Below are 72,089 nucleotides of genomic sequence, written 5' to 3'. Positions count from 1 at the left end.
CGAATATGTATTCCACATTTTGTCTAAATCTGGGATCTTCAGAATACATCCATAATGAGCGGTATTCTGAAGCTGATATTTGAATAGGTCTATCATCATACCTTCTTCCTTTGCCAGTAGGAAAGAGTAGAGGAAAAACACGTGCTTCTATACTTTTTTCCCATATACTGATTGGCGATCCTTTTGTTTGACGCATTTGGTAAGTTTCTAGTACATCTTGTACGGTGTCATTACAGTGCAAAGGATGAATTGTATAATGGTCTAAAGTATTTGATATTGTAGCAGGATCTAGTAGCTCAAATTGACCAGCTTCTTGTGGTTCTTGAATTATTTCAGTTGTATCTTTCAAGTTTTCTTCTATATTAATTTCTTTGTAATATTCATTATTCTCTTTAAGATATTGGAAGGCTTGTCTAACTTTATATAAATCTACCAGCTGTTGCCATATTTTTTTGTCTTTTGTAGGTACTCCATTTACTAATATAATTAAAGATTGCTGCATTGGACGTTGCACTCCTAGAGTATGCACATTTTCTTTTAGATTTAATGGTAAATAAACTACTTTTCCACGAATGCCTTTTACCAATTCAGAGGCAGGTAATTTTGCTGTTTTTGGTTGAAGGCGTATTATTGCTTAAAATGGGTGTACTGTTTGAATTATGATACTCTCATATAAATTAAGTTGTTGTAGAGGTTTTGGTACTGGGTATAATTCCAAATTATTTGTGATAGAAGGTGAAGGAGTTTGGTTGTTGTCAAGTTTTGTAGTGCAAAAAGTATTAAGGGCTCAGTTATTTCATATTTGTTTTCTGCTAGAAGGTAGAGAGCTAATTCAAACCATTTAGAATCTTCATTGTCTTCTATTTTGTATGATAGGTCCACAGTTTTTGTGTTACTTTTATAAAAAAATTCTACGGCAACATACACATACATGGTTTGGTACTTCAGCTGATGTACTTTTAAATGTTAGTATTTCGTTTTTGTATGTGTTTAGCAAAAGGTTGCCATGTGTAGAATTGTTGCTTAATTGGTTTAAAGCTATTTCATTCTGTAAATGGCTTTCACTTCCAAAATATTTTTTCTGAATATAGTGAATTTCTTCAAGTAGGTCTTTTGCTGTACCATGTAGAAGGATGTTATTTAACTTTGCTAGTGCTAAAGCAGGACTTTTAGCATAGTACAGTTTATAGACTAGATTTCTTATAGTTGAATGATGTGTTGATATCCTTTTGATATCATGGAAAGTGGTTTTACAAGTAGGTCCTGTAATGCAGGCCAATGAATGTCCTTGTAGTCCTGTGTACTTGCGCACTGGACAGGTATCTATATTTTGCAGTAATTTAATTTTGATTTTGTCTTTGCTTTTTACATATTTATTGAGGAATTGGTGTAAAGATTTGAAACATTGTTTGGGAATGTTACACATTGACGTGCATGGCCATTTGTACACTAGACATTCTGATACAGTTTAATGGAGGGGTAATTCTAAGTTTTCAGGGCATATTTTTGTAAGGAGTACTTCTTGTTCCATTATGGTATTATTCACTTTTTCATAACCTCGACCACTGCTATTTATGGCAATTGTATTTGTTTGCTTTTGTTTGTATGCTTCTTCATTAAAATATGGTTCTGTGCTCGTAGTGTGATTCCATTCACCTCCGCAGATACTTAAGAAGTTCTTTCTGTTGACATTTCGCTTATTGAGAAGTCTTTTTTGTAATTTAGTTATTAGTTTTGTTAGTGGTTTCATTTTGTTTAACAGTAAAATAAATAAATTTCTTTTGAGAAGAATTGCACTGTCCATCAATGCTTCTAAGATTAATATCCTACGATAGGTTTTAAGCTTTGAACCTGATTTTGAAGGACTTTGTGACGGTATATTTTGGCTAAAATACTTTCTTGGTGTGCTTACTTTGCACTATATTAAAATTTGAAGAAGTAGTTTTATCTGTACTGATAGCTGATTTTCTGTTAATTGTTTTTTGGTTTGTTTTACATTTTGATAGAGGAAGCAAAGTTGTTGTACTTGAAACTTCTTGTGTTTTACTAAATGATTGTATTAGCTGTTTTGTTTCAACTTTTTTTACAAATTCTGCTAGAGATGGATGCTTATGTTGGACAACTTTATTTTCATTTGCTCTAATTTTGCGTTGCTTTCTACGGAGTTGTCTTTTGTTAGGCATGCTTTAGGGTGTGTTGAAAAAAATAAAGAAGATATGGGTTGGGGTGTTCTGGAATGTATGTGTGCTGTGTGCATGAGTGTTTGAGTAAGATGATAAAGATGTATGTAATGGTGTGTGATTGTGCATTGGGAACTAAAACTAGTGGGGATAGGTATTCTTGAATTTATGTGTCACTAAACTGGGGTTCAGATGACAAAAAAAAAGTAAGCTAGTGGTGTGGAAAAGTACAAATAGTAAATCTAATGTATACAATTAAAACAGTTGTTTGTTCTACAATATGAAAATTGTAGTGGTTCAGTTGGCTAATTTGTGTGTCCAAAAATAGAAATTTGTTGGCCATTCTGGTTGTAAATCGCTGTTTACGACATGGAAATTTTTGGACAAAATGGTACTAAATCTCTATTTTAAGAAACCAAAATAGCTGGTATTAATGTTATAGTATATTTGATTAATAATATAAATATTATGGTGATATTTTACTTACTTTTTTTTTTAAATTAACAGGTAACTTCTTAGTTTTTCTTTCTTCTTCAAATTCGGCTGCTTCTTTTCAGGAAACTGCTTTTCACTGCAACTGTAAAAGCTTCAAATTAGTAACTTTGTTTGTATATAGCACTGTTTTTAATTTAGATATTGATTTTTTTAATTGAAATCCTCAGTGCCTTCTGTAAAACCATTAAACTAATTTATTTACATAAGATACATTGCATCAGTTCAGTACATATGATATGTTCTTAATGAACAAATTGTATTGAATGACTAACTGTAGCAAAAATAAAATATCTTTACTATGTCTTGTGAAATTTATAATATATTAGTGAATACCACTATTTCTGTAAGTAAACTTTTCTAGGTAATAGCGCCTCAATGTCATGTCTAATTTAAAGTAATTAAGTAAATAAATAAATAAAAACAAAAAATATGAAATTGTATAAGTATTTTTATAAAGGTTTAAACATAGATTGTGTTTGCATGCAATTTTGTTTGAATATATGTAGTCTATATATTTCATTTAAAAAATGTTAGTTTAACATGATTTGAGTGTGTGTGTATAAAGAAAGTAAAAAGTATAAAGGTGTATAAGTGATAGTTGATTTTAGGAAATTGAAAAAAGTACAGTAAATTCATTTTACAGATTTTACAAGGTAAAAGTCTGTTTGAAAATGTGTTAATCTACCATAGCTCTCAACTCACACGCTTTTGGCGGGTGTCACACGCCTTGTAAAGGGCAGACTCACCCGCCAAGCCTCCTGCACGCCCATTCATTCCAATGGGCATCTCACCCGCCAAAATCAAAATCGGGTGATTTCACCCGCCTGTAAAACAAAAATGGTTGAGAGCTATGTCTTCTACTATACAGAAAATATGCATACCTGAAGTTTGTGTTCATGCATATGGATATGCATGGAGCTGCAAGTAGAAATCTTGAAGACTTGTACAGTATTTCTGGTAGATGCTGCTTGCCAATGATATGACACTTGTACTCAGAGAGATTCAGAGTACATTTGCAGTGCTGATCTATGATGATGCAGTTAGATGTAGAGGTCTTGAATGTGATTGGTGCATGGTCATGTGATTTTTGAGGTACATCCAATGAGGGAATGGCAGAGAGAGTGTAGTGGAAATGGCTGTGGAGTAGCTGTAGATCTTGGATTCCCACATGTGGAAGTACACTGGCATGGAGTACGTGGAATGAAGTGGTTGGATTTGCTACCTCTCTGTGCTACTTTGGAGACAGAGCAACATCCAGAAATAATTGTAATTCATTGTGGAGGGAACAGTTTTGGGCATGTGACTGGAATTTTTTTGCAATTTGCTATGAAAGATGGACTGAGGAAGGTTATGGACATGTTTCCTAATTCTCAAGTGATATTTTCACGGATTGCGCAGAGACAAATGTGGCTTCGTACTTCTTCATTTTGTCCACAAATGGAAAAAGCAAGGCGCAATGTTAATAAGGCTGTTTGTGGCTTTCTAAGAGATTTTGACATGTCTTCTTTTCACAATGAAAATATTATGTTTTGTAGGACATACATTTTTCGCAGAGATGGAGTCCATCTTACTTATGCTGGCAATCAGATTTTTCTGAGAAATGTACAAAATGCATTGCGACCTTTTTTGGAATTACAACAACGATTTTGAAGTAGATGTTAAGCATTTACAATTTTTGACTTACAAACACCACCCAAAGGCTCTTTTCAGAGCCACCACTTTTTTCCAGAGAAAATTACAATGTTTGTGATGGAGTAGTAACCCAATTTTTTTAATGTTCGCGAACTGTCCGCGGACTTCTAAAAAATACAAAGAGCCCTGCTTCATTTATTTTCACTTCTATTTTTTAACTGGGAAAGGCGGCTCTGAAAAGAGCCTTATTTTTTTTGTTTTTTGATTTTTGTAATTTTGTATTTTTTTTGGTTTTTCAGACACGACACACTAGGAGAGGAGGGTAAAGGAGGGTAAAGCGGGGGACACCAACCACAGGGATAAGAAAGGGCGAGCTGAGAGAGGAAGATGTAGAGTGGGTTTTATTTGGGTAGTGAGCAGGTCTTCTCGTGCTCTGAGACGATAGTCTCAAAAGCACTCCGAAGTCGCTCCCCCCTGCAGAGTACTGTGTCACAGTACATACATACAACTGTGACCCTCGAAAGGTAAGGGTCATCAGCATTCTGTATGGCCTGTGAGGCAGCTTGAGAAAGATGCTGTCCCACAGAGGTGGTCCTTGTGGTGACAGGATCAGAAACAGAGGATGAAGTAGAGGAAATCAACCTGCTACGTTCTTCGCAAGGTAGAACCCTGCGAATAGCCCCAGAGTGAAATGACCTCAGGTGTCGCTTCATAGTAGTGGTCCCAAAGCTGTAGTTACCGTGCTTCCCGCGACTGAGTATCATTTTGCACTCATTGCAGGTAACATGGTTCGCACGAGCCTTAGGACCATTCCCATGAATGGTAAATAACCACCACACCCAAGACTCACGCCTAGTGCGGGTAGTAGGGATTTCCTCTACCTCATTCTCATCATCCTCTTCTTCCTCCTCCGCATCCTCAGTCCTGTTCCCCTCTTCAGGCCCTTGGGGAGGTGGTGGTGGTGGAGGGGGTGGTGGTGGTGCTGAAGCAGGTGCAGCACCAAGTGGTAGTTCAGCAGCCAAGGATGCCATGTCGATGATGGTGTAGTCTGCAGGTGGCAGCAAAAATCACTGTGTTCTGAAGAATAGCCAGAAACACAATGGGAATAAGCTCTTGGGCGTGGTCTTTTATAGGGGTGCTTGTGCGCGGTCCGCGGACATGTGCACTGTGCGTGGACAGATCGAACACAAAAAAAGGATCGGAAAGTTTCAAAAGGTATATAGAAACTCAAGATTGCTATGTGGGACTTGTGGCATGGTGAGATTTTATTGAAAAATATTATGGATTAACTGAAAATGTACTTTTAAATTGTTCAGGGACACGAACAGTGTCCGCATTTCAGGACACACGATGAGCGTGGGCGCGGTCATATGATCTGTTTGCGAACTAGTCTGCGAAGGAAGCGCCTGTCCGCAGGACACCAAGTGCACGGAGATTGGTTAGCGCATGCGCATTGATGTCCTACAGACACTGTTCGGGTTCTGAAGTAATTAAAGGTGCGTCACACGTGAAACTAATATTTCAGGACACCGTGTGTGTTCTTAGAACAGTTTAAACTTGGTAGCGAACAGTAAGGACAGATATAGTGTTCTTCAGGACACGTGTAATTTAGTTTATGTACGAACATTTCAGGACACCAATTGTGTTCTTAGGACAGTTTTAAGTTGATAGCGAACATTACGGACAGATATAGTGTTCTTTAGAATACTTTAATTTTTGTTTCTTTACGAACATTTCAGGACACTACGAGTGTTCTTAGAACATTTTGAACTTGCATGAGAACATTACGGACAGATGTAGTGTCCTCAGGACAGTTACATTTTCGTTTCTTTACAAACATTTCCGAACAACCGCGGTGTCCGTGGACACCTAAATTGGTTTTATTGCAAGGAACTGAAAGTAATTACAACACAATATAAAAAAGTAAGTTTATTTAACATATATAAACAATTTATGACTGAGAAGGTGGGGCAGAAACGGAAACAAAAACAGGAGAATTAGGGTTTTCAATATTAGTGGGATCAGGTGAAGAAGGGATGGAAATCTCATCAAAACGTTGTGGTCCATGGAGGGAGTTTGGGGATAAATGAATGGGATATGGTGAGGGGGGACAAGTACAGGTGGGACAATGGTATGTTGTTGGTGGTTTTAGGTGATCTTCCACAAAGTTCTTTAAATCCATGAAATTTGCCATAAGTTGGTCCATTTTGTGGGTAATGTGTTCAAGAGTGTTATCCACCATTTCTTTTTCTTTGGATGTTGCAATTTTTGTAGGGTCTGTAAAAAAAATGTATATGTTGAATGTATACAAAATAATATTTATCAATTGGTTTATACAGTAAAGTGTGTACCATTAGGTGGACTATCTTCTAACATTTCGTCTCGTGGGAAATGGTCCTTTAGCCAGTCCAGTGTACTACACATTTCTGTGAGAAAACAAAGAAGTAATACGTTTTTTTTTTCTAATATAGAAAGTTTATAAATATATGAGTAAAAAGAAGTGCACTTACTATGTCTGGTGAGATATGTAATCAGTAGTGTATACGTCTGGTCTTGCTGTTGGTTGTGGAGCGTCTGTGAGGTAATTATGGTGGAAGCCACTTTATCTTCTTTTGGTATATTCCATTTTAAAACATATTGTATTTACATGAATGGTTAGTGTGTTACATATATGGGTAACATTTTTTAAGTATTACTACATATACTTTGTATTTGTGCTGCTTTGTGAATTTGTTAAATGTTCCTATGTTATGATATAACTATTACACATCATACCTCCCCAGAGTTTTTAGGTGGTGGTACTGTTCTCCGAACATGTCCGCGAACATTAAATAAGTTCACGGACATCAAGTTCATAAGAAGAGATCTAGTCAGTTCCATATGACATGTATATAAAGTCAAAGTCATTATTGTTAAGTTGTGCTACTAAAAACCTATGAAATTCAGTGAAAAAACTTTGTTAAAGGGACGTTATGGTTAAGTTGCGCTACTAAAAACCTATGAAATTCAGTGAAAAAAACTTTGTTAAAGGGACGTTATGGTTAAGTTGCGCTACTAAAAACCTATGAAATTCAGTGAAAAACTTTGTTAAAGGGACGTTATGGTTCCAAGTAAAACCGAAAAACCCTTGAAATTCACCAGTTATGGTAAGCTAAGCAAACATAACTCGCGCCACCACCGTGCACTGCTAAGACTAACACCCAGGACATCAAAGATGACATCACAAATGTCATTGATGACATCACTGATGACATCACATGTCTGGCTTACTATTTTTTCTTTTGCTGACATATCTAGGCCACATGGTTTTCTTCAGTAACAGAACCTTCAAGTTTTGAAAGTGGTACTAAAACTATGATAATTACTTCAATTTTCAGTGGAGCCAAATTAGTCATAGAACCTCGAGTTTGTGAGCTTGGTTCTAGGATTAATTTTGTCTGCAGGGCAAAATAAATGTAGGCCGAACCTTCAGAGCATGAATCTGACACAAACAGTGGCTCTGCTCGTTTGTAGAGACAAATACATTGAGGATGAAGAAAAAACTAAAGATTTATTTTTGCAATTTAGTCAACAACTACTGTCTAAGCTCCCCTCAGTGCCACTTGGACGAGTGTCAGATATCACCTGCAAGGTGTTCTGTGGTGGTGGAGTTCTAAACTGGGCCGTTGCTATCTGACCTTTGGTTCTATCTTCTTGTTTTCATCCATGCTTTTTTAAAACATTTATTTGGATTTTGGTTACCAAAGCAACCTTACACAAAATAAAGAACAAAAAACCCAAAATACATAGCAAAATAAAAAGAACAGTTCACAATACAGAACACGTACAAATATCACTATATAAGAAATACATAATAAAAATTGATACAAAGATAACATAAGCGATACATGTTGGCCCCACATTAACCAAGACCAGAAGAAATCAATAGAGAAATCATATTCTCTTGGGGCAGTTTGCTCAAAATAACTTTCTCTTTTTTCCCGAAAGTATGGACACACAGTGACCCAATGTTTGAAGGTTTCCTTGTCATCCGTGCTCTCACAAAATATGCAGTACATGTTATCAAATAGAGCATGCTTCCCTTTCCATTGGAAGGGACGTTCTTTAGAGTGGAACTGGTTAAGGCGAAAACTTAAATAAGCCTCTTGAACTCTGTTGCAGGGCAACCTCTGCAGGCCCTGGGGAATGCATTGCATTTTATGTACAAACTTTGCATATTCGATATAGGTTGAATAAAGATGAATGGCATTGACTGTTTCCACTCAGTCTAGTTTGTACAATTTGGCTTTTACATAACCCGGTTGATGGAATAATTCCTCTTCAGTTTCACCAATATGTATAAGAATATCCTGCATTCTTTTTTATAAAGAGATTGACAGAAGTTTCTTTAGTGATGCAGGACAGAACCATGTACAGGCTGTTAGATGGTGGACAATGAATCTTGGAATAGGTTCCCAGCATGCGCCAAGTGTAGTTGCATCAGGAACCCATTAGTCACGTGCAATGGTACACCAGTACACTCTTTGGTGAAGCACCGTTGGTTAGTACCCTGGCACCTGGCTCAAGGACCACTTCATCGACGGAGGACTACACTTCCCAGTACTACCCATTTGCAGTCCTCGTCAGCTCCGCCACATCATCATGCAGCCAACGGGACCCAGAAGCAGCGGCATACAACTTCATTGTGGTTGCCGGGAGACACTCCTTAACCCTCGTGTTCCATATGTCAAGGCTGCTCCTCTTCTTGTGTTCCTGTTGTTTTCAAGTTGCTGACTTTGTTCAGACTCTTGGTACTCTGACCCTTTGGCGTTCATCCCTGTATTGCTACTTTGCCTGCCCCTTGCCTGTCCCTTGGCGTTTGGTCCCTTTCCCTCGGACTGCTTACCTGGCTCCTTGACCTATGGCTCTCCGTTCTTTTTACTACAGCGTGCTTGTTAAACTCACCGTGTCTCGATCAATGTTCCGTTGCTTCCCCCTCAGCGCTGCCTTCTCTGTTTCTCCCAGTACCCCGCTCCACTCTGATTCACACTCTCATCAACCTCTCGGCAAAGCATCTTAAGGGCTAGTGCTCAGCCCTTGCATCTTGGTACTCTGTTGCACTATTAAATGGATCACTCTTCTTCTTAACTCATAACTACAGCGCCACAGTACACTACTGGTAATCCTGGAACTGCTGGCATTCATCGCTACATTTTCTGGATTCTAATTCTTGGACTTTGCTCATGGATTTTGGACATTGTTTACAGATCTGTGACTCCTACACTCAGTGTTCATTAAAGATCATCCTTCAGCAGTCCACTTGGCCGGCACAGTGCAAGTAGGTTCCTGTAGTTGCACCATACCAACTACAGGTAGGAGTTGGGGAGTGTGTTCAGGGGTGGGGGGAGGTTACTCTGCACTTGACAGAGTTCTGATCTGTTGCTCTGTATCTTTTCTCCTCAAGCTCTACTGCAGCCTGGCCTTTTCACCACCTGATCCCTTCGCCTGACAGGTGTATTTCACACCCTGCAGGCCGCGCTCTCTGGAGAAAAGTCTCTCCCTGACTGAAGACCCTTGGCGTCACTAGACGCCAAGGGATCAGCGTTGGATCCTGGTCACGACAATCTGGCCTTAAGCGAAGTTAAGTCAAAATTCATGACTAATAAGACAATTAAGTATAGCAGAGACCCAAAACCTGTTTCCACAGTTTACCCTGTACAACATAAGATATTCACCCATATAGAGCAAACAGAAATCTAAACTGTACAGTAGCACAGGTTCCACTTTAGACAGATAGAAACAACAAATTGGCCAAACAGAAAATGTACACACCCTTCTGTATAGGCATTGCATTTTTGAAGTCAGGGGGGCAAGCTTGCCCTGTGGGCTTTCTTTCCAAATAACATCAGAGGACTGATTGCTCAGATTGCAACCCAAATACCTAAGGGAGTCCACGTGTTCCAGTCGCTCATCGCCAAGATACCAGGAGCAGTGTTTAATTATCTTCCGCCCTTTGGCAAACATGACAATTTTGGATTAACTCCCATTAGGGGTTAAATTTTGGGTAATACAATACTGTCACCAAAGAGGATGACGTGTATCACAAATCAATATTATTTCCTATCACATTGTACCACTACCTATTTCAAAACCTGGTCATGCCCATGTTTTTTTCCTAAATCTGACCCTAATACATGACGTAAGTGGTATTAGTGATTGCAGAAACTACTTCCACGTTTGTTTTATTTTAATAATAAATAAAACCACATATGCCACATTGTACCACCATGTACTCCATAGGTAATTCCTGCATTCATTCCGTTCATAGTAAACAGATGCATAATCCTGCATTCATTCCGTTCATAGTAAACAGATGCATAATACCCATTATGTTGACATTGTGCCACTTTACCTTAGTATTAGGCTTGTTTTAAAAAAAAATGTGCCTGGCCATATCCCTTTTCTTTGCCAGTGTTTTTAGGCCCTCCAAGCTTAACCTTTTTCTTCCCCCACCGGGCCTTCCATACTACCAAGGGGCTCATCGTCGATCCCTCATAGCTGACCTGGGAGTCCATTCGTCTCAAGGCAAGCCATGGCCTCAAGACAGGCCATGGCCTCCACAAGACAAGTGGGACTGTCAGGTGGTCGAGTCTGTTCAAGCTATTCGTGTCGCCCCCTGTCAGCCATTTTGTCCCTAGAATTGGTTGTCAACATTTCAGAAAGAATAGAAATCATTTTGTCCATCTTGACCAATCTTTTTCATTTTGATCATTTCTCCTCACTCGTTACACCGGGTCAATGAACCCCGGCAGAAACCCTCCAAATATATGTGCCATGTAGACAGATCATTGAAAGCCGATTGTTTGGCTGTAAGAACCCCACCAATCAGATCTTGTTTTTCAGCCAACATTTTAAGTGCAAGATTTAAGCATATATGGGAACTTGTTGAGCAGAGGCTTGCCGGAGACTGCCTCAGCCAATTGTGGGAGAACACCCCGAGATAGGGAGGGTTCCCCTAACCCACTCACACACAAAATATCTGTGGGGCCCATACTGAGGGGCTCACAGTGCACATTATGTTTATATGCCTCGTAACCCCCCCAGAGCAGAAAAGTGGCCCCGTTTTCTGGATAAGAGGTCGGGGGGATGGGTTCAATTACAGATGTACTATGGTGAGTTTCCATATTGCCAGTTCCATCAGAGGACACACCCTCTCCTGTAGGCACAATCACACACTCTGATCCCTTTTTAGTCTCCTCTGCCATCACAGTGTCATTGAGTCTTAATCCCTCCCGGTGATGCCCTTGCCTCACAGACCCGTTCTTACACCCCTGTTTATTCAGGACAAGTTCCTGGAGCCTCTTTGGATGTGCTACAGTTTTATGTAAAGAATCCATCTCCAAATCAGTGATCTCGCCCAGTAGGGATTCACAGGCAGTCGTCAGGGCATGAATAGACTCACAAGTAGTTGCAAATGCATGGAAACAACAATTTGCAGGACCCATACGAGCTAAGGATTTCAGCAGAAGATCCTGCTTCGGTATTGACAAATTACTCAGATTGTTACACCCATCTTGTTGCCTGTGTGGCATACTCGAACTCGGTGCAAAGATGTCAACAACACTAGGTTCATCACCTGCTCCAAACACGAAGCTCTCAGCTGAACGGGATGAGTTGTGGAAAGAGCAACCCTCACCCTCAGGGGGTACTGACCAGTTGTAATTCGCAATCCTTAATAACCTCTGAGGGGTTGAAGCATGGAACCAGAGAATGTTCCTTCTAGTAAGGACAGGGGGTGCTGAAGTGCACTTCATCAAGTCATAATCAGCACCCTAAACACCTCACCCATTTCACAAGTACTGAAGAAAGCAATATTGTTTTTGCCCATATCAATGGCATGCAGATCAACCTGCTGTAAAGCCTCTGTTTGAGTAGTTAGATTTTGTACTGCCAGTTTGCCCATAGCCAAGCCGGATCCAGCAGCAATCCTTAAAGTCAGCATGTGAGGTACAGGAATAGGGCAAATTTGATGGTGATGTGCACAGAGATAATGGGTACCTCTAGAATAGTAGGCAATCCACAGATTTCGCAATGCAGAACAGCAGGGACTGTCACACCTCACAGGAGCTCAAAGGCTTAACAAGCCCCCAGTCACTCTTGTGTAGAAACAGTAGAAATAAAGGCAAGGATAGGCTACTGTTGTATCCAAGAGAGCTCAAAGGCTACATAAGCCCACAGTTGCTCTCGGTCATAAATCAGTGTTGAAATGAAGGAAGGCACCCTGTGTACCGCAGATAGACCAACTGCTTAAGTGCCTTCAAAGATATGTCAGCAGGGAGCGCCACAGGTGACATGAATATATACAGCCTGCTTGGACCCGCCACCGGCAACAACAACAAAGAAAAAGCTGTTTTCACTCACTGTGGGACTCGACTGCCCAGTAGAACAAACTCAAGAGTGCTGTACAAAATCCAAATGCCACACTGCTTTTACTCTTACCGAATCACCAGCATGTCATCCAGTAGTGTGACACAGCAAAATCAGCTTGGCTAGGCACAGCATTGCCTATGCCTCATAGGCTTGCAGGGCTCACAGGGCTAAAAGGGTCTAAATGTCCAGCCTCTATCTGCCCCTATGTGTCCCCTCCTAGTGCACTCCTACACAGTGTACAGGGCCCCACACCCATGCATGCCTTCTTCGTCTCCGCTCCGCTCCTCTCCACTCTCTGAGCTCACTGTGAGAAAGCTAGAGGAAAGTCCTAGGATAGCGTGTCAAGCCACGCTGTATTCTACGTGTCCAGCAATACGAAATGACACACGTTACAGCCGCTTCCCTCTGTCTATTGCAGTAGTCGGTCACTATGCTGCACTGTTCTTGCAGATACTCCAGCATTTGTAGGATTGAATTCCACCTAGACAGCATTGTTGATGTCAGCTGCTTGTAAGGGAGCAGGTGGCATGACTGCAGCTTTCCTAACATATTCCAGGCACTGTAGGAGTGACTGAGGTGGGCACCGATATCCTGTGCCCGACTTCAAAAATGATCTAGTGCTGAATAATGGCTTATAAATTGGTTTTGCCTATGCTAAGGGCAGCTGCAACATTAGATCCACAGCCAGCTGCCACAAAGCCCACTGGAGTAAGCTAATTATCTACCCTGCTTTACTTTATCCCAGAGTTTACTCACCAGTGGGAACTGCTGTCAAAAAAAATCATACAGAAGTTGGCTTGCTGGCGAATGACATTTGGTGGCTGTTTTCCTGTGTTTTGCTGATAAGAGGTATGAGGAAAGGTGAGCAATTATTCAGTGATGGTAATGAAATCTGTGCCTTGAGCACTACTTCAGATGGCCATTGTTAAGTGGACTGTCGTAGCCTCATAGTGGTCCAATGCCATTCTCACAACTTCTCACAACCATTCTCACAACTTGCGGACCAATTCATAGAATCAGGCACAGATGTAGCGCACGCGCCTGGCGCAGAGAGGGATTGTGCGCCAAGCGGGCGCCATTTGCAGCACAAAACAGCATTTTGGTGCACCGTGTATTCATAGATTTCCCAAGCCATTTGTTAGGGAGAATTCTCCAGAATGGCTAATTTCCCCTACCTACTGAGTCCCTCAGCAGCTTTGCTGGATTTACAGGATTTTTTTTCCACCTGGTAAGAGTGTAAGCCTTTATTTCCCACTCTTACATGTGTTTTGCTGTGTGTGTTTAACATTTTGTGTTCATAGACTGTGGAGCCTCACCTACTCCATAGGCATCATCTTTTTACTGTGTGTGACACAGGGTTTTCTTTTTCAGACTTCCCACTTCAAACTCCATTTTCTGGGACTGACTGCTGTCTCCCAGAACATGTAAAGTTGCCATTGACTTTATTAATCTTTTTAAATCCACAGACCCAGTACAAACTATCTTACATAGAGTTCTGGAAAGGGTTAATAGTTATCCCTTTTTGTCTGTTTCTCATGGAACATTATTTTGTTCCCTTTTCATTAAGATTTGGCTGGTGGCAGCGGTTTCTACCCTAATTTTTCTACCACGGTCTATTTAAATAGCCTTGGTACTGTTTCAGGCTATCTTAGTAGCCTCGAACTTAAACCCGCTGGACCACAATTACTTTTATTTTGTTCCTGCTGGGTTTATTAGCCATTTCTTTTTGTAAAAGTCTTTCTCGTGTTTTACTCTGTGCTCCAAATCAGGTTTGGTTCCTTTGTTCACCGATCTTTGGTGGGCTTCTGCACTGAAGCCCTCCTTAGGCGCCTGAATGTCTGAGGGGGACAGGATGTGAGGGAGGGGTTTGAGACTCCCTGCAAAGGGTCTCCTTGGAGACCCATGTCGCACTCTGTGTGATTGGCTGTGGTGACTGCCCCCACCAGGACAGCCACCCTGCTGTGTGATTTCACAGCCAGGCTGTGTGAATGCGGGAAGACTGCATAAAAAGCAGGTTTCTGGGACTGAGAAGGCAGAGTCACCACTGGATCGAGAGAACCAAAGAGAAACCGAAAGAAGAGGACCTCTACCACGACTGAACCTCCCGGTGAAGCCCTGCTGCGGGTCCGAATCTTCAAACTTCAATGACATGGAAGATCTGCAAGGAATCTTCTTCCCTTGAGCTGGTGGGACCAACCAGTTCACCAAACTGCAAGCCAGATCTCCCTCCTCTGGTCGAATTTGCTGTGCACAGCTACAGTGAACCGGATAGCCAGTAGGATCAGACCCTGCTTGGGTTTTAAGGAGTGCACCTTTTATTTTTGATTTGCTCTGCTGCTGGTTTCTTCCCTGGGCAGTGCAGGACCCTCCAGTCTTCCTACTTTGTGTCATCCGACAGTCGCTTCAGGAACCGTGAGCCTGCAGGACCTGCCAGGAAGGTCCGCCTCAGCTACATCCTTCTTCTCCGTTTAAGGTACTGTTTAAATCCGGTCGCTCGTTCCGTCCGACTGCGGTAAAAGTGCTTGACATCTTTTGCCAATCAGAGGGCTTGTCCTCTATTCTTTAAAGTAACTTTTCATCCGACCAACTTCATTCTGACCTCTTGGCAAAGACTTAACCGCAAACTACTCTGAACTGTGTGATCCTCTGCAAAGACGTTGGTCCATTGACTTTGGACCTGGTCTCTTGATTTGATTTCCTCACTGTAGTAAATTTTTCTAGATTACCCTGCTTACTTATTTGTTGGTGCTGCTCAACTTTTGTCTAACTTTGTCTTTCCCTCCCTTTTAAATTACTGGAGTGCCATTTTGCTCACACTTCATTTTGAGCTTAACTTGACCAGAATCTGTTGGGTGTGGTGTAGTGTATTAAGATTGTGATTTTTCAACTGCTTGATAATAGTGAAATGTTTTATAACTGATGTGTAAATAAATGTATATTCTTTTACTCAGAAATCTTGAGTCAGTGTTTGTTTGAACCACAGTAATTGCTGTCCTTTGTGTAACTATTGATACTGCTCACTTTACCCTTGAGATAAGTCTGGCTGCTCAGCCATCACTACCACTTTACTGTGTAGTACAGGCTTGTACCAAAGGTGCATTTGTACTGTCACTTGTAGTCTTAATTGTGTGTGGTGTTCCCAAAGGGTACTGAATATGATTCTGCCTAACGCTGGTGTACAGCAGTGAGGATTAAGTACACTTAGAGTGCTGCTATTACCTTGGATCAACTAACCACAAGGCTAAACATCACTAAAGAGCAATATTAATCATGTCTGATATGGAAAGATACATTCAGGAGACCCTCCTTAGTTACTCTGTGGATTATCTGGAAAATCTGTGTAGAGAAAGGAATCTCTCTGTTTAAGGCAAAAAGTCTGAATTGATTGAAAGGTTGTTAGAGAAACAAAGTCTGGAGGGTGGGTCTGAAATACCCTACCCCTCAGCAAATGTGGAAAATGATGAGGATGATAATGTGTCTATTATTGATGAGTTAGATGAGTCAGGTGTGTCCCACAATGTAGGCCTCACTGCTCCTCTGCCTGCTCAGCAACCTCAACTTTTGTCCACTGGGACCCCTACAGGTCCTACACTCAGTCCTGAATTCATTGCTCTAGAAAGGATGAGGCTTGAATTGGAATTTAAACGTTTAAATGCTCAAATTGAACAAAAACATCAAGAACTTAAGCTCAGAGAAATGGAGATGAACCATGCCTTAGAAATTAAAAAGTTGTCTATTGAAAATGCTTCTCTCCCAGTGTCTTCTAGGTCTTCCAGTCTTAGAGACCTTGTATGCCGTAAGAAACTGTGGGTATGTATGAGGCTAAGCTTGATATTTTGGATAGATTGGCAATGTTTTAATATAGCCATGGGATTCAAGACATTACAGGGAATCAGTTGCTTCCTTGGCTCTTCTCTAGGCTAACCGCTGTTGCATCTGATGTTGTGATGAAGTTGGAGAGGTGGAAAGGTTGGATTGTGAGCATCTGAAGCTAGCTTCAATTGTTAGATTGTGATGTTTTGTGACATAACAGAAAGTCTCAGAAATGTTTGACAGGTGCTTTGAGGGCGATATAGTTATCTGCCGGTGACATGTTTTTAATGTGCAGCAATAGTAGTGCTGATCTCTACCAATTCTCAATTGTGGTGCAATAAAGAAGTGTGACCATCATGACCATTGTGTGTGTATATGTGTGTGTATATGTGTGTGTGTGGGTACGTGTACACTGGTGTGCTCATAAACACCATCACTGACAATGGGCAGGCAGCACCTGTGAGGATGCGGAACACAGAAGCTCCATAAGAGATAACTGATGGAGAAGGCGGGGGTAGGACGATTGAGGATGAGGGTAGAACCCCCTCTTTCTGTAAGAATGAGGCAGGGAATTATTTGTTTGAAGGTATGGAACGCCCCTTCCAAGAGCAGGTCGGGCCAAGCAGGGAAGGAGAGTGTGCCATCTAACTTACTACATGGAAGATGCCTGCACAGTCAATTTCACCAAAGAAAAGGCATGGAACCTTTCTGTGATGCATGGAATCTGCAGGCAAAGATGGTGTCCTGGCCAAGGCATGCAAACATGTGTGGGATATCATGATTCTCGTGTGTAGTGTGTGGGTTGGTGTTGGAAATGTGAATATTGTCTTCAATTGGGGGTTTGAGAGGCTACTGTGTTCCTATTTCCTTTTGCAAAGCATATGGATGATGTATCTCACATGGTGACACTGGAAAGAGCTGTCCAAATTAGTACCCAGCTTATTTTGCAAGAGACACGTTTTGCATATATAGCAGGTGGCAAGATGAGTGTGTTGATATTGCACTATAGAATGAGTCCAAATGGGCAATATTTTGGGAGGACTGATATCGGCTCTTGCTTCTCCTCCTTCTAGGGGTCTTATCTTTGTAATTTTGTTTACTTTTCAGTGCATGCTGTGTGGGTGCTGTTGACTGAGAATCATGTGTTGTTAATATGACTGACTGCATAGTTGTATTACTACTAGAATGAGTATTTTTGACCATTTGTGAAAAGGAATGAACACTGGCACAGACACTGGGAATATCTGAAGCTTGCTTCCTGTGTACAGTATTTTCAATTGACAATTGCACGGGTTTATCAATGCTTGCATCTTCTTCTTTCTCTAGTCTATATCTGTGGTCAAGTCAAAGTGAAGGTGAGTCTCTATCTCGAATCAAGCGATAGAGCATACTCATTGTCAAGTTCTTCATTCGCATCTGTTTCCAAGAAAATCAGAAGTGGAGGATTTTCAGGAATCATCCCTTCTTTCTCAATCATGTTCCCTTTGTCCCTGATCTTTTGTTACATCTTCCCACTCTTGTGCCTTGGTTAGTGGTAGTTCAACAAACTCCTCCTCCAGCTGAAGTCTATCCGCTGGTACCTGATGCATGTGCACAGGCACTGCATGCACAATGCATCATTTCCCTATGCATCAGATTCTGTGGAAGCACATGCCACTGTTATTTAAAGAGAACCCGATATGCACCTAGTGACTGACCAGTGTTGCTGATGCAGAGGCAAAAGTACTTACTGGGGTTTGCAATACAAACAGCTGCTGCTGTAATAGGTAACCATTTTCTAAAAGATTAATTCTTCCCTGGACCCTTACTCACTCCAATGCCAAGTGCGAGTACTGCAGCATATTCAGGCATGTTCATTTAGTTCACCAATTCCCTTTAATAAATGCATGTATGCTATGAGTGTTTTGACTTACTAAATGCACACTTTTTTTTACGGAGTACTCCGTACTTTGGTCTTCTTCCATTCATTCTAAATGCACCTCGGGTTTTCAGTGTTTTGCCTTCTCATCCACCTAATACATATGTGTGGGGTTCTCAGCGTTGGGGCTTTCTCCAATACCAACTAAATTCATGTGTGGTTCTCAATGCTTTGACCTTCTCCTCGGCGTACTATAAAAATGTGGGGTTCTTAATTTTTTATTCTATTAATGTAACAACTACATTAATGTGGTGTTTTATAGACTGCTCCTTTGCCTGGTAAATGCACATGGGGCTTTAAATGACGTAGCCTTCTCCTACTCCTACTATGAGCATGTCAGTTTCTCTGTGTTTTGGCATTTTCATAAGCCTGTTAATGGTATGTGAGGTTGTTTGTCAGTATTGTGGCCTTCTCAGCTGCCTAACAGATGCCTATGTTGTGTTCTCTGTTATTTGTCTTTTTCCTAAAACTACTTAATGCAAGTGTAAATCTCAGTGTTTTGGCCTTCTCCCCTGCCTGATAAAAGCATACCTGGTGCTAAGTGCTTTGCCATTCTCCTCTTCTCGCTAAATACATATGGGGAGTGTTTTCTCTTTCTGTGCCTACTAAATGCAGGCTGGTTTCTCTGTGATTTGGCCTTCTCCTATGTCAATAAATTGCACATGAGATTTACACACAATTCACACCTGCACTCACAAATCAAGGGCTTCCAAAACCCACCTCCTGGAAATAATTAACTCTACCTAGTCCTTATTATAAATGTAATAACAAAAAGTAACCATAGTCCGCATAGGTTCTGTAGACAGACATAATAACACTCTCATCAATTGTTGAAAATCAATGATCCTATAGGTCACTGTTCTGAGTTGCTTAACGCTTGATGGGCTTTGCAATCTGAAGTATACTACACTCAGAATGGGCGTGTGTGAGTGGCTGACATACGGTGGATCAGATGTGGAGGGAAGGCGAGCGTTGGCGTGTGGCAGCATAATGGGACCATCTGTGTGCTCCTCCACATGTTGACATACCCTGGTGCGGTGCCATAGCTTGATTTTTCTTGCTTAGATTTTTCTAAGCTATTTAGTTGTGCTGTTGCTTGTTGACACAGGGAGTGTCATGCCATGCATGGGTTGCATTTCTTTTTTTAACATTGTCTTGTTGAATTGACTACAGCTTGTAAGGATTGGCATTAAGGACATGCATTTTATATTGTGTTGAGTTCATTGTTCCATCACATCAGGAGCACATGTGTTTTGCCCATATAGCTCATGGATTAGTCTACTATTTAAGATGGGTTTTACATATTTAATAAGGAGACCACTTCTAATGCTTTTTAAAATGTTAGTATAGGTGAGATCTGCAGACTGACTCATGTTTTGAGTTAGTTCTCTGCAGTGAAAATGTTGCCAGAGATTTACATATCCAATGCTGCAGAGTGTTTTGCAGCATTGTTTGTGTCCTAATGTTTCGAAAATAGGTTGACCTCTTACTAATGTTAACTGTAGAAGGTCCCAAAAAAATTAAGTTTTTCTCTTTGAACAGTACTTCGTAGTTGTTTTTTAGGACTTATTGCATTCTGAGCTGAATTAAAGCCAGCGTGAGGTTGGAAACCATGCCTGCTTAATCTATCAGGAGCACTTTCATTTGTTTCAGAATTCTGCTTACTTCAGTAGCAGCATTTGCTGATAATTTGTAGTATTCTAATTTATTTTGGTGTTCTCCTGGAAGGAGTGGTAGTCTGTGTAAAGTTAAACCTCCTATGTTGTAGGCAGCTAAACACATGGGGGCTGTTAGAACAGTCGAAAGGTTGTTTGTCATGTTTTGTAGAAATATGCTGAATATTTGAATTAAGAATATTTTACCAGAACCATCTTCACCACATCATACAGGAACATAGATTTGTAATTTTTAAAGATACAAGTTGTAGTTTCATGTTTAAAACCATGTTCCATTTTTTTCAGTGACTTCTAGATAAATGGTGAGTTGTTCATCATTTAGCTGTCATTTGAGCACTCAAAAGTCTTCTTCAGATTGTTTAGATTGATACATGGTATTTTCTACCTCGGTCATGGCTATTTCTGCTTCATTTAGAATGAGTGGTTCTCCAAGTGGTTCTCGGCTTCCTCTAGGGGAAGGTTGACTGCCCTGAGATGTGTCTTTATCTATTTGCGCTTCAATTACTACCTTTTGTTGGCTTTCATTGTCCAACACCGTTTGCATTGTTTGAAATTGACATTTGTTATACTGCTTTCATTTGCTGTGAAAGCAGCTTTAAACGAGTCATAGTCACATAATAATTGTTCTTCTTTTCTCCAAGGTTTAAAAAGTTGCAGTAGGGCCATGTAATACAGTTTTCTATGTTGCAGACATTTAAATGATAGCTTTATATGATTAATTAGGCTGGGTTTGGTAAGTTTTACTAGGCTTCCTCACAATTTGAAACAGAATATTTTACAGTTGTCTCATCTAGTGTGAGATTGTTTTTGTAGGTGCAGTTTTGGGCTATGTAGTACAGGCACATGTTTTCCAAAGCAGTACTTCTGTTTAGGTAGTATGTGTTAGTAAAATATGTTTTTTTAAATGTCCTGGCTGTTGGAATCACTTGTGACTATTGTTTCTCTTGCTTGGTAGAATGTTACTACTCTTTTTTGGTATGAAACTGGACCAAGGTTTAGCCAGACAGTGGGCCTCATTGTGAGGAAGGCACCGGCACCATTAATTCCGGGCTGCCACATTACAAGGTCTGCAGCGGGTCCTGCTCTGGATACATGGCCAGACAATACGTGCAGAGTGGGACCCGGTAGCAGACCAGGATGCTAACAATGGGCCTGTCATTGACAGGCCCATTGTTAGCATCCTCCCCATTCCCATTGAGCCCTCTGGGGGATGTACTGGGTCCGGGTCCCGAGAATGGGAATTACTTTGCCCGCTAAAGTTGGTATGGCCTGGTAATTCCCTATATTTGGCTACCTCCAAACTCTTAATGAGGCCCAATGTGTTCAGATTCGCCATATAAGGCTGTACCTGTTAAATGGTCTGCAGCTTCGTAGCACCCACATTCTCTATATAAGAGCATGTTTCTACCAAATCTTTATGGTTTTTGTGACAGTGTTTTGTTAGATGAAATTTCATCCCAGAGGTCTTTTAGCTCTGTTTTAGCTCTATTTACTCAGCATTGGTGAGGTAGCCTGTGGCATATCTTGCAACTGCAGTGGAATTGTCTGCAATGTATTGTATGTCTATGTTTGTATTCCAGAAGAGGGCAATCATTGCAATCATTTATGTACTTGGATGCTTTGTTTCTTTTAATGAATGCGATTTTAGGGGATTTGACCTTTTACAGTGTGTCTAACAGAAGACATCAAGCTATTTACTTGTCCTTTTTTGAAAACTGGTCTACAGAAGCAAAAGTGACTTTTGGTATAGTATTTACCTTTTGTATATCTACGTTGGCATTATTTGCCGCACTTAGGTTTTTGGAAGCATGGAATTTGTGTATGGAGGTCACTATCTGTGGTTTCTTAAGGGATGTCACAGGTGATGTATTTTTCAATAAACGGTAAAACAGCAGCATCACTATCATGGCTGAATTTGGGAGCATCTTTTATCCACAACACCATGTGGATGTGTAGTGCTACTCTGGATTGATATTCATTTCTTCAAAAGAAGTGTTGCACTTCTCAGAGAGGAGGGGTCATTTTATTGCAGATGAAGTACAGGGTGGCAATGAAGAGATGGTGAAAGTGCCTTGATACATTGACAGGGTCAAGAGAACACAGTTCTCTTACTTTTTTTATATGTATTATATATTTATTTTGGTTTGCAGTGGGTCATGCAAGTCATCTCATGCATACTCTGTACAATTTAAAGTAATAAACCATATGGGTGGGACTAGGTTCATTAGAATATAATGTGCATCAGCATGACAATGGAACCAGTATTATTTTGTACCACACAAGTTTGCCAAGAGATTTGTGATACTTGACTGCAAAACTTAATCTTTGTTTTTAATTTTTTTAAGCAGTTGGGTAGCGGACATGTTTAAAAAATGTAAGCCTGTTTGTAATGTTTGTTCAACTCCATAACAGTTAATTTTCAAAAAGGAGATGGAAAATGTATTCTACATTTTGTCTGAATCTGGGATCTTCACAATACATTCGTAAAGCGCGATATTATGATGGACTCATTTATGTGAACCTTTCATCATATCTTCCTTCTTTTGCTGTAGGAAAGAGTAGAGGAAAAAACATACTTCTACACTTTTTTCCCTTACGCTCATTGGGGATCCTTTGGCTTGCCACATTTGATATGCTTTTAATGCATCTTCAATGGTGTCTTTGGAGTGTATTGGGTGAATTGTATACTGGTCTAAAATGTTGGCTGCAGTAACAGGATCTACATGTTCAAATTAGCCAGTTGCTGGTGAATCTTGAATTATTTGGGTGGTTTCTCTTACGTTTACATCTGTGTTTATATCTTTGTAGTATTCATTGTTTTCTTTCAGATATTGTAGGGCTTCTCTAACTTTGTTTAAGTCAACCAGTTGTTGCCAAATGTGTTTGTCTTTTGTTGGTACACCATTAACTAGTACAATCAATGATTGATCTATCGGTCATTGTAATTCTAGAGTTTCTACATTTACTTTACAATCTAATGGCAAATATATTATTTTGCCACGGATGAATTTTAGTAACTCAAATGGAGGTAAGTTGGCTGTTTTTGGTTGAAGGCATATTATAGTTTGAAATTAGTGTACTTTTTGTATTATAATGCTTTCCTACAAGTTAATTTGTTGGAGTGCTTTTGGAAGTAGGAATAATACATTTTTAGTGATAGCACATGACAACATTTGGTTATTATGAAGTTGTGTTTTGTAGTATGTGCAAACTATTGAGGGGGTCAGTTATTTTGTATTTATTTTCTGCTGTTAGATGTAAAGCTAATTGGAACCATTGGGATTCCTCTTTGTCCTCTATTTTGTAAGCCAGATCTACTATTGTTGTTCTCTTTTTATAAACAGTTCTGCGACAACAGACACATACTTGGCTTGGTATTTCAGCAGATGTGTTTTGAAAAATAATTATTATTTTTGTATGTGTTTGTAAGTAGGTTGGTGTTTGTGAAGTTTTCGGTGATGTTTTTTGAATTTACTGAATCTTGTAATTCAACTTCAGTTCCAAAGTATTTACTGGCTATTATATGCCAATGACCTAGTTTTATTATCTAGGATGCCTTGTGACCTTCGAAATCCTTTGAAAAAACTCCATGAGTCTGTCACTGATAATAATTTTATTATTAACCTTGACAAAACTCAGATAGTAACTTGTCATAAAACCTCAACCAAAAAAATCTCAAACTATAAATGGTTCCTACAAAACCAAGGGTTATCTATTGTTTCACAATATAAATATTTGGGACTTCCATTCACAGACACATTAAATGACTCCATGTACACGCCGATTCTGGATGCCAAAAATGCTATATAAATATGGAAAATTGACATCATCCCATATAATTACCTTTTTTCAGAAAAATGTTGTTCCGATAATTATATATGGAGAAGAAACAAATTTACCTAAACCCAGATCTTTCTGGGATCGCTATGAGGCAAAGTTTTGGAAGTCAGTATTCAGTTTACCGAAATGCACACCGCTACCTTTACTATGCTACGAATTAGGCGCTATTCCCATCTATAGCCAAGTTTTGTGGAAACTGTGTATGCTATATAGAAAATGTCTAATAGGTGCAACGTCTCCTAATATTCTTGGCATCCCTAAGACATGAACAAAGCATGTTTTAGACACATTATTGGATGCTGACATCACAATCAAACTCCTTTTGTTGAATTCTACTAAGACCAAAATGAAATTGTATCATTTATATCGGATAATCACTCGTAAACAATGTTTTGAGTATGTAGACTGTGGTATTATGATGTCGTCTTACAAAAGATTTCATACCATGGAATCCTACCTAGTCAAATGCCCATCAATCTTTATTAGATCTCAAATGCTACGCATTCGTCTGAATTTATGTTTGATGAGGCAGATTCTGGTTAGAAGACATTTAATTCATATAGATCAAATCGCCTGTCGCTATTGTAATGATCCACATCACAGTGAAACTCTTTGCCATCTGTTAATCGAATGTCCTGCTTTGAGCACTATTCAGTTCAGACAATTTAACCAATGTTATACATTTCTATCCTTACGCACTAGAGAAGAAATATGGAATTTTCTATTAACTAATACGACAACAGCCACTCAGATTGCACTTGTACAGTTTGTTAACACTCTTATTCCATCTCAGTCAATTTAGAACAAAATTTTGTTGAACACTACATGATGATATATGCCATGTAATGCGAACTTGAGATTTAAATTGTACATTGGCACAATTGAACATTTTTGTTCATGCTTGTTCATTTATGAGTTTTAAGGGTTTTGAAGACAGTTGCTTTCCTTCTTCTCTATTTTTTTATGTCCCATTGATGGGGAAAAAATGAATTTTGCGAATAATGGAATTGTATTTATATTATGTAAACAATCTATGAAAGGTTGAATAATTCAGCCAACCAAAATAAAAAAAAAGTATTTACTTTGGATGCACTCTATTTTGTGAAGGAGTTATTTGGCTCTTCCATGTGGGAGAATGTTATCTGAATGTTGCATTTCTAGAGCAGGACTGTTTGCATAGTATAGTCTATGCACAAGATTCTGTAAGCGGAATGGTGTGTTGTTAACATTTTGATGTGGTGGAAGGTGCTTTTGCAAGCAGTTCCTAAAATGAAGGCTAATGAATGTCCTCTTGTCCAGTGTGGCTGCGCACTGGGTGAGAGGCCATGGTTTGTAAAGTTTTCATTTTCCTTTTGTCTGTTAGTTTCAGATAGCGACTGAGGAATTGTCACAAAGATTTAAAGGATTGTTGGTGTACATTACACATTGAGCTGCATGTTCATTTGTACACTCAACGGTTTGTTTGGGTGAAAGGAATATTTGTTTGAAAGTTTGCTCTTGTTTATAAGCCTCTTTATTGCAATATGGCTCTGTGCTGCTTGTGTAAATCGATTCAACATTACCAAAAGTTTGAAAAGGTATCTATATTGACATTGCTCATGTTTAGAAGTACTTTTGGGAATGTATTAAATGATTTAATTAGTGGTTTAAAATCAATACAAAGAATTGTCTTTTTAGAAGAAATGCGCTGTGAATTAGAGCTTTGCGGATTAGTCTCCTCTTGTAGTTTTTAAGTGTAGTTTGTGACATTTCAGCTTTTGTTATAAGATTGTGAAGAACTTTACGGTTGACATTTTTGGATTGGTTTATAGTGGCTACGTTAGCATTGGTAGATATAGTAGATATAGTGTTAGGTTCATTAGTAGGTCTGCTTTCTTGTACATTTTTGTTTACTTTTAGTTTCTGGAAGATGGGCCTTACACTTTTTAGTTGTGGGTGTTTTGTTCAGTGAGGTTTCTAGCAACTATGTTGTTAGATGTAATGTAATGTAATGTAGGGTAATGTAATGTTAGATGTAATGTAGTGTAAGTAGTTGTGTTTCAGATCTTAGAAGGAACAGGGCAAACATGGGTATGAGGAAAACATGCATATCTAGGTAATTTCTGTGCTGCTGGTTTTTCGGTTTGTTGTTGCAGCAGTGTTTGGTGTGTTATAGTAGAGATTGGTAAAGAAGAGTATGTTATATGTATGTTAAAGTGTTGTATATAGACATATAAATACAGATATTTGTGAACAGATGAAGAATGTTAGTAGTGTAAGGGAGGTAATGAGTGAGGTTGGAAAGTGTGACATTTATATTGAATGAACAATGGAAAATGCTGACTGTTTAAAAATCTTTCTTTTTAGGAATATTTTCATGAACATTAAGAAATGCATATGTGCATTTATATGAGCTCTGTGTGCTAGTTTTGTAAAAAGAAATTAAAGCAGATGGAAAAGGTTTGTAGCTTGGTGTGTGTACGTTTGATATATTGACAGAACATGCATACTTGCCAACAAAATCCATTCCAATCTATAGGTGCGCATGTAGTCCTAGTATTTTTGTTTGTGTTCTGGGACTTGTAGTTCCACATTCCCATTATAAGTCTTGGACTACAAGTTCCAGATTGCAGAGAAAAACAAACATAACTGTAAGCACCTTCAGATTGGAATGGGTTATGTTAGCAAGTATGCATGCACTGCCAACATATTATAATTCCACATACGATGTTGCACAAATATCTTGCACCTGCTTTGTTTCTTTTAGGAAAAGGTTACACACAATGCTGCTATAAATGCAGGCATGCATGTTTTAACTTTCATGAAAATAATCCTAAAAAGAAAGATTTTTGAACCCACAGCATTTTATATTTTTCATTCAATATAAATGTCACACTATTTAATATTACATTCCAGTCCTGTTTTTTTCTTTGCATTGTGGGACTTGTAGTCTGAGTTGTATAATGGGAGAAGTGAAATAAGTCACAGAATGCAAAGAAAAAAAATGAAGAGTGCCTACAGATTGGAATGGTTCATGTTGGCTGGTATGTATGTACTGCTAACATATTAAATTTGTGCACACCTACTGCCACTTAAAAATGTTGTACACATGTTTTGCATCTGCTTTTTCTTTCTGTTACAAAAAAGTAAAACACAGTGCTGCTCTAAATGGACATATGCATGTTTTAATCTTCATCAAGTTGCTCCTAAAATGAAATTATTTTAAATGCACAGCATTGTAAGTATTTGATGCTTGAAGTGAGTAGATGCTGAATGGATTTTGCTGGAGTGGTTAAAAAAGAGAATATGTTTATTGAGAAGCATATTACAGGGTAAGTAGCAGGAACCCTATATATATATATATATATATATATATATATATATATATATATATGTATATATATATATATATATATATTCAGTGAAAAAACTTTGTTAAAGGGACGTTATGGTTAAGTTGCGCTACTAAAAACCTATGAAATTCAGTGAAAAAAACTTTGTTAAAGGGACGTTATGGTTAAGTTGCGCTACTAAAAACCTATGAAATTCAGTGAAAAAACTTTGTTAAAGGGACGTTATGGTTCCAAGTAAAACCGAAAAACCCTTGAAATTCGCCAGTTATGGTAAGCTAAGCAACCATAACTCGCGCCACCACCGTGCACTGCTAAGACTAACACCCAGGACATCAAAGATGACATCACAAATGTCATTGATGACATCACTGATGACATCACATGTCTGGCTCACTATTTTTTCTTTTGCTGACATATCTAGGCCACATGGTTTTCTTCAGTAACAGTCAGAAACTAAGAATTTTATTTCATTTGTAGACGTATCCTAGTAGGTTCTTACAGTAATTCCCTTAGAGTACAGTCACATCATATGAAACATATACATATGGGAAAACACAAGCTTGAAAGACAGCAATCCTTTTTGTGCATAAAGATAATCACTAGACTTATGAGCACTTTCTGATAGTTCTGTTGTTTTTTTTTATGGCTGTACTTTCCCTGTATATGGTCATATTTGTATACATTGTACTCACACTACTTTCCTTAGGGTCCAATCACATCAAGTGATACATATACATAGGGTAAATAGCAGCTTTGAAACAGAGCAATCATTTATGTGCATGAAACTAATCAGTTAAGTTATGAATTGTTTCTGCTACTACTTGTGCTTTTTTGCTAACTTCACTTTCCCTGTATATACCCATATTGGTATGTGTTCTTGTGTCTTTGTGTTTTGTCTATAGTAATGCAATTATGTAATACATGGGTTTTATTAGCTACTTATTACATATTTCACAGTACACAAAAATCTATTAAGAAAACAATTATCATTTCATTATTCAACATATTAACATTACGAATATCATACCTTCATCTTGTACGCTGCACACAATGTTATGTTTCTGTATGAGTAGCTTAGTATACTAGATAGAACCCCATAATAGGATGCTATTTATATCAATGCATCGTTCAATGCACTTATTAGGGTATATTTCTTGCAATGATTCTTGACACTTTTTTCGCAAAATAATAATAATCCTTTCTACACATATTTCATGAGAAGTACCTACAAATGTGATGTCATCAGTGATGTCATCAATGATGTTCTTAGTACAGTTTCATGTTGCTAGCGAACACTACGAACAGTTGTACTGTTGTTCAGGACACATCATTTTCGTTTATGTACGAACATTTCAGAACACTCGCACTGTCCGCGGACACTTTTATTGTTTTTTTTAAAAAAAAACAGAAACTATTCACAATACAATATGAAAATTAAACTTTATTTAACATATATTAATAATTTATGACAGAGAAGGTGAGGCAGAAACAGAAACAAACATTAAAGTGTCCTAAAGAACACTATACCTGTCCGGTACTGTTCGCTAGCAAGTTCAAACTGTTCTAAGAACGCTATTGGTGTCCTAAAATGTTCGTACGTAAATGAAAATGGAGGTGTCCTGAAGAACACTATACCTGTTCGTAGTGTTCGCTACCCAATTGAAACTGTTCTAAGAACACAATTGGTGTCCTGAAATGTTCGTACATAAACTAAATTACACGTGTCCTGAAGAACACTATATCTGTCCTTACTGTTCGCTACCAAGTTTAAACTGTTCTAAGAACACACGCGGTGTCCTGAAATGTTCATTTCACGTGTGACACACTTTTAATTACTACAGAACACGAACAGTGTCCGCAGGACATCAATGCGCATGCGCTTACCAATCTCCGTGCACTTGGTGTCCTGCGGACAGGCGCTTCCTTCGCGGACTAGTTCGCAAACGGATCATATGACCGCGCCCATGCTCATCGTGTGTCCTGAGATGCGGACACTGTTCGTGTCCCCGAACAATTTAAAAGTACATTTTCAGTTAATCCATAATATTTTTCAATAAAATCTCACCATGCCACAAGTCCCACATAGCAATCTTGAGTTTCTATATACCTTTTGAAACTTTCCGATCCTTTTTTTGTGGTCGATCTGTCCGCACACAGTGCGCATGTCCGCGGACCGCGCACAAGCACCCCTATAAAAGACCACGCCCAAGAGCTTATTCCCATTGTGTTTCTGGCTATTCTTCAGAACACAGTGATTTTTGCTGCGACCTGCAGACTACACCATCATCGAGATGGCATCCTTGGCTGCTGAACTGCCACTTGGTGCTGCACCTGCTTCAGCACCACCACCAACCACTCCACCACCACCACCTCCCCAAGGGCCTGAAGAGGGGAACAGGACTCACGATGCAGAGGAGGAAGAAGAGGATGATGAGAATGAGGCAGAGGAAATCCCTACTACCCGCACTAGGCGTGAGTCTTGGGTGTGGCGGTTATTTACCATTCATGGGAATGGTCCTAAGGCTCGTGCGAACCATGTTACCTGCAATGAGTGCAAAATGATCCCCAGTCGGCAGGAAGCACAGTAACTACATCTTTGGGACCACCACTATGAATGCTACACCTGAGGTCATTTCACTCTGGGTGTTATTCGTAGGGTTGTACCTTGCGAAGAACGTAGCAGGTTGATTTCCTCTACTTCATCCTCTGTTTCTGATCCTGTCACCACAAGGACCACCTCTGTGGGACAGCATCTTTCTCAAGCTGCCTCACAGGCCATACAGAATGCTGATGACCCTTACCTTTCAAGGGTCACAGTTGTATGTATGTACTGTGAAACAGTACTCTGCAGGGGGGAGCGACTTCGGAGTGCTTTTGAGACTTTCGTCTCAGAGCACGAGAAGACCTGCTCACTACCCAAATAAAACCCACTCTACATCTTCCTCTCTCAGCTCGCCCTTTCTTATCCCTGTGGTTGGTATCCCCCCCTTTACCCTCCTTTACCCTCCTCTCCTAGTGTGTCGTGCCTGAAAAACCAAAAAAAATACAAAATTATAAAAATCAAAAAAAAATAAGGCTCTTTTCAGAGCCGCCTTTCCCAGTTAAAAAATAGAAGTGAAAATAAATGAAGCAGGGCTCTTTGTATTTTTTAGAAGTCCGCGGACAGTTCGCGAACATTAAAAAAATTGGGTTGCTACTCCATCACAAACATTGTAATTTTCTCTGGAAAGAAGTGGTGGCTCTGAAAAGAGCCTTTGGGTGGTGTTTGTAAGTCAAAAATTGTAAATGCTTAACATCTACTTCAAAATCGTTGTTGTAATTCCAAAAAAGGTTGCAATGCATTTTGTACATTTCTCAGAAAAATCTGATTGCCAGCTTAAGTAAGATGGACTCCATCTCTGTGAAAAATGTATGTACTACAAAACATAATATTTTCATTGTGAAAAGAAGACTTTCCAAAATCTCTTAGAAAGCCACAAACAGCCTTATTAACATTGCGCCTTGCTTTTTCCATTTGTGGACCAAATTAATAAGAACGAAGCCACATTTGTCTCTGTGCAATCCGTGAAAATATCACTTGAGAATTAGGAAACATGTTCATAACCTTCCTAAATCCTTCTTTCATAGCAAATTGCAAAAAAATTCCAGTCACATGTCCTAAACTGTTCCCTCCACAATGAATTACAATTATGTATGGATGTTGCTCTGTCTCCAAAGTAGCACAGAGAGGTAGCAAGTCCAACCACTTCATTCCACGTACTCCATGCCAGTGTACTTCCACATGTGGGAATCCAAGATCTACAGCTACTCCACAGCTTTCTGCATGCACCTTCAACCAATGTTTCCACGAATCTCCTAAAATCCAAACAATCTGTTTTCTGAAACACACAGCCATAGCTATCTTTTGTTCTCTCAGCAAAAAGAGTATCTGAGAAAATCTCTCCTGGCACAACACACCCACCAAACTTTCCTGACCAATCCCTTTCAGTGCTTATTCTCATTTGCATGACTTCTGAACCCAAAAATCCCCGGATGTAACTCCCGATGTCCGCGAACTACCGCCATGTCCGCGGACATATCGTAACATGAACAGCCCTTCTACCATTTCCACTACACTCTCTCTGCCATTCCTTCATTGGATGTACCTCAAAAATCACATGGTCATGCACCAATCACATTCAAGACCTCTACATCTAACTGCATCATCATAGATCAGCACTGCAAATGTACTCTGAATCTCTCTGAGTACAAGTGTCATATCATTGGCAAGCAGCATCTACCAGAAATACTGTACAAGTCTTCAAGATTTCTACTTGCAGCTCCATGCATATCCATATGCATGAACACAAACTTCAGGTATGCATATTTTCTGTATAGTAGATGACATAGCTCTCAACCATTTTTGTTTTACAGGCGGGTGAAATCACCCGATTTTGTTTTTGGCGGGTGAGACGCCCATTGGAATGAATGGGCGTGCATGAGGCTTGGCGGGTGAGTCTGCCCTTTACAAGGCGTGTGACACCCGCCAAAAGCGTGTGAGTTGAGAGCTATGGTAGATGAACACATTTTCAAACAGACTTTTACCTTGTAAAATCTGTAAAATGAATTTACTGTACTTTTTTCAATTTTCTAAAATCAACTATCACTTATAAACCTTTATACTTTTTACTTTCTTTATACACACACACTCAAATCATGTTAAACTAACATTTTTTAAATGAAATATATAGACTACATATATTCAAACAAAATTGCATGCAAACACAATCTATGTTTAAACCTTTATAAAAATACTTATACAATTTCATATTTTTAGTTTTTATTTATTTATTTACTTAATTACTTTAAATTAGACATGACATTGATGCGCTATTACCTAAAACAGTTTACTTACAGAAATAGTGGTATTCACTAATATATTATAAATTTCACAAGACATAGTAAAGATATTTTTTTTTTGCTACAGTTAGTCATTCAATACAATTTGTTCATTAAGAACATATCATATGTACTGAACTGATGCAATGTATCTTATGTAAATAAATTAGTTTAATGGTTTTACAGAAGGCACTGAGGATTTCAATTAAAAAAATCAATATCTAAATTAAAAACAGTGCTATATACAAACAATGTTACTAATTTGAAGCTTTTACAATTGCAGTGAAAAGCAGTTTCCTGAAAAGAAGCAGCCGAATTCGAAGCAGAAAGAAAAACTAAGAAGTTACCTGTTCATTTTAAAAAAAAGTAAGTAAAATATTACCATAATATTTATATTATGAATCAAATATACTATAACATTAATACGAGCTATTTTGGTTTCTTAAAATAGAGATTTTGTACCATTTTGTCCAAAAATGTCCATGTCTTAAACAGCAATTTACAGCCAGAACGGCCCACAAATTTCTATTTTTGGACACACAAATTAGCCAACTGAACCACTACAATTTTCATATTATAGAACAAACAACTGTTTTAATTGTATACATTAGATTTACTATTTGTACTTTTCCACACCACTAGCTTACTTTTTTTTGTCATCTGAACCCCAGTTTAGTAACACATAAATTCAAGAATACCTATCCCTACTAGTTTTAGTTCCCAATGCACAATCACACACCATTACATACATCTTTATCATCTTTCTCAAACACTCATGCACACAGCACACATACATTCCAGAACACCCCAACCCATATCTTCTTTATTTTTTTCAACAGACCCTAAAGAATGCCTACCAAAAGACAACTCCGTAGAAAGCAACGCAAAATTAGAGCAAATGAAAATAAAGGTGTCCAACATAAGCATCCATCTCTAGCAGAATTTGTAAAAAAAGTTGAAACAAAACAGCTAATACAATCATTTAGTGAAAGACAAGAAGTTTCAAGTACAACAACTTCGCTTCCTCTATCAAAATGTAAAACAAACCAAAAAACAATTAACAGAAAATCAGCTATCAGTACAGATAAAACTACTTCTTCAAATTTTAATATAGTGCAAAGTAAGCATACCAAGAAAAGTATTTTAGCCATAATATACCGTCACAAAGTCCTTCAAAATCTTATAAAAACAGGAGAGAAATCAGGTTCAAAGCTCAAAACCTATCGTAGGAAATTAATCTTAGAAGCATTGATGGACAGTGCAATTCTTCTCAAAAGAAATTTATTTATTTTACTGTTAAACAAAATGAAACCACTAACAAAACTAATAACTAAATTACAAAAAAGACTTTCAATAAGCGAAATGTCAACAGAAAGAACTTCTTAAGTATCTGCGGAGGTGAATGGAATCACACTACGAGCACAGAATCATATTTTAATGAAGAAGCATACAAACAAAAGCAAACGAATACAATTGCCATAAATAGCAGTGGTCGAGGTTATGAAAAAGTGAATAATACCATAATGGAACAAGAAGTACTCCTTACAAAAATATGCCCTGAAAACTTAGAATTACCCCTCCATTCAACTGAATCAGAACGTCTAGTGTACAAATGGCCATGCACGTCAATGTGTAACATTCCCAAATAATGTTTCAAATCTTTACACCAATTCCTCAATAAATATGTAAAAAGCAAAGACAAAATCAAAATTAAATTACTGCAATATATAGATACCTGTCCAGTGCGCAAGTACACAGGACTACAAGGACATTCATTGGCCTGCATTACAGGACCTACTTGTAAAACCACTTTCCATGATATCAAAAGGATATCAACACATCATTCAACTATAAGAAATCTAGTCTATAAACTGTACTATGCTAAAAGTCCTGCTTTAGCACTAGCAAAGTTAAATTACATCCTTCTACATGGTACAGCAAAAGACCTACTTGAAGAAATTCACTATATCCAGAAAAAATATTTTGGAAGTGAAAGCCATTTACAGAATGAAATAGCTTTAAACCAATTAAGCAACAATTCTACACATGGCAACCTTTTGCTAAACACATACAAAAAAGAAATACTAAAATTTAAAAGTACTTCAGCTGAAGTACCAAACCATGTATGTGTATGTTGCCGTAGAATTTTTTATAAAAGTAACACAAAAACTGTGGACCTATCATACAAAATAGAAGACAATGAAGATTCTAAATGGTTTGAATTAGCTCTCTACCCTCTAGCAGAAAACAAATATGAAATAACTGAGCCCTAAATACTTTGCAGTTATTGCACTACAAAACTTGACAACAACCAAACTCCTTCATGTTCTATCACAAATAATTTGGAATTAACCCAGTACCAAAACCTCTACAACAACTTAATTTATATGAGAGCATCATAATTCAAACAGTACACCCATTTCAAGCAATAATACGCCTTCAACCAAAAACAGCAAAATTACCTCCCTCTGAATTGGTAAAAGGCATTCGTGGAAAAGTAGTTTATTTACCATTAAATCTAAAAGAAAATGTGCATACTCTAGGAGTGCAACGTCCAATGCAGCAATCTTTAATTATATTAGTAAATGGAGTACCTACAAAAGACAAAAAAATATGGCAACAGCTGGTAGATTTATATAAAGTTAGACAAGCCTTCCAATATCTTAAAGAGAATAATGAATATTACAAAGAAATTAATATTGAAGAAAACTTGAAAGATACAACTGAAATAATTCAAGAAACACAAGAAGCTGGTCAATTTGAGCTACTAGATCCTGCTACAATATCAAATACTTTAGACCATTATACAATTCATCCTTTGCACTGTAATGACACCGTACAAGATGTACTGGAAACTTACCAAATGTGTCAAACAAAAGGATCGCCAATCAGTATATGGGAAAAAAGTATAGAAGCACATGCTTTTCCTCTACTCTTTCCTACTGGCAAAGGAGGAAGGTATGATGATAGACCTATTCAAATATCAGCTTCAGAATACCGCTCATTACGGATGTATTCTGAAGATCCCAGATTTAGACAAAATGTGGAATACATATTCGACCTACTCTTTGAAAGTGAACTAGCAACTTTATGTTACGGAGTTGCACACATATTAAAATCAGGATCACACTTTCAAAATATGAGAGCTACACAATTATTAGAGAAAGTGCAACAAAAGGATGAGGTTTTACAATCAAATATTAAAATCTATTAGCAAATATGCGTGGTACTAAAGAGTACTGGTTTCGACGTCATGGAGATGTACGTTGTATGATCAGAAACCTTGGCCCACCCACTTGGTTTGTTACATTAAGTTGTGCAGAATATGCATGGGAAGATTTACATGATTTCCTACGCATATCAAATAAAAACAAAACAAACATAGATATTCTAACACCTGGAGAACTTTGTTCTTTGGATCCTGTTAATGTTTCAAGATATTTTCACCATTGCTTCATTGCTATGCTACATTTTATTTGTAATAAAACTGTTCCTCCCCTTGGAGAAGTGCAACACTTCTTTTGGAGAAAAGAATACCAAGCCAGAGGAGCACCACATATCCACATGCTTTTATGGATTAAAGATGCTCCTAAATTTGGTCAAGACAGTGATGCCACTGTTTTACAGTTTATTGAAAAATATGTCACTTGTGAAATTCCATCAGAAGCCACAAATAGTGATCTTCGTGCACAAATTTTACAATTTCAAAGACACAAATGTGGAAAATATTGTCATCGCAAATACAAAAACAAAGGCAAATACTACACCAAATGCCGATTTGGTTTCCCTAGACCAGTTACAAATACAGGTCAAGTAAACAACCTCATGTCTTCCTAAAGTCACCTAAAAATACATATTACATAAAAAGAAAAGAAGAAGAAAAATATATCAATGATTATAATGCAATCATTGCCCACTTATGGAATGCAAACATAGATCTGCAGTACATTGCAGACAATTCTACTGCAGTTGCACGATATGTCACAGCATACTTAACTAAAGCAGAAAAGACAGAGCTCCAAGACCTCTGGAATGACCTGTCATCAGATAAAACAGTATCTCAGAAATTATACAGCTTGGGCATAAAAATGCTCACCCATAGAGAATGTGGATTTTATGAAGCAGCTGATTGTTTAACTGGTACTTCATTGTATGGTAAATCTGAAAATATAGTATGGCTAAGTCTTGGTCCAGCTTAATCTAGAAAAAGAGTTCTAAAATCATATGAAGATATAGAAACAATAGCCAAACATGATCCCAACAGCCAAGACATTTTAAAAAACAATTTATTGGACACATACTACCCAAACAGAAGTAATACTTTGGAAAACATGTGTATATACCAAATAGCCCAAAACTACACATACAAAAATAATATGAAACCTGATGAAAAAAAAGGTAAATATGGAGTGACAGACTGTGAAGGCAGCTTAGTTAAACTCACTAAACCAAATTTAATTAATCATATCAAATTGTCATTGAAGACTCCTCAACATAAAGAAGTATATTACATGTCCCTGCTACAACTCTTCAAACCATGGAGAAAAGAAGAACAATTACTAGATAACTATGACTCATATGAGGATGCTTTCAAAGCAAATGAAAGCACTATAACTGATGTAAACTTTACACAGTACAAAACAATGTTGCACAATGAACAGCAACATGAAGAAGAACTCCAAGCCCAACTAGATATGGATACTCCTGACAGTAGTCAACCTTCTGTAACAGGAAGCCAAGTGCCACTGGGAGAACCACTAATAACGAATGAGGCAGAATTAGCTATGATAGAAGTAGAAAACACCATGTGTCAGTATGAAGATAAGGAAGACTTAACTATACTACAATCAAAACTAAACAATGAGCAAAGTAGCATTTTTCAAGAAGTAACAAAACAAATTGCACATGGTGTAAAACATGAAAATAAAGAATGTTCCTGCCATAATTATAAACCTATACTACTGTACGTCAGTGGTGAAGCCTGTTCTGGCAAAACATTCCTAATCAAAATCATTAGTAAGTTCCTTCAACAATTGACAAACAACAAACTGTCAGCTGTTGTCACTGCCCCCACAGGTTTAGCTGCCTACAACATAGGTGGTGTTACATTACACTTGATTACTACTATTACCAGTAGAACACCAGAACAAATTAGACTATTACAAACTTTCTGCAGAAGCTGCAATGGAATTACGCAGAGTATTACGCAGAGTATTGAAACACATGAAAATGCTACTAATAGATGAAGTGAGCATGGTCTCCAACCTGATGTTAGCTCAGATTCACCTCAGATTACAAGAAGTACTCAAAACAGACTATGAAGAGCTCTTTGCAGGAAAACACATTATTGTCTTTGGAGATCTGCTTCAATTAACACCAGTAAAAGGTGAACCTATTTTTAAAACATTAGGGACAAACTCTGCCGTAAAACTGTTGGCAGCATAGGAAATGTCAACCTTTGGCAACATTTCCAATACAGAGAATTAACAGAAAACATGCGCCAATCTGCAGATCTAACTTATGCCAACATTTTAAAAAGTTTGAGAGTTGGTATACTTTCTAAAGAAGCAGAAGCAACATTGAAAACCCGGCACATTAATGCACTTTATGGCGATAATGCATGTGCTACAGATGTTATGGAACAATTAGCCCACAAAAATGTCAACTCTTGCAAGCTGCTTCAAATTCAATGAAAACATGCTAAGTAAAGAAATGCAACCAATAATGGAAATTAGCGCCACAGACAAACTAGATGTACACGGTATGACACTACCCATGTGTGACCAAGCCACAACAAGACTAAATAATTTAGAAAAATCAATCTCAAACACAGCAGGCTAAGAAAATATGTTAAAATTATCCCTAAATTGCAGAGTAATGCTTAAACGTAACCTTGACGTGGACCAAGGACTAGTTAATGGAGCACTGGGTACAGTTGTTGGCTTTCAAACATACCCACGTGACAACAAAATTCAGTTTGTCAATATACTCTTTGACAAACTTTCAGAAGTAAAACGGATAGGACGCTCAACAGCTAGATTCCTTCTCTTCAAAGATATGTATGTACGCAGAGAACAATTTTCTCTAACTCTTGCATATGCAGTCACGATTCATAAATCACAAGGTCTTACCCTAGACAAAGCAATGATAGATATTGGTAACACAGTCTTTAAAGAAGGCATGAGCTACGTAGCACTATCACGCTTACGTACACTTGACGGTCTATTTCTAATCAACTTTGATGCAAGTAAAGTAAACGCTGATATTCCTTGCATTTTAGAATATAATAGACTTCGCTCACTATACACTCCCCATCTAAACACATATTCTGTTCCACAAAAACTAAAACGTTGTAAAAGAAAACTAAATCAAACAGAAATGCAACAGGACGTCACTGCAAATCCTCCAAAGAGAGTAAAAGAAACTAATACTTCATCAAGTACCACAAACAAAAAAGAATCAATTAGAGAAAGTAAACCAGGTACTTCTTTAAAGAAGGAAGACAAACTCCAAAAAAAGCAGTTAGATACAGAACTACCTGGACCATTTAAATTCTCAAATATAGTTGGTGTAAGTTGCTATGCAAATGTAGCAATGAATATTCTATTTCAATTACCACCAATTGTTGACAACATTTACTTACACAGTACAGACCCATTGTGTTTGCAAATGTTAGTACTTCACAGAAATGCAGCAAACAATCCTGACAACACATATAGTGTTTTTGGAATAATACGACAATTGGACTACTGTGCTGGAATGGTTAAATTCACTATAAACTCACAGGAAGATCCACAAGAATTTCGATTGTACTTACTACAAGTACTGGAAACCAAAAACATACCTATAAATGAAATCTTTCAGATTTCATACATGTGGAAACATACATGCACTCTCTGCAACAATGTGACACAAGAAGAAATCCCCAATGAACGCTTCATATATATATCAATACCAAATTGTGAATCCATTCCATTTCAGCAACTTGTACAAAATGCAAACCATGGTAGATTATGCTCTACCTGCAATTCAGATAATCGCTCCACGTTAGTAATACAAACACATAGTAAATACGTAATACTAATGCTTCTACGTTACAATGCAGATGGTACCAAAAACAACTGCAAGCTGACTGGATTCACACATGGTCAAATATCACTTGGTAAGAAAACCTTCACAACAATAGGTATAATCTACCACGCAGGGGCCACAACCAATTCAGGGCACTACACTGCATATATGAAAAAGAAATGTGGATGGTTTGAATGTAATGATAGTACCATTACTCTAAAGCAGAGATTACCAGCAAATCTTACAAACGCTTATTTGATGTTCTTAAAACCAAAATTTGATAAATAAACTGTATTTAAACCTTTAAGTAAATTTGTGTTACAAAAATATAAACTGTTAGAATACTCCAAAAGCTATCTAACTGCTCAAAGATTCTACAACAACTAATCAGATAAATGAATACCACTAAATTAGACCAAAGAATACACAGTTAGAATACGCCAATTGATATCTAACAGTCCCAAAATTATAAATTTGTGTTAAAATAATATAAACTGTTAGAATACTCCAAAAGCTATCTAACAGCTCAAAGATTCTACAACAACTAATCAGATAAATGAATACCACTAAATTAGGCTAAAGAATACACAGTTAGAATACGCCAATTGGTATCTAACTGTCCCAAAATTTAACAATATCCAAATAGATAAATCAAAACCACTAAAATATATTAAACAAATAGACAGTTAGAATACGCCAATTGGTATCTAACTGCTCCAAAATTTTATAATATCAAAACAAATGAAGAATCTGTTACCGCTCCAACAAAGCAAAGTATAAAGCACTAGCCAGAAACAACAAGTGAACACTGAAAACAAACAAACAAATAAACTGTAGCATACCAGAAAAAGTTTTTTTTTTTAATCCAACATGGATTTTTTTTTCTCCCACAGACCCAATGATTTTAGCAACAAATACAGAAACTGAGCAAATTGCACAGTACTCTGATTTGTACTCTACTAAATATGAGGGTCGAAAAAAAATAAAAGTATATTGCTTATACAATGTAATAAGTCATTACAAAATACTAATACAAACATGCTATTTTCTTTTATCACAGAAATGAAGAAGAAAAACATGGACTCCCATTACTAGACCAAACAGTAAGTATACAATAATAAGGATAACCATAGCAGCATATCACATCCATAGTATCTAATACCTTTGTTCCTTATACATTTGTTTTTCACCCAAAGTTATAAGCAAATATGAATGTGATATGCTGCAGTGTTTTGTTGCCAGGGCATAGAGTCTTGGGTGCATGGCCAAATGGCCATGCACCCAAGACTCTATGCCCTGGCAACAACCACCGCAGCATATCACATCCATAGAGTCAAACATTTCAAATATGATCTATGGGAAACTTTTAATGTCCGCGAACAATGTGAGTGTTCTTAGAACACTTTGAACTTGCCAGCGAACAATACGGACACCGTTTTCAGGACACCCCCTACGAACATTTCAGAACAACGTGATAGTTCTTAGAACACTTTCAACTTAACAACGAACAATACGGACAGCGTCCTAAGGACACCCCCTACGAACATTCCAGGACACCGGGAGTGTTCTTAGAAGCGTCTTCAGAACACCACCATCTTGTTTATTTGCGAACATTTCAGGACACCGCGAGTGTTCTTAGGACACATTCAACTTGACAAAGAACAATACGGACAGCGTCCTCAGGACACCCCCTACGAACACTCCCCGGACACCGGGAGTGTTCTTAGAAGCGTCTTCAGAACACCACCATCTTGTTTATTTGCGAACATTTCAGGACACCACGAGTGTTCTTAGGACACATTCAACTTGACAAAGAACAATACGGACAGCGTCCTCAGGACACCCCCTACGAACACTCCCCGGACACCGCAAGTGTTCTTAGAAGCATCTTCAGAACACCCCCATTTTGTTTATTTGCGAACATTTCAGGACACCGCGAGTGTTCTTAGGACACATTCAACTTGACAGAGAACAATACGGACAGCGTCCTCAGGACACCCACTACGAACACTCCCCGGACACCGCGAGTGTTCTTAGAAGCGTCTTCAGAACACCACCATCTTGTTTATTTGCGAACATTTCAGTACACCATGAGTGTTCTTAGGACACATTCAACTTGACAGAGAACAATACGGACAGCGTCCTCAGGACACCCCCTACGAACACTCCCCGGACACCACGAGTGTTCTTAGAAGCGTCTTCAGAACACCCCCATTTTGTTTATTTGCGAACATTTCAGGACACCGCGAGTGTTCTTAGGACACATTCAACTTGACAGAGAACAATACGGACAGCATCCTCATGACACCCCCTACGAACACTCCCCGGACACCGCGAGTGTTCTTAGAAGCGTCTTCAGAACACCCCCATTTTGTTTATTTGCGAACATTTCAGGACACCGCGCATGTTCTTAGAACACATTCAACTTGACAGCGAACAATACGGACAGCGTCCTCAGGACACCCCCTACGAACACTCCCTGGACACCGCGAGTGTTCTTAGAACAGTTTCACTTTGCTTGCGATCAAAACGGACACATATTGACTCCTTAGAACACCCCCTAGTCAGTTTATTTAGAACATTTCAGAACACCCGTGATGGCCGCAAACAAATCGAACACAAAAAGAACGTCTAACACATAAAAAACACAACTTTCATCCTATCTCATACACTCCCACCCTCCCCAAACACTCCTACACACCAACACACTCTACAAAATACACATTTTGAACAAAGTTTCACCGCGCTGTCCGGGGACGTCCGTGAATCCAAGATGGCGGGCGCTACACTTTGCATGTCCGCGAATATCACGCAAGACGATTGGCCAATCAGGACACTTTCCACGGAGCGAACAGGGAAGTGTGTCCGCAAACCCAACACAGATATCACTAATTTTTTTTACCTACTTTTTGGTCATAAAAAACCACTGGACGGATTTTCACCAAATTTGCAAAAGCACGCTTTCGGGACCAAGCCGCTGCTCCTGGTCCAAATTTGGTGGAAATCCATCCAGCGGTTTGGGCTGTAGGCACGAGCAACATTTTTTTCCCATTCACTCTATGGAGAGTGAGTATAATGTATACAAATATGAGCATATAGAGGGAAGGTAGAGTAATAAAAATAAAACTATGAGAAAGTGCTGATAACCATAATGATTATCTTCATGCACAGAAAGGATTGCTCGCTTTCAAGCCTGTATCTTCCGCTATGTATATGTTTCATATGATGTGACTGGACCCTAAGTCTACAAATATAGTACCTTTTCAATTTTTACTTCCTGACTGTTACTGAAGAAAACTATGTGGCTTCGATATGTCAGTAAAGGATAAAAAGGGAGAGCCAGCCATGTGATGTCATCAGTAATGTCATCAATGACATTTGTGATGTCATCTTTGATGTCCTAGGTGTTAGTGTTAGCAGTGCACGGTGGCGCGAGTTATGGTTGCTTATGTTACCATGACTGCCGAATTTCAGGGGTTTTTCGGTTTTACTTTGAGCCATAACGTCCCTTTAACAAAGTTTTTTCACTGAATTTCATAGGTTTTTAGTAGCGCAACTTAACCATAATGTCCCTTTAACAAAGTTTTTTCACTGAATTTCATAGGTTTTTAATGCACAACTTAACCATAATATCCCTGACTTCATATATATGTATCATAGAACATATTAACCCCCGCGTAGTGATTTTCATGTCCGCGGACTACCGCCATGTCTGCGGACACATCGAAAATCTGAGCGTGGTGAATGTAAATTTAAATAGTGTGCCCCATTTCCCCTTTGAAGTTGGCTCTGAAAAGAGACGTTTTTTTTTTTTTACAGATGCTTGACAGACACCTGTTATTTTGTATTTTTTTTCTTGTTTTTTTTTCTTACCTTACTCCTAAAATCTTCACATAACCTTCTCCAAAGCAACCCTTACATTCCAAAATAGAAAGGCATTTCCCGTAAAAGATAAAGAAATTCCATCTTCTTTAAAATTAACAGCATTACTGGCATCAATATTCTCATTGTTACATAAGAACATACCAGCTCTAAGCATGAAGGCACACATGCCTCGGTTGATGACACACCTAGCAATATTTTGCTGAGGACAATTGTCCCATATTGCCCTAGGTAGTAATCCAGAAAAAATTACTTTTGCATTTGGAAGGATCTTCATTACTGCTTGAACCAAGCGTTCCAAATCAGCCAACAAAGTAGGGGCACTGACGTTGCCCAAATGGAAAGCACCATAGTGCAAAACTACCACATGCGGACTGTTCATCGTGGCCATATCCTCACAAACTTGTACAATTCCCTGTACATTGCAATCAGGCACACTGCTCCACACCACCTCCACTCCTTTCACATCAAAGTTCTTTGCAACATGCCTGCATTCAGCGTACTGCTGTAAACCATGAACAAACATATCTCCGAGCACCAACACCCTGACTTTCTCCACTTCTGCCATCTTCACCACACACAGTCTCTTTCAACACAAATCCACAACCTCGACATCTGATTGGCTGATCCGTACAGTCTTCTTTCCATGTTGGATTTCCTGGAAAAACCCAGATGTAGCACGCCCTGTCCACGAACAGCCGCGGTGTCCGCGGACGGTGTCCACTTTACTCTCTGTGCCATTCCCTCATTGCATACAGCTAAGCAATCACACAATACGAATAACGTCCTCAGAACAACCCCATTTTGTGAATTTTCGAACATTTCAGGACAATTATTATTTCATTATTCAACATATTAACATTACACATATTATACTTTCATCTTGTACTCTGCACACAATGCTATGTTTCTCCATTAGTAGCTCAGTATACTAGATAGAATCCCATAATACAATGCTATTTATATCAATGCATCGTTCAAAGCACTAATAATGGTATGATATTTATTGCAATATCCTTGACACTTTTTTCGCAACATTATAATAAAAATCCCTAGTACACAAATTCCATGAAAAGTACATACACACGTGATGTCATCAGTGATTTCATCAATGACATTTGCGATGTCATCTTTAATGTCCTGGGTGTTAGTCTTAGCAGTGCACGGTGGTGGCGCCAGTTATTTTTCAAAGCTTACCATATCTTGCGATTTTCAGGGGTCTTTCGGCTGTACTTAGAACCATAACGTCCTTTAAACAAACTTTTTTTAATATCACGCAAACAATATACAAACATGGCGTGCAAAAACCAACTTCTACAGATGGCTTTACACAGAATGTTCCAAAGTAAGAATTTTTGCTCGTTCACAGTGAAGGTCAGCTGCTTCCACAACTTCTACAGATGGCTTTACACAGAATGTTGCAAAGTAAGAATTTATGCTCGTTCACAGTGAAGGTCAGCTGCTTCCATTTTTTTCTCGGGCCCTGGAGAGGCTCACGAAGCGGACTATAAGGTTGTATTGTGTTTTGACCTTGACAGACAGAGATTGTGATGAAAGACTTCTCTTGAAGGAGTGTTGCTAAAACGTAAGAGAAGATAAAGATGAAATTTCTGAAACGAAACCACTTTTATATATTATATCACTATGCGAAAGATCGTTGGCACACGCTGAGTCATATTTTGGGACTGCACCACTCGTAGACAATGGACATTGCAATTGTACTGTAAGTTACCCTTTAGATTACTTTATACCAAATATAATTACAATAGCGTAGCATTAAAGACTGCTCAAGTTGAACTTGTTCGTTGAAAGTGGCATAATGTTTTCTACCGCGCACTATCACCGCCGAATTGATCCCCTGTCGTTTAGAGGGCTCTGAAAAAGGCAGACGACACAGGGTGGGTTAATAGAAATAATTTAACCGGTCTATAGGCGGTCAAGCGCTCTACTCGCTGTGCCACTTCACTGTAGCCTGTCAAGTGGCACAGCGAGTACAGCGCTCGCTTTGACATCCGTGCACAGCTTGCTAACGCAAGTTTGAATCCCGGCAAGGCCAAACTCAGCCTTTCATCCTTCCGTGGTCGATAAATGAGCACCACACACCGTGGTTAATAATAAGCACCGCTTAGATACCTCACGGTTCTTAGCGCTATATGAATGGGAAAATATTATTATTTTATTATTAACATACTCTGTTGCACTATCTTCGATAGCAAATATTTTCAGGCCCTAATAAATAAAATGATGATTTTTAATGAAGATCGGCTGGTGATACTAATTTATGTTTTTTAAAACAGGTATGTGGCTCCATTTTGCCTATCTCACGATTTACAGACTCCAGCGGATGGGGTCTTCAACTGCCAGGTGCAGGTCCAAATATGCAACGTCATGACCCTCACCATTTTATGGGACAATCGCCAAGGACCAATATGCCCTTACGCAGTACTTGCGGCTACAAACAACATACCAACCAATAGGGTGGTCTAATGGCTCGTTGTTGGAGCAATCTTCCGATTATCAGAGTGACCATTTACTGCTTTTATCATAAACGAACAGCCTATCTACCGCAAAGGAACAATGCGTGGCTCCAAATAAACTTTTGCTGATCGACAGCAGAGACAATAGCAAATCGCTGAATATTCACTAAACATTTCATGTGAAATAAATGTACTTTACCAAATGTACAATCCTGCTGTTTACTTTTAAACCACAGTTTCATATTCCGAATTGTGGCGCACTGAGTTGTAAGCTGATCTAACACTCTCTGTTCCGCAAAGGAACATCGCGTGTCTCAACGTGAACTTTTGCGGATCGACAACAAAGACAAATGCAAATTGCTGAATATTCTCTAAACATTTGATGTCAAATAAATGTACTTTACAACATTTACAATCTTGCTGTTTGCTTTTAAATCACAGTTTCATATTCCGAATTGTGGCGCGCTGTGTTGTGACATAATGTGTGTTGTCTTCCGGGTTCTGTGTAAAGTCGCGTAGTACTGGAGACGACTGGGCGCGTTTGATTACGCACCCTGTAACGTCACGGAGAGAGGCGGGGAATATGAATTCTTTGATAATATCAGGCTTAGGGGCGGGAGGTATGATTTAGTGTCTCAAAAGCAAGTCAGCCAGGTCAATAGCCCCAGTCATAGGATTATCACATAATGTCGGCGCACACCAGCCGGATTTATCGTTTCTTTAGTGGACAAAAAGTCGGTTGACGCCCCTAGGAAATTGTACTATTAGCGGACAAAAGAAGTGCTCTTAAAACACTTTCACCCTGACAATGAACAATACAAACAACGTTCTCAGAACACCCCCATTTTGTGTAATTGCAACTATTTCGGGACATTGCGAGTGTTCTTAGAACACATTCAACTAGACAGATTATAATACGGACAGCGTCCTGAGGACACCCCCAGTTTGTGTATTTACGAACAATTAAGTACACCGCGAGTGTTCATAGCTCATTTTTACCTTCCTTGCGAACAAAAATGACACATACTCCGTCCTCTAAACACCCCACCATTTAGTTTATTTACAAAATGTCAGAACAGCCGTGTTCTCCGTGGACAAATCGAACGCAACAAAAACGTCTAGCACATAAAAAAACAAAACATTGAACCTATCTCATACTCCCCCACCCTCCCCAAACACTCTTACACACCAACACACGGCACTAAATACAATTTTTTATCCACGTTTCACTGTGCTGTACGCGGTCGACTGCGAATACAAGATGGCGGGTGCCACAGAAAATCTGACGCGCTCCACGCCCCTCGCCGTCCAATCAGCGAACACGTCGCATGTCCGTGGACATGACGCAAGGCCATGGGCCATTCGGGGTGCTGTCCGCGGAGCGAACAGGCAAGTCCGTCCGCGAAGCGAACACAGATATCACTAATTTTTTTGCCTTACATTTTGGTCATTTTTTAAAAAAACTACTGGACAGATTTACACCAAATTTACAAAAGCACGCTTTTGGGACCAGGCCGCCGCTCCTGCCACAAATTTGGTGTAAATCCACCCAGCGGTTCGGGCTGTAGCCGTGTGCAAAGTTTTTTCCCATTCAGTCTATGGGAAAAAAAAAGTTTTGGGACCCCCCTTATAACTTTTCTCCCCCTGGACGAATCCTCACCAAACTTTGCAAAAAAAATTCAGAGTGACCAAACTACTTTTTTTGCAAAGTTTGGTGAGGATCCGTCCATGGAGAGCGAAGTTATAAGCTGCCCAAAAAGTGCTCTTCCTATGGAAACAGCAACTTAACCATAACTACATGGCCACTACCGTGGCCATGTAATATATATATATATATACATATACATATATATATACATATTAGTAAAAGAGTTGGAGAAAATACTTTAAAAATTATAGGCATACCTGTACTATGGGCCTCATTACAAATTTGCTGCACATTCCAATATGGCCGCCCAGTGAATCATTCATTGTTTCAACGTGTGTCTAGGTCCTCTCTATGCATTGTTACCATAGAGTTTGAGCAATGCTTAAATGAGTCCTCCTTCTATGTTCTCCCTACTTACGTGATCAAGCGGTCAGAGGACCGCGAAACGCATCGTTGTGCTCTTCAGGTCCTCCCCTCTGATGCACTTTTGATTAAATAAAGGACATTTGGTGCTAACTGTCTTTGCCGTCTGAGCTCTTCATTTTGCTGACGACTGGATTTTCCTGATTCAGCTGCTTTGTGGAGTGCAATCCATTGGTTTTGCCCTGCTACGGGCTGAACTTTTCGTTTGGAAATATATATACATATATATATATATACATATTAGTAAAAGAGTTGGAGAAAATACTTTAAAAATTATAGGCATACCTGTACTATGGGCCTCATTACAAATTTGCTGGTATGGAAACAAGGGTGGCGGTATGCTCTCCGGCACCCGTGTTTCCCAATCCGCAAACTACACATTTGCCTGCCGTGGCCGCTGTGCCCAACAGGCCTGACCCTGCTGAGCACAGCGGCCATGGTAGGTAGATCCTTCATGGAAGCGCCAGAACCGGTAACAATGGTGCCAGCGCTTCCGAGTCCACACAACCATAGAGTTGTATGGGACTCTATAGCAATGGGGACTTACATTTTACCGGTGCTTGACTTCCCATGCCGCCAGGCTTGTAATCTCCCTGTGGCACCAGGAAGTCAGGCACCGGTAAAATGTTATGAGTCCGGAGTCAACCCGCTGGTAGCACCGGCAGGGATACCGCCAGACTCGTAATGAAGCCCAAGGTATTGTTAGATGCAGTTGTTGTTGAATGCGGAAATAGAAATGTTGGAGAGTTTCACAGTAATTTTTGATGCAGATGGCTGTCATTAACAGGAGATAAGTAAGAAAGAGATGACTCCTCATTGACATGCCTGCACCTTCCTTTCCTATGACTCTCTGGCCAGCCTCCTTTGGCCCTCTCCCTGCTCCCACCTATGTGGCTAAGAACCTCTGGGTCATCTTTGACTCCATGCTTTCCTTTTCTCCTCACATCTCTGATGAAGTCAAACTACCATCTGTACCTCCTCAGAGGTGTTCTTCCTTTCCGCTCCTTCCCAAGAAGCTCACTGGGCCTCATTATGGGTCTGGCGGTAACCGTGCCGGTAAAACCGGCATGTTGCCGTTGGACCTGTAATGAATTACTTGCACCTGACTTCCCGGTAAGACCAGGGTATTCTGACCCTGGCGGCTGGGAAGTCAGACGCCAGTAATTTTGTATGTCCCCATTAGGAATGCGGACCACGGAAGCACCAGCACCATTAACAACAGTGCCAGTGCTTCTTTGAAACTCTGCAAACGGGTGCCATTCTGCCCGCCAGGTTTGACCTGGCAAGCGGGACGGCACCCGCCCGGATAGTCGTACTGTACCAGAAACACTGGTGCCGGTAGGCATACCTGCACCAGTGCTTCTGGACTGGCACAGTCGTAATGAGGCCCACTGTCTCTCTAAGCTGGACTGTTTCAACAGCCTCTTTCTAAATCTGCCTGCAACTACTCTCTATCCTCTACAACTCATCCAGAACAGGACTGTGAGACTTGCCCAGCCTGAAATCTCTCCATTGGCTCCCAGTGGCTGCAAGGATTAAGTTCCTTCTGGGGCCTGGGGCCGCAATACCTTAAATTCTCCCTTCGGAAATACCTTCCTTCTCCAGCTCTCTGTTCCTCCACCTCCAACTCCCTCAGGGTCAGCCGCTTTTCCAAGCAACAAATTGGGGGTAGATCTCATTCTTCGGGTGGACCCTCCCTCTGGAACAGCCTCCCTGCCTCTCTGAAACTTGAGGAGAACCATCTTCGGTTACGGAAGTACCTCAAGACCTTCCTCTTTGCTTCTGCCTTCACTCTTTCTCTCCTTTGCTAATCTCTGTCTGCTTCTGGACTTGGCACCTGGCTACCCTCTGATTTCCCGCCCAGATCTCTGCCCTCCAGCTGCATACCTGCACTGCCTCCTGGAGAGCACTGCACTTGGGTCTGTATCTGCAACCCTACAGTCCCCTTCCTGCACTTATCAGACTCCCGCTGTCTGCACCTTACTCTTGTACTTACCACCTGCTGGCAGCACTTTCTGTTGTTGTTTTTGATCATGTGTTCAGCACTTTCCACTCCTCCCCTGCCCCCTGCACTTTTCAGCTTCCCTCTCCCCTGCACTTGCGCATTCTAGGTGTCACTGTTCCTAGTAAGATCGTTTTTTTGCCCTCCCTTGCCTTGTCGCGCTCTGAAACACACACTTGCATATGAACGCGATATAAATAAAATATCATATCATATCATATAAAATATCATATCATATGTACTCTCAGAGTCCACGTGTACATCTGAAATGCTGAACTAAGATGACAGGGTTAGGTTTGGAGTTTTTGGATGTGATTGGTGGATGGATGTATGAATCTTTGAAAGCAGTTAATGAGAGAGTGTTACAAACATGAAAGTGTAAAGGTTAGAAGGGCTGCCTTTGTGCTACGGAGTTCGCACACATTGCAGTAGTCCACAAATGGGACATACTACATCCGGTTCTTTTAAGGATGCCTGGCATGGAAAGGGGACTGTGAAGATTAGCCAATGAGGTGTTCTGTTTGTGGTTTACTTGAAGACAGGGTAGCATGTGTTTTGTTTGTTGTGTGCTGTGCAGGGAAATGTCACGCTCACCTGATTCCCACGGAGGCGCAGGTCTGGCTTCGAGTGCTGATGCTTCTTCAATGGTGAAGCGCAGGACTCTGAAGATGGACAGGTAGGGCCCCTCTACATTGGCTTCTCTGGCTCGCAGGAATATTCCCCTGTGCTTGAAAAGGGAGTATTATCTACTGACGGAATAATGCTCAAGCCTCCCACTCCCTTCCAACCATCCACGATTCCCTTCCACGTTTCCCCGTGAAGTCTCACCTTAGGGTCTGGAAGGATGAGTTCTCCATCCTGCTTCTGATGCAGGGGCGCGTTGAAACCCAGTTACTTCACTGGATTGAGGTTTGTTGGAAGTTCAAATAAGCTTGACTATTCAGGTAAGGCGCTGTAAGAGTTCTGTTGCAAGTTCAAAAGTTCAAGTTTAATAATAATGTTCATAGTCTTATTGCAGCAAGCGCTAACGCTTATGTCTTTTTCCCCTTAGGGGCCGGGGTTCGGAATGCCGGAGATATGGCGCCGACCCGAAGTGAAACGTGCAGTTCCAATAAATGACAGGTACGTTCTGGATGAGCGTTCGGGTAATGTCTTTACATTCGCTCATTCAATGTCTTTGTCTTTTTTCCCCATAGGGGCCGGGGTCCGGAATGCCAGGAAGCGGCAGGACCCGAAATGAAATGGGAATGACCTAACAGGTAAGTCTTAGAAGGAAACTGAGCTTTTCCTATTCCCTTCCTTCTCTCACCTTGTGTTCTTGTCTTTTTCTCTCTAGGCTCTGGGAAGTGGCTGCGGATCCGGATGATCGCTGCTGAAGATGGAGGTGCCCAGGAAAGGTGAGTGAAATGCAGCGCTGCAGCGATCAAAGGGAAATGCTTTTAAAAATGATGTCTTCCCTTTCAGGATCGTCGGTGTGATGTCTCCGTGACACAGCTTTAGCAGGTAATGTCTTCTTTCTCTCCAATTCTCTCTTATCTCCCTTTGCAGGTGACCCAGGATGCTGACAGGCGTGGCTGAAGTTCAGATGCAGGAGCTGACACGGTGAGCGTCCAGCTGCGAGGAGCAGAACAACGCGAAGCGTGAGTTGCTGATTGGGCGTGGTTTAAATAGCTTTGAAAGAAGTTCCAGGTATGTATTCTTCCACCAATCAGGTATGTATCCTTCCCCGACCACACCCAGGTGGAAAGTAGTCCCACAGGTAAAGTAGTTCCATTCAGGCCTCAAGAGGGCCTGGATGTAGCAGCATGGTCTGCATCAGGTAAGTGCACATTAAAACACTTGGACACATGTCTAGCTTTATGAGCCTGGCGCCTAAGGCGCCAGGACAGGGGTCCAACATGAGCCTGGCGCCTAAGGCGCCAGGACTGTGTCCAAACGGCCCCAGCTTGGGCCCGCTGGCACTTCCCTGTGGGGAATGATGCCTGCCTCTGGGGTTGCTGGGTCGGACCTGGCTCCTTGGAGGTAGGCATCATGACAGTACCCCCCCTCAAGGCCCCTCCCAAGGTTGTTCCCTCCGGGGGTTTTGGCTTGTTCGGAAATCTCGGTGGAACCTTTGTATTAATCGAGGTGCGTGAACATGGTTACTAGGCTCCCACGATCTCTCCTGAGGTCCATATCCCTTCCAGTCAACAAGATAGAAGAGTTTTGACTTTAACACCTTGGAGTCTAAAATGTCTTTAACTTCGAATTCTAATTCCCCTTCAATTTGAACTGGGTCTGGAGGCTTGGACAGTCGGGTCCCTGGTTGTACTGGCTTCAAAAGTGATGCATGAAAAACTGGATGAATACGCATGTTGGACGGTAAATCCAGTTTAAAGGCCACGGGATTGATTATAGCCTTGATGGGATAAGGTCCTATGAATCTGGGATTGAAGGTTCGCGGGCCCTTGAGGGGTAAATGTTTCGTTGCTAGCCATACCAGGTCTCCTACTTGGTAAGGAGGAGTTTTACTTCGGTGCAAATCAGCGTTTTCTTTATACTTTTTCTTGGCTTGCTGTAAATGAGTTGCAGCTTCTTTGAAGGCTCGGGTTATTGTGGAATGCAAATGATTTACTGCTGGCATTTCCAGGGTCAGAGGTGGATCTAGGTCAGAGGTCCGAGGATGGTGACCATACAAAGTATAAAAAGGAGTTTGTCCGGTTCCAGAATGCACTGAATTGTTGTATGCATATTCTGCGATCCAAAGGATGTCTTTCCAATTTAACTCGGATTGGTGTAACATGCACCGAAGATATTGCTCGAGAGTCTGATTGGTTCTCTCGGTTTGTCCGTCGGTCTGGGGGTGGTGGCTGGTGGATAACCGCACATCTATTTGTGCTAGTTTGCAACACTTCTTCCAAAAATGGGAGATAAATTGACTTCCACGATCCGAGACTAATATGGAAGGGAAACCATGTATGCAAACTATATTCTCCAGAAATTCCTTGGCCAAGGTGGAAGCTGAAGGCAAACCTTTTAAAGGGATAAAGTGGGCCATCTTGGAGACTAGATCCACAATTACAAGAATAGTGTTGTAACCAGCAGAAGGAGGCAGGTCAGTTATAAAGTCCATTGACAAGGTGTGCCATGGTGCCGGTGGAATATCCAAGGGTTGAAGTAGGCCGGCTGGCCTTTTCTTTTGACCCTTGTTTTGGGCGCAAATTCCGCAAGACAATACAAAAGACTTTATGTCTTTTCTCCAAGAAGGCCACCAGAAGTGGCGTATGATTTTTTCCTCCGTTTTAGCGATACCAGGGTGTCCTTCCATTAATGATTCATGATGATGGGCAATAACAAGTTCTTGCAATTCTTTACTTGGCAGAAACAACCGCTCCTGGAAGTAGGGTAAATCATCCTTAACGGTGTAATGAGGACCCTTTTGACCCATTCCAGTAACGCTGAAGACTCTAGAAGTTGTTTTACTTGCGTTTGGATGGCTTCAATAGTTTGCAATGAAGTTAGTCCTAAGATTCTTTGTTCAGGTATGATTGGCACAGGTTCTAAACTCGAATTGGGTTCTTCCATGCCAACCCGGGATAAGGCGTCCGCTTTACCATTCTTGCAGCCAGGGCGATAGGTAATTACAAAATCAAATTCCGCAAAGAATAGAGCCCATCAGAGTTGTCGTGAAGATTGAGCTTTGGCCGTCTTTAAATACTGTAAGTTTGTGTGGTCCGTAATTACGGTGATGGTGTGTCTTGCCCCGAGAAGGTAGTGACGCCAAGCCTTGAAAGCAGATTTAATAGCCAGTAACTCTTTGTCGGTAATTGCGTAGTTGATTTCAGGAGGAGAAAATTTCCTGGACCAAAAGGCCACAGGGTGTAGTTGGTTAGTTTCTGGGTCTCTTTGCGACAGGACAGCTCCCATGGCCGAACTGGATGCGTCGGTTTCCACAATGTAAGGGAGATCTGGGTGCGGGTGCTTCAATACAGGTGCAGAGGTGAATTTGGTTTTCAGGTCCTGAAAGGCTTGTTCGGCCTCAAGAGTCCATTCAAAGCGTTTGTTTTTCTTTAGGAGAGCTGTGATGGGTTGGACTGTTCGGGAAAATTCCGGGATGAATCTTCGATAGAAATTGGCGAAGCCGAGCATGCACTGAACTCCCTTCACCGAGCTAGGAGATGGCCATTTGAGGATGGCGTCCACCTTTCGCGAGTCCATTCGGACTCCTTGTGGTGTCAGGATGAATCCGAGAAACTCAACTTCTGTGGTATGAAAAACGCATTTTTCGAGTTTGCAAATAGTCTGTGCTGGCGCAATTTCTCAAGAACTGCCCTAACATGTTTTCTGTGATCGGATTCTGAAGAAGAGTACACCAGGATGTCGTCAATATAAACAATGACACAGACATCGATAAGTTCCCGAAGAACATCATTCATAAAGTACTGAAAGGCGGCAGTTGCATTGCACAAACCGAAGGGCATCACCTGATATTCGAAGAGCCCAAATTTGGTGCGGAATGCAGTCTTCCATTCGTCGCCTTCTTTTATACGTACCAGGTGATAAGCTCCTCGAAGATCTAACTTGGTGTACACACAAGCGTCTTTCACCTGGTCGATAAACTCAGGGATCAGGGGCAGAGGATAACGATTCTTAATCGTTATTTGATTTAGGGCGCGATAGTCTATACATGTTCTAAGGTCGCTCTCTTTTTTCGGCACGAAGAACAGAGCTGAGGAGACAGGAGACTTGGACGGGCGAATAAAACCATTGGCTAGGTACTGATCTAAATACTGACGCAAATGCAGGTTCTCAGGTTCCGTAAGAGCATAAATCCTACTACAAGGTAGTTGAGCATTGGGTACCAGATCGATTTGGCAATCATAAGACCGATGGGGAGGTAACGTGTTAGCCTGTTCCTTCTGAAAAACGTCTTGGAATTCTTGGTATTCTGATGGTAGCTGTACAGGGGTGGAAGTTGCTGAGGCTAGACCCATAACTGGATTTCTTGGATAACAAGTTGGTTCACAATCAGGAAAACTTATCTTCTTTGCTCGCCAGTCTATTCTGGGATTATGTGTTTCTAACCAAGGAATTCCAAGAATTACTTGAAATTGTGGGGCCTTGATCACATCAAACACGATTGCTTCCCAATGTCCATCCTGACCCACCAGTGTCACTTCAACAGTGGAATGCGTTACAGGCCCTGAGGCTATTTCGTTTCCATCTGCTGTAGTAATGACATCTTGGGTTACTTTCGGGCGGAGAGGGAGCTTAATCCTGGAAGCCAATTGACGGTCTATGTAATTTCCAATAGCTCCACTGTCGATGTATGCTTTTATAGCATGCAACTGCTGAGGCTGTTTTGGGTCCACGAGCACCATTGGCATGACAAAATGCGAGGTCAAAGAATCTGTTTTCAAGCTCGGCAAGTGGACCCCTACGCTTGTTGGGCTAGGTCGTTTCCCGAATCAGGTGTCAATAAATCGTTATCAGTGGCTCCAACCACCTTTTTAGGTGGTTTAACCGGACAATTTCGAAGAAAGTGACCCGAAGTCCCGCAATACAGACAAAGTTTCATTTGCCGCCTTCTCTCTCGTTCCTTCTGCATTAATGGTCCTTTAACACCGCCGATTTGCATAGGTTCGGATACGTCAGTACTCTTGAAGTTGGTGTGGGTTTTGATCGGTACTCAGGTTTCGTACTTGAACCGATCTGCTTTTCTATTTTGAAGTCTGTGATCAAGTTGAACCACCAAGTCTATGTAGTCTGCGCAGACCTGGGGTGGATCTACTATCTGAGCTTGAACATCCTTAAGCTCTCCGCGCAGGCCTCGATGAAACAATGTGATCCTTTTGTGTTCTGGCCATCCAGTTTCCACAACCAGTCTATTAAAGGTGGCAACGTAGGACAGGAGATCCTGATTACCTTGTCGTAAGGATAGCAGTTCGTTATCAAGGGCCTGTCCTTGAGAGTGTCGAGCAAACAATCTTTCCATGCTGGCCTGGAAACCCTGAAAATTCTGGAGAATGGGATCATCCTGATTTACCAATGGAATAGACCAATTGGCAGCACTGCCACTGAGGTAAGATAGTATAAAGGCTACCTTGGTCTGGTCGTTAGGGAAGGCCCCGGGTCTGCATAGAAAGTGTAAACGACATTGGTTCATAAAGACGGCATATTTCTTGGGATCCCCCACAAAACGTTCAGGCGGGGCCAAAGGCATGTGTCCAGGTAGATTGATTTGTACCGGGTTATTCAATCCCATTGATGTGGAAGTACCTCCGGAATTAGGTAAAGGAGTGTGCCCTGCCTGGGCCTGCAATAACTTTTTGGCCAGGTCATCTGTTCTTTCCTTGGATAGGATCAGTTCTCTTTTGAGAGCGTTAGTCTCCTGGCGGGCTGAGTGCACTTCTTCCCGTAATTCCCCCAAAAGCTGGGCCAGCTGATCTGTCTCGGAAGTCTCCATAGCGCCCGGGTGGGAAATTGTGGGTAGGCTTCGCGTTCTGTCACGCTCACCTGATTCCCACAGAGGTGCAGGTCTGGCTTCGAGTGCTGATGCTTCTTCAATGGTGAAGCGCAGGACTCTGAAGATGGACAGGTAGGGCCCCTCTACTCTGGCTTCTCTGGCTCGCAGGAATATTCCCCTGTGCGTGAAAAGGAAGTATTACCTACTGACGGAATAATGCTCAAGCCTCCCACTCCCTTCCAACCCTCCACGATTCCCTTCCAGGATTCCCCGTGAAGTCTCACCTTAGGGTCTGGAAGGATGAGTTCTCCATCCTGCTTCTGATGCAGGGGCGCGTTGAAACCCAGTTACTTCACTGGATTGAGGTTTGTTGGAAGTTCAAATAAGCTTGACTATTCAGGTAAGGCGCTGTAAGAGTTCTGTTGCAAGTTCAAAAGTTCAAGCTTAATAATAATGTTCATAGTCTTATTGCAGCAAGCGCTAACGCTTATGTCTTTTTCCCCTTAGGGGCCGGGGTTCGGAATGCCGGAGATATGGCGCCGACTCGAAGTGAAACGTGCAGTTCCAATAAATGACAGGTAAGTTCTGGATGAGCGTTCGGGTAATGTCTTTGCATTCGCTCATTCAATGTCTTTGACTTTTTTCCCCTTAGGGGCCGGGGTCCGGAATGCCAGGAAGCGGCAGGACCCAAAATGAAATGGGAATGACCCAACAGGTAAGTCTTAGAAGGAAACTGAGCTTTTCCTATTCCCTTCCTTCTCTCACCTTGTGTTCTTGTCTTTTTCTCTCTAGGTTCTGGGAAGTGGCTGCGGATCCGGATGATCGCTGCTGAAGATGGAGGTGCCCAGGAAAGGTGAGTGAAATGCAGCGCTGCAGAGATCGAAGCGAAATGCTTTTAAAAATGATGTCTTCCCTTTCAGAATCGTCGGTGTGATGTCTCTGTGACGCAGCTTTAGCAGGTAAGGTCTTCTTTCTCTCCAATTCTCTCTTATCTCCCTTTGCAGGTGACCCAGGATGCTGACAGGCGTGGCTGAAGTCCAGATGCAGGAGCTGACACGGTGAGCGTCCAGCTGCGAGGAGCAGAACAACGCGAAGCGTGAGTTGCTTATCGGGCATGGTTTAAATAGCTTTGGAAGAAGTTCCAGGTATGTATTCTTCCACCGATCAGGTATGTATCCTTCCCCGACCACACCCAGGTGGAAAGTAGTGCCACAGGTAAAGTAGTTCCATTCAGGCCTCAAGAGGGCCTGGATGTAGCAGCATGGTCTGCATCAGGTAAGTGCACATTAAAACACTTGGACACATGTCTAGCTTTATGAGCCTGGCGCCTAAGGCGCCAGGACAGGGGTCCAACATGAGCCTGGCGCCTAAGGCGCCAGGACTGTGTCCAAAGGGCCCCAGCTTGGGCCCGCTGGCACTTCCCTGGGGGGAATGATGCCTGCCTCTGGGGTTGCTGGGTCGGACCTGACTCCTTGGAGGTAGGCATCATGACAGGAAAATGGCTGTGGCTATTGCTAGTAAGAAGATGAATGTGTGGATGGTGGGAGATTGTTCTATGAATTTATTGAAAAGTTGTAGTGAATCATGTGGCATTTCTGCTACTATTGGATTGCAGGGAGTGGGAGCTAGGTGGTATACAGTTTCCGGGGTAAACTGGGTGAGTTTATTATCATTTTGTCAGAGTATGGCTCAATATCAATGGCCAGTTATTATTATTGTCCATTGTGGAGGAAGCAGTTTGGGCCATGTGACTGCTGCATTGTAGTAGATTTCCATTAAATATTTCATGAAAAGCCTAATAGAACTGTTTCCAACTATGCAGATTATTTTTTCTACAATTTATCCAAGGCAAATATGGAGATGACCAAATGCAATGAGCCCATACATGGAAAAAGAGTGGTAGCTTGTGAATAAAGGTGCATGTGCTTTTTTGTATGCTTCAGGGATGGCCGTATTTCTGAATGAAAATATTCTGTTGGATGATGTAAATAGTTTTTGGAGCAATGGAGTCCATTTAAATGATGTTGGGCTGACATTTCTCTTTTCAATGTTAAAATTGCTTTGAAAAAGTTCATATGAACAACTTCAATGTGAAAATGTTGAGTGTATAGTAAAGCATTTCTTAGTAGGTGTAGGAAATACAAATTAGAAAAAAATGAAAACCCAAAAAAGGCTCTTTTAAGAGCCACCATTGTAGAATACATTGTTTAAATTAATTGTAAACCTCCTCACCCCCTTCAATTGCACATGCTCTTTGTGGACACCGTGGTTATTCTGTGACTGGCACGTGCCACATCCGTTCTTTTGAAGGCATGGAAAGTGGACTGTGGAGACCACTGGCAGTCGGGAGATTAACCCATTAGGTTTCCTGGGTGTGCTGTACAGGAAGAGTGGGTAGCAGGAGTTTTGTTTGGTGAGAGCACTGAAGATGGGTATGTCTTTGAGGAGGCAGAGTCTTTGGATTTTGGGGGACTCTTGGATCCATTGGCTGAAGGTCTATTCTGAGCACTGTGGATTGGCGGAAAATATTGGATTCAATGAAATTGAAAAATCATGGGATGGAGTACGTGAATAAAGTGGACAGCCTTCCTCACGTTTTGTAAGAATATGGTTCACTTGAAACATCAGGACATTATTTTTGTTGTTCATTGCGAAGGGAACAGTTTGGGCTGGGTTACCGGAATATCTTTCCAGTTTGCAATGAAGGATTCATTTGGGAAGTTGATGTAAAGGTTTCCAATTTCTAAAATAATGTTTTCTCGGATTGCCCAAAGACAAATTTGGATGTGTTCGAATAGATTTTTTTGCGCAAATGGAAAAAGCAAGGTGCAATGTGAATAATGCTGTATGTGCTTTTTTGCAAGATGTCGGCATGACATTGTTTCATAGTAAAAAAATACATTTGTCCACATTGTTCGAAGAGATGGAGTCCATCTAACTGATGTGCGGAATCAGATTTTTCTGGAAAACATTCAAATTATGTTAATTGATCTTTATGTGGCATTTGATCTGGTGGAGAACACCCTGCTGATCTCTAGATTTAAGGCACTCTGCCAGTTTCTCACAATCAGCTGACAAATGGGTGGAATCCTTTTTGTCTGCAAACACTGCAAGCGTCTTTGCATACAACTCCAGGGATGATGATTTCCAGATGCACTGTGGACTGCCCTAGGGATCTTGTCTGTCCCTGGTTTTGTGCAACCTATTTATACTACTGCTATTTGAACTTCTGGATTTGCATGGGGTACTGTATGCCAACTATGCTGATGATTCTCAGTGTCTCATCCCAATTTCAGGAGATTACAGCAGGGACACTGAGTCCATCAACATGGTTTACTCATTAATTCAATCATGGATGGTGGAGAATAATCTGGCACTCAATGATGCAAAGACTGAAATAATGATTGTGGGTGCAGCCTCACGCCTAAGGAGACTAACCTCAGACTACAGCGAGTGGTCATAGCAGGATGTGCTACCACCCCCCTCTCGAAATGGAAGACCATGAGGATGGTGATTGACCACGCGTTCAACATGAAATCTCATGTGAGCTACCTGGTCTCGTCCACCTCCTACTATCTCAAACTTCTTATACAGCTGAGCCCTTTTTTGACACAGGGAAATTGTGCCTCCATCGCAATGGCAATTATTGGTGACAAATTGGATTACGGGGCCAACTTGCTGCTGGGCGCATGGAAAGGAGAAATCATGCACCTTCAGGTGATTCATAATAGCGCAGTTAGAGTGGCTAAGGGCCTGAGGAGGAATGAGCATGTCACAGAATCTAGGAGGGCGCTGCACTATCTGCCCATAGCCAGTACATTGACTTTCCGCCTTCTATGTATCACACATAAATGCTTATGTGGAATAGGTCCATCTTACCTCACTAATCATCTTGTCTGGGTGCTGGCTTGAAGGACACTCAGATCAAAAAAGGTAGGGCTCCTAGGCGCACTGTGGTCTAAACTAGAGGGGGTCAACCCAGGATAATTTGCCTATGCGGCCCTGACAAACTGGAATGTGTTGACTCCCAACCTGAGACTAGGCAATTCCTTCTCCAAGTTTAAAAGGCACCTGCAAACTAGGCTGTTTGGCTGAACTCGTGACTAGTGCAGGCTTTTGACATCATCCGGTGTGGATGATGTACATGTATATGATATATGTATTCGCTCACAATGGGGAAGGGTTGAACGGTGCACTCTGGTTCCCAGCTTGTTTGCCTTCCACAGTCCAGATGGTGTTCTCCTCCAAGTGTGCATTCATGCCTCTTGCAATCTTCAGGGAGGCAGTCTATTCAGGTGTTGCTGGTTAATAACAATTGTAGCCTCAGGGGATTCTGGTAACTGTAGTGAATGCAGGCAGCCAGGAACCAACTCTTACTCCAATTACACAGTGTAAACCCACACTGCAGGGGAGGAAAACCAGCAGTGTGGCTCTCCTGAGTGGGGCATGTGTTACCCCGTGTAGCTCCCCTGAACCTCTTTGGAGTGTGGTGTTTGTGGTTTGGGGGTTTTCTGTGCAGTAGTTATTTAAATATTTGACGGAGAAGGGGGAGCCCCATTCTCAAAAATAGATAGCTATACCTCGGGTAAATTACAAGAACCAGGTGTTTTTTAGAAATGAAACAGCCGCCATCTTGTTTTTCTCTGTGAGAGATACCCGTGGATGTAGCTGAGGATATGGGAAAATAGTACATAGCAAAAAAGCTATTTGCAGGTCCAAAAATATGCAAATACCATCATGCTAGAGGTGGGGTGGGGGGGCTAGAGAGCACCAAGTGAAATTTGGAAGTTGAAGGGGGTGTAGGGACTGATTTTGCAACACAAAGCTTTTTGTAGCTTCGAATAGCCGACATCTCAAAGCAAGCAAACTGCATTACAGAAACAGTGTGTGTTGTGGGGGTAAAGGGAGAGGGCAGGGGAGGTGAGGAGGCCATCTGGGGAGTGTAGGGAGGTGGCACAGATGAGGGAGGCACTTGGTGAGGCTCTGGGGGCAGGAAAGCATTTGTTTGGCAATATTCACTGCTATTTTTCCGACATTTGAGGAACACAGATCCTGATAATGATCACCTTCTTGCGATGTTGGATGTTCCCTCCAAACTATTTGCTAAGATCTTACTCGAGGAACTGACAAGTTCATCCTAGACAGCTGCTAGCATTCCATGGAACCAGACTGACTTCCAAAAGGGATGTTCTACTTTTGTTAACATGTTAGCCCTTACAACTATAATCCAACAGTCATGGCAGATTCGCAAACGTAATGTGTGGTAATCCTAGTCTGATAAACACACTGAAAAGTGTAGTTATACAGTGGGTGGCACAGTACCCTTTGTTACAGAAGGGACCAGGGGGACCTCATTATGTGCTTTGGCCTCACATGGATTGGGAACATTTTACACGTGCCTTGCCCTCCTTTACAGTGGGAGCTGGCAGGTAGATGCATGCCCTCGAGAAACACACAGTTGGCATTACTCTAAATGTGAAGGACATGAAATGTTTGTTTGCTTCCCTGTTAGGGGAGGAGGCAGATGATATTTGGAGAGAGAGCTGGGGTAGAAGGGAATAACGTTAAGCACATGATGCACATGTTGTTTCCCCCTTTTAATAACTTTCAAGCACACTAATGGAAAGTGTTGAGGGACATGTACCCAGACATGGCTCCCATGAATTCTATCATGGCATGCACAATAAGAGCTGATGAGGACTCCACCCTTTAAACAAAGCAGATTCAGGAGATGTAGTGGTTACAAACATGGAAGCCTTGGGACAAAACCATCATTATACTTTGTCACATTTTTCATAAGGGGCTCTTTTTAGACATACAAGTAGATTTAAATAAAGTGGTTGGAATAGAAGCCAGATCATGACCATAAACACAGGTGCACATAACACATTATTATTCCCACCAAAAACAGGAGAAGGATAAGGATCGGGCAGAGAAAACACAATGGAGAGAAGCACAGCTGGTGCAAAATTGAAAGATTAAAGAATATCCAAGCTTAACACCACATAATAGAAATACGCAAGTCACGAGTCGAAAGGTAGCATGTACATGAATTAACAGGCAGATGTCTGGCTCTCAACACCCTGCATCGTGTGCAAGCAGACACTGTGAGATGTAAGGGTGCTGGACATTTCAAATACATGTACATTTATAGAGATATTTCACAATCCCAGACACATCGTCCAGCCCCTCTTTGTGTCATACATTTGTCATGATCTCTGCTTCCAAAAGGTCAGGGTTTTCCCAACTCCCTTGGAAGCAGATCCATAACCCAGGTTCCGAGTGCCAACCAGTCCCAATTGGGACCTTTTGGACCCAGTCCTGGCGCCAGTGGCACCAGGCTCATAAATATGCCCAGTCCCAGCGCTGGAAGCGCCGGGCTCATAATGCTTGGGTGGACTTACCTGCAGCAGACCATGCTGCTTACTTGCCTGCCAGTTGAGCCTCTGATCCTCTTCTGTTTGGAACTACTTTTCCTGTTGGGTGGGGCTGGAGCCACTCCCTAGATTTAGAACACTGGAACTCTTCTGGAAGGCAGGAACTCTTTTCTTACCAGGAACTCTTTTCTTACTTAGGCGTGGCTGTGGAAGGAGGCACCTAAGCACTACAGGAGGCTATTTAAACCACACCCGGTGGATGAATCTTGCTTTGCGTTATTCTGCACCCTCTGCAGCAGGACGCTCATCGTGTCTTCTGCATCCAGTCCTGGGCCTAAGGAAAAAGGCTTACCATCCTGAATCCAGTCTTCAGCAACACCTATAAAGACAAGAAAGAACAGGTTAGCATTCCGGCATCTGAAAGGCAAAGGATTACCTACTCTTCGCACGCTCCGGAGGCCTTCGGCGCTGCATCCGCATCTGAAAGACAAAACAAGGTGCGTTTAAAGACATTGGGGAACTTTAATACTCATGTGCCATTACTCCTTTCCACATCTAATCCAGTGGGTATTCCGGCACCCTGCAGCCGCTCCGAACTCGTACCTGCAAAATAAAAAGACAGTTAGAGCGCATCGTGAAACAGGCAACAAGCGCTTACTCACGTGCTTCCAGGCGCTTCTATTCATCACACGGGCTCCATCTTCAACTCACTTCAGCCCGTCATCCGCCATCGCCGGAACCCTGCAAAACAAGAGACATCATTACTAAAGACTTTAAAAAGACATTTGAATGACTCGAAACTTACCGTTCGTGCAGTAAACGACGGACAGCAGTCCTCTGAAGTCAAGAGGCCTGTGCTACCTATCCAGTGAAGAAACTGGCTACAGCACCCGGCCCCGAGGCAGATGGAGAGCTTGGCATTCACTTACCTAAGGTGAGAGCGTTAACCTTTGGGGGTCTACAGGAGAGGAGAAGAGGAAAGAGATAGGGACACCCCAATAACCCCAGTTCATTAACCCCATATTTTCTATCTGCAGACATCTTACTCTACACGTCAGGCATACAGTGCACAGAGGTCCAGCCCAAAGAGCCAACCGGGTGCTACACATCACCTTTGAAGATACGGTAGTCGCCCAGTCAAGACCGGCGCCTCTGCGAGAATCAGGTGAGCGTTACAGAACGCAAAGCCTACCGCAAAACTCTCGCCCAGGCGCTATGGAAACCTCGGATACTGACCCCCTAGCCCGGTTACTTGGGGAACTAAGGGCAGAAGTGCATGCAACTCATCAGGAAACGAATGCTCTAAGAAGGGAACTAATTATTTCCAAGGAGAGAACAGACAATCTTGCTAGACAAGTGCTACAGTCACAAGCCGGACAGACCCCGTTACCCGCATCAGGGGCAAATCTTCCTTCAACATCCTCTATGAATCCAGTGCAGATCAACCTACCTGGGAATGTACCTCTGGCCCCGCCCGAGCGATTTTCTGGTGACCCAAAGAGGTTTGCAGTATTTATCAATCAGTGCCGGTTGCACTTCTTATGCCGGCCAGCAGCCTTTCCAACTGATCAAGCTAAAGTAGCTTTTGTACTTTCGTACCTTAGTGGCAATGCGGCAGACTGGTCGATCCCTCTAGTTCATCAAGATGATCCGGTTCTCCATGATTTTCAAGCCTTTCAGCTTAGTATGGAAAAACTGTTCGCAAGACATTCACAAGGGCAGGCCTTGGACAATGAGCTTCTTTCGTTGCGACAGGGTAATCAAGACCTTTTGGCTTATATTGCATCTTTCAATAGACTAATAGTGGAAACTCAATGGCCTGAGGACAAAAGGATTACGCTGTTTTATAGAGGTCTACGTGGAGAGCTCAAAGACGTTTTAGCCCAAGTAGTGAATCCCCCACAAGACTGTTCGGATTACATAGACTTGGTCGTTCAGATAGATCACAGGCTGCAGAACAGGAAGGCCGATCGTTCCAAGTTTGATGCTCGAGTATTTTCCAAACCGCCAACTCCTTCCAAAGGAGTAGACTCCGGGGAACCCATGCAAATAGGGGGTCTGAAAGGTCCTCTAACACAACGGGAGCGGGAAAGGAGGAAACAGTTGCAATTATGCCTATATTGCGGAAACTCAGGGCACTTTCTTCGAGACTGTCCGGTGAAACCTGCCAAGAAGGCAGTAGGAGCTGCAGTTACCAAAGTTACAAACTCTGAGCAGGGAAACAACCTCGCCCGACAAGAATAGAGGTCCTCTTGCCGAGCGTAAAAACCAGTTCCGTGACCTCGCATTTCGTGATACCTATGGTCCTCATTAGCCCTGATAATCCGGATCGATTACATGCAATTGAAGCTTACGTCGACAGCGGTGCCATCGGCAATTATGTGGATCATGAAATGGTTTTGAGGATGAATCTAACTCTTTGTCCCAAGGCTGTAAAGGACGTCATTACTACGGTGGATGGTACGGAGATAGCCTCCGGGCCAGTAACGCATACCACTCAAGAAGTGACGCTAGTAAGTCAAGATGGACACCATGAGAAGATCGTGTTCGATGTGATCAAGGCCCCTCAGTTTCAGATTATTCTAGGAATACCTTGGTTAGAGAAACACAATCCTCTGATTGATTGGCGAGCAAGAACGGTCCAGTTTCCAGAATGTGTCTCTACTTGTCACCCTCCACCTGGTGTTGCACTAGCCGCAATTTCTTCAGAGACTCCCCAGTTACCTCCCGAATACCTAGAATACCAAGATGTTTTCCGGAAGGATCAGGCTAACTCTCTACCTCCTCATAGGTCTTATGACTGCCAGATAGACCTGATACCTGGATCTACTCCTCCTTGTAGTAGAATTTATGCCCTCACCGAGCCTGAGAACCTTCACCTTCGACAATACCTGGATCAATACCTGGCAAATGGGTTTATTTGTCCTTCCAAGTCCCCTGCTTCTTCAGCTTTGTTCTTCGTTCCAAAAAAGGAAGGAGACCTTAGAACTTGTATCGATTATCGCTCCCTGAACCAGATCACCGTTAAGAATAGATATCCGTTACCTTTGATCCCTGAACTCCTGGACCAAGTCAGAAAAGCATGCATATATACAAAGCTGGATCTTAGAGGAGCTTACCACTTGGTACGAGTAAAAGAGGGCGATGAATGGAAGACGGCCTTCCGCACCAAGTATGGGCTATTTGAATATCAGGTCATGCCCTTCGGACTTTGCAATGCCCCGGCCGCCTTTCAATATTTTATGAACGATGTCCTCAGAGAGCTCATAGATGTATGTGTTGTTGTTTACATTGACGACATCCTCGTTTATTCTTCATCGGAATCTGAACATCGGAAACATGTGAAAATGGTCCTCGAAAGATTGCGTCAACACAAACTTTTCGCTAAGTTGGAAAAATGTGTTTTCAACGTGACTGAAGTTGAATTCTTGGGATTCATATTATCACCTGGCGGAGTGCGTATGGATTCAAAGAAGGTCGATGCAGTTCTCAAATGGCCATCACCATCCTCCGTAAAAGGTGTGCAAAGCATGTTAGGCTTCGCTAACTTTTACCGCAGGTTTATCCCCGAGTTCTCTCGAATAGTCCAGCCCATCACTGCCTTGTTAAAGAAAAACAAACGTTTTGAATGGTCTACCGAGGCGGAACAAGCTTTCCAGGATTTGAAGACTAAATTTATCTCTGCACCAATCTTAAAACACCCTCGCCCCGAACTCCCCTACATCGTGGAAACTGATGCTTCAAGCCTTGCCATGGGGGCAGTTCTATCACAAAAGGACCCGGTAACCAATCAGTTGCATCCCGTGGCATTTTGGTCCCGCAAATTCTCGCCTCCTGAAGTCAATTACACGATTACTGACAAGGAACTTCTGGCTATCAAGTCTGCCTTTAAGGCTTGGCGGCATTATCTGCTGGGGGCCCGACACACCGTTACTGTGATTACGGATCACCGAAACCTGCAATATTTGAAAACCGCAAAAGCCCAATCCTCTAGACAACTCCGTTGGGCATTATTCTTTGCCGAGTTTGACTTCATAATTACCTATCGACCTGGTACAAAGAACGGTAAAGCCGATGCCCTTTCTCGGATGGGAGTGGAAGAACACTTGATCAACCCTAAACCTGTACCAATCATTCCCGAACAAAGAATTCTGGGTGTAATCGCCACAGAATCCATAGAGGAAGTTAAGGATAAAGCCAGGCAACTTGTACCTCCAGCAGATATACAGAATTGGCATCTGCAGGGAAAGAACTTTGCAGTAAAGGACAACTTATTGTATTTCCAAGAACGATTATACCTACCCAGCACAGATTTACAGAAAAAAGTAATCTCTTGTTATCACGACTCTTTAATGGAAGGTCATCCCGGTATAGCCAAGACCTCAGAAAAGATCAAGCGCTAATTCTGGTGGCCGTCTTGGAAAAAAGATATCAGAGACTTTATAATGTCCTGTGGAGTATGCGCCCAAAACAAGAATCAAAAGGAAAGACCAGCAGGCCTCTCACGCCCTATTGACATCCCACCTCGCCCTTGGCATACGCTTTCTATGGACTTCATCACCGATCTACCTCCATGCTCCGGATACAATACGATTCTAGTAATCGTGGACTTATTCTCCAAGATGGCGCATTTCATTCCGCTCAAAGGCTTGCCAACAGCAGCAACTCTGGCCCGAGAATTTCTCGAAAACATCGTCCGACTGCACGGTTTTCCTTCGGTTCTAATTTCGGATCGAGGTAGTCAATTTATTTCTCATTTTTGGCGAAGTTGCTGTCGGTCGGCTCAAATTGATGTAAGACTATCGACCAGTCACCACCCTCAGACCGATGGACAAACCGAGAGGACCAATCAAACTCTGGAACAGCATTTACGCTGCATGCTGCAACAAATTGAAAAAACTTGGAAAGATATCCTTTGGATAGCCGAGTATGCCTACAATAACTCTGTCCATTCGGGAACTGGGAAAACCCCGTTTTTTCTTTTGTACGGCAGTCACCCTCGAACCTCGGAGTTGGATCCCCTCCAAGATCTTGAAACACCAGCAGTAGACTACCTGCATTCTACAATCACCCAAGCCTTTAAGGAAGCTGTTTCTCACCTTCAAAGGGCTAAAGAACAATACAAGAAAGGAGCAGATCAACATCGGAAGGAAGCCCCTCACTATCAAGTAGGGGATCAAGTCTGGTTATCCACCAAATATCTATCTCTAAAAGGGCCACGCACATTCAACTATTCCATCACTACCATAGTAAACCCAGTAGCGGTCAAGTTGGACTTGCCCCCGCACATGAAGATACATCCGGTCTTCCACGTCTCTCTATTAAAACCCGTGCAACCTCAAACCCGACTAACCAAATCTCCAAAACCTATCCTAGTGGATGGAGAACTCGAGTTTGAAGTCAAAAGCATTCTGGACTCCAAGATCTCCAAATCTAAACTATTCTACCTAATTGACTGGAAAGGCTAGGGCCCCCAAGAGAGATCCTGGGAACCTGCTGAATATGTCCACGCTCCTCGCCAAATCAAAAGATTTCACCGAACATTTCCTGACAAGCCAAAACCCCCGGAGAAGCCCGGTTTGGGAGGGGCCTTGAGGGGGGGTACTGTCATGATCTCTGTTTCCAAAAGGTCAGGGTTTTCCCAACTCCCTTGGAAGCAGATCCATAACCCAGGTTCCGAGTGCCAACCAGTCCCAATTGGGACCTTTTGGACCCAGTCCTGGCGCCAGTGGCACCAGGCTCATAAATATGCCCAGTCCCAGCGCTGGAAGCGCCGGGCTCATAATGCTTGGGTGGACTTACCTGCAGCAGACCATGCTGCTTACTTGCCTGCCAGTTGAGCCTCTGATCCTCTTCTGTTTGGAACTACTTTTCCTGTTGGGTGGGGCTGGAGCCACTCCCTAGATTTAAAACACTGGAACTCTTCTGGAAGGCAGGAACTCTTTTCTTACCAGGAACTCTTTTCTTACTTAGGCGTGGCTGTGGAAGGAGACATCTAAGCACTACAGGAGGCGATTTAAACCACACCCGGTGGATGAATCTTGCTTTGTGTTATTCTGCACCCTCTGCAGCAGGACGCTCATCGTGTCTTCTGCATCTAGTCCTGGGCCTAAGGAAAAAGGCTTACCATCCTGAATCCAGTCTTCAGCAACACCTATAAAGACAAGAAAGAACAGGTTAGCATTCCGGCATCTGAAAGGCAAAGGCTTACCTACTCTTCGTGCGCTCCGGAGGTCTTCATACTGCATTCCGGCATCTGAAAGACAAAAGCTTACCAACTCTTTGCACGCTCCGGAGGCCTTCGGCGCTGCATCCGCATCTGAAAGACAAAACAAGGTGCGTTTAAAGACATTGGGGAACTTTAATACTCACGTGCCATTACTCCTTTCCACATCTAATCCAGTGGGTATTCCGGCACCCTGCAGCCGCTCCGAACTCGTACCTGCAAAATAAAAAGACAGTTAGAGCGCATCGTGAAACAGGCAACAAGCGCTTACTCACGTGCTTCCAGGCGCTTCTATTCATCACACGGGCTCCATCTTCAACTCACTTCAGCCCGTCATCCGCCATCGCCGGAACCCTGCAAAACAAGAGACATCATTACTAAAGACTTTAAAAAGACATTTGAATGACTCGAAACTTACCGTTCGTGCAGTAAACGACGGACAGCAGTCCTCTGAAATCAAGAGGCCTGTGCTACCTATCCAGTGAAGAAACTGGCTACAGCACCCTGCCCCGAGGCAGATGGAGAGCTTGGCATTCACTTACCTAAGGTGAGAGCGTTAACCTTTGGGGGTCTACAGGAGAGGAGAAGAGGAAAGAGATAGGGACACCCCAATAACCCCAGTTCATTAACCCCATATTTTCTATCTGCAGACATCTTACTCTACACGTCAGGCATACAGTGCACAGAGGTCCAGCCCAAAGAGCCAACCGGGTGCTACACATCACCTTTGAAGATACGGTAGTCGCCCAGTCAAGACCGGCGCCTCTGCGAGAATCAGGTGAGCGTTACAACATTTACCTAGTATTCATGGCCTATCCACATAACTAAGTCATGTTTAAACATCTTTGAATAGTTTGTTGTTTTCCTTTAAACTCTTCATGTTTTCCAAATATAGGCACAAAGGAAACAGTCCTTATTTTACTTGCCTATATTTGTCTAGTGTTTGTTCTTGAGCTTAAAGTCAGCTTATTTTCAAGGAACGAAAACAAAGACTTCTGCAAGAAGAGCACGTTCAATTATTCATCATTCTACATTGCTGTTTGAATGGGGAAGGCACTATTGGAACAGATGGTATCTAAATTACTGATTAGTTTGGCTTTTGCTTAACTCCAGGGTTTCTCAGTGTTGGACAAACAATCCACTTAAGCAGCTTCAACATGCTTATCTACGTTGACATCATGGAAACAGTGCAAGTTCATTTTGCTCTGCTGGAGCCAAAAACAGAATTCTAAACATGGGATAGAAAGCAAGAGGTGATCAAAATGGCGGATAACTCAAAATGGCGGCGTAGTCAGCCTGTTTCAGGTTCATTCAATACAATTTATAGTGTGATGCAAATGTGCTTAGGCCAATTGTTTACTATCAGGCAGTATTCATGCAAAATATACTTTTACAAACCCTCCTTTTGGCCTAAGCTAAGTGCATTACTCAAACATTACCATCATCCGAAAACCACATATCATCATCAGAGCATCCTGAATCGCTATCTTCAAAAACATTGATGTCCATTAATTCCTTTAGGGTGATGTCCTGCCTTACCAAGGCATTAGTAATTTTTCCCGGCCTATGTGTCTTAGGTTCTAGTTTACCAACTGCTTGTGCACAACTTCCCCCATCATGAAACAGATGACAGAAGACACTGTATGCAACAACAGCAAAACAGCACAATACCAACTATCACCATTAGAACTGCAAAGATTTTCCAGCCTCAAGATCGTAACATGTACCAGAACCATGTGCCATTATCCCAGTTTCCCTCTGGAATGTGTACTTCAGTACTCAAGGTGTGCAATTTCTTAATTACCTTAAATGTGGTGGGGAAGGAATTGGGTTCAAAAACGCAACAAGCAGATCCCACGATTTTGCACACTCCACCACGCTCAGCTAGAATGATGTCTAACACCATCCTATTTTGGAGAGCCACTAATCTGGCACAAAGGATTTAGCAACATCACCTAGGATCTGTGAGGGAGTCTCGCCATCCTCATCCCACCTGGGACGAGTTCTAGAAACTCTCAGTCTCTTGGCAACCATGGATACGCTTCATTACCACAGACAAAGTAAACAGGATCTCCTACGTACAGAGGTCTATCCTCACTGGTTAGTTCAGCAGTATTCATACATCCCTCAAATTTACCCATTGTTTGGCAACTCTCTCTGTGTATGCAAAAGGGAACAGAGCGTGGACTATGGTTAATGGTATAGGAAGGAGGCATGGCATCCCTATTACCTACGGGAGCCATTTTAAAGGTAATCATACATTTGGAAAGGTCTGGAGAGTCTATCAGAAGGCCTAGTAGAAGCAAGATTTATCTTGCTTCTATTTGCAAACAGAGTGTATCCTAAGGTGTTAAAATCAATTTTTCAAACTAGTTGAGATTAGTCCCATCAAAATTCCTAGTGAAGCATAACAAGCAGTAGTTAGAGGGAGAGGATGTATATACAAGCCCAATCCTTTTTCCCCATGTTGTTGCAGATGTGAACATATCCAACAATTGGTCTTATTAAAAATGGCATGTGTGGCATTCATGATCATCAGGAGAGTGTTGTTGTGATAAGCCCCTCTATCTTGAAGGTCTCGAGAATGGAGAGTGTGCGAATGCACATAAGGTGGAGATCTAGTGGAGAGACTTGCAATTGGCAATAAAATATCTAGCAGATGTGCACTCTCCACATACAAAAATATGAGTGTCAATGTAATTAAAATACAAGCTGTTATTGTGATCAGTATCCATTTGGACCTAGGGCAAAATGGCCCTCGATGGGCGGACTCATAATCAGCAAAACGATCAGTATCCCTATTAGTACGAGTTGCCCCAAACACAGGCATAGTTTCTCAGTGTCCATTAAGAAGCCTCACTGTTAGGCTATTTTAGTTCATCAGTGGGTGGCACTTGACCACGTGGCCTATTTTGATTGAAGTAATTTTGCCGGTCCCTGCCTCTTATCGTATGCAGCAGAGGAATGACGAGGGACTGGCTCAATGTTGGTTTCTTGTGGGTTTCTTGTGGGTACAGAACTAGGTGCACTTTCCTATTCTATTTACATTAATGTAATGTCAGCAGGCCCTAAATCTAAATCCTGTTCTGTGGTGGCAGATTGTACCGTAAAACTCCAGGTACGGAATGGTCAGTGAACAAAGTGTCGTTGTTTCCTGAAGAAGATGAAGAAGCAGAAACAAGATCGATCGACGATGAAGAAGAACTTGAAGAAGAAGAACCAATCTCCCCAGGCCCCACAGGCTCAGGAAAGACTTTTGAAGAAGAAGCAACAATCTCCCCAGGACTCACAGGCTCATGAAGAATTTTCGTGGCACCCTTGGTGTCACTCAAAGCAGGCTCGTTATGAGCATAAGGATCATCAAT

This window comes from Ambystoma mexicanum, chromosome 9, assembly GCF_040938575.1.
Source record: "Ambystoma mexicanum isolate Mex_15411 chromosome 9, UKY_AmexF1_1, whole genome shotgun sequence".
Lineage (NCBI taxonomy): Eukaryota > Metazoa > Chordata > Amphibia > Caudata > Ambystomatidae > Ambystoma > Ambystoma mexicanum.
Note: the sequence above shows the minus strand (reverse complement) of the source record.